This window comes from Papio anubis, chromosome 2 (genome assembly GCF_008728515.1).
Source record: "Papio anubis isolate 15944 chromosome 2, Panubis1.0, whole genome shotgun sequence".
NCBI lineage: Eukaryota > Metazoa > Chordata > Mammalia > Primates > Cercopithecidae > Papio > Papio anubis.
In genome coordinates this window covers 26,128,539-26,200,627 of record NC_044977.1, presented here as the reverse complement: position 1 = coordinate 26,200,627, position 72,089 = coordinate 26,128,539, and the positions used below count along the sequence as shown (strand labels likewise).

Genomic DNA, 72,089 nt, shown 5'->3' with positions numbered 1-72,089 from the left:
TTCTAAATGAGCTATCAGAGTGTAATCTTATGTATTTCCCTTATTTACAAGTTAGTGGTGAAGGAGAGGGAACTCATTTTTGTCCTTTGATCTCTAACATTATTATTTTACAAACTCAACAACATAAAAATAATTAGGAAGTTTTTTAATAGCAGCATCTAAGTACAAGTTAATGATGTTGTTTTTTTTTTAAATCGATGTCAATAACTTCTTAATTAAATTTGACATCTCTTTTTAAAGAGAACTGTTTGTTTACTTATTTAATGATTTACTTTGCTTTCAGATATTGAGAAACACAAGGGCTTCAAACAATTTATTAACCTCATGAATTTAGCAAACTTAGGTACTAAAAGATAGTTGTAGAGTCTGGAAAGCTAAAGTCAAAATACTGGGGATAAATCCATGTTCCACCTTATTCTCTTGTCCTTCAAATAAATCATTTGCTTTTGTTAAGCTCAGGTTTCTCTTCTTTATAATGGGAATAATAACATTTACCTAAGAAAATTGCTGTGAGTATTTGTGAGTATTGATAAATAATAATGTTTTGAAAAAGCAAATCCTTTAGAAATATAGTAATTAACCTCTTTAGTAATAATTGTGCAAATGCTTATCTTGTTTTTTCCTGCAAGTTATCTTGAATAGTATTGTTTGGAGATAGCTCAGATCCTCAAGAGTTAACAACTTTTCTAAGAGAAAATTCTACCACTACATTTAAAGATGTCACTCTCCTTATCTATTATTTTTTGAACTTTCACATGCAGATTAAAAATAAAAATAGATTGGCCAGACGCAGTGGCTCATACCTGTAATCTCAGCACTTTGGGAGGCTGAGGTGGGCGGATCACAAGGTCAAGAGATTGAGACCATCCTGGCTAAAATGGTGAAACCCCATCTCTACTAAAAATACAAAACTTAGCTGGGCGTGGTGGCATGCACCTGTAGTCCCAACTACTCAGGAGGCTGAGTCAGGAGAATCACTTGAACCTGGGAGGTAGAGGTTACAGTAAGCCAAGATTGCACCATGGCGCTCCAGCCTGGCGACAGATTAAAAAAAAAAAAAAAATCAAAATATATAACTTATCATCTCTTTTCATTTAAATAAAGCCAACGTCTAAACGTGTTATTTTTGTCTTCCAATCAGAAAAATATACTTTAATGACTAAATTACAAACTAAATTGGAGAGTTTCATCTCTTCTTTATCAAAGGCAAACCTGCCCAGTAAAGTTGTGTTCATTATTTCTCTGCTATTTGCTTTCTTCAAAAATTATGCTTTAAAAAAATGTTAACATGTATAAATATAACCTAACACTCTATTACATAAAATCTAAGATTTAAAATACTCTGGAGAATCCCCTTTATTTAATTCCCTCTTTCACACTAATGTCATATTCCGTGTCAACCAGGATGACTAGCTTGTCAGTGTGCTTTATGCATTTGAGCTTCTGAATCAAGCCACCTGTCATTTCTTATACCCAAGTGCCCTCCCCTCCTTTCTCAGCCTAATCATATCCATCAGCTACAGACACATCTGCTCCTTAAAGCTCTCTAAGCACAATGCCATCTGACTCCAGATAACAAGTAGTGCCATTGCCACCATCTTTCCCAAGACAATGTATTTAAATTTTACACTTTATATTTCACTCCAATATGAATCAGTTATTTTACATCCTGACTTGCATGCGTAATTGATCAAATCACAACTATATTCTTTCAAGAAAACTATGAGTAAAATCACTGATTTGTTATTTTACTAAATCACCTTTTGCTTTGCTCCCTTTGAGTCTATAATTTCATCTGTGAAAAAGACACTTAGTAAATATCTATCTTTTCTCCCATTAACCCTCCCCACCTTTCATGAGTGAAAAGACAGTGTTCTTCCTCAGCCACTACAATAACTTTAAGAATATTGTTTTCCTTACATTTGCATAATTATGTTTAGATTTTACAAATGGCTGCTATGTGTATGTCTTCATCTCATGCCCATAAACTATGCTTTGGTGGGGATATTAGACCTCTGTTTACAGATGAGAAAATTTAGGCTTAATTGGTCTCTGTGACCTGACTAAAATAACACAAGTGCTAAGTGGTGGAACCAGGCATTTGGCCTAATTTGTTCTTCAATGTTTGGGAGACAGAACAGATTAATGGTTTCAGAGAACGTTCTAAAATTAGGATGCCTGCGATAGAATCCTGGCTGTCTCACTTACTGGCTGTATCACCTTGAACTGGCTGATTGACTTTTTGTCTTCATCTGTAAAGAGATGATTCTAAAAGTACCCATCTCCTAGGATTGTTGTTTAGATTCCATCCATTAATATGTGTATGGCCCTTAAAGCTGGCCCTTACTAAGTACTCAGTAAATGCCAACTGTTAATAATAATAGAAAGGGAAAAATTAGGGAAACTGAAGGAATAAGTCTTTCACACTAATGTGGTTGAACAAGCCTCATTCAACACAATAATATATTCAGAAGATGGCAAGGAAGACAACACAAAATAGGGGAAATGAACCAGGCAACCAGAAAAGCTATTTTATAGGAGTAGGTTAATTAACAGTATCTACATGATGCTCACCTACATGACACTGGGCACTAAAATTTACACTATGAATTGGAGCACAAGAGGTGCTGATAGAGCACCCTACTGTACTCCAAGACAACATCATTGCCCTGCTGAAATGGAGAAAGGCATGTAATGATCTGGTGGCTTCTCTAAGCCTGAAACGGGAAAGTCCAGTTCAACTCCCTTTTAAATGCATTTCCTGAAATGTCCTCAAGCTCAGCTGAGACCTACTAAGTTTAACAGTTTTTGTCTCTGTCCATAGAAAAAAACTGTAACCAGCATGACCTGTAAAATGTATTGATAATTGGTCTTTCTATGCCATTAAACAGCCAAAGGCCTGATTCTTGTAAAGGACACAGAGAAGCAGAATCTCAGATCATTCATAATATGGCAAAATTTTGGCTGTCCACTTAAATAAGAAATGCTTGTTGTTTGTATAAAAATAATGTTATTGTAATCTAGAATCATTCAAAACATCTAAAAAATTATGTGATAGACACAGTGCATGTTATCATGGATTGAACTCATAAAATAAATATGAAGGATTGACTTACAATAAAAATCTTTCTCATATTAGTGAGAAAATATTTCTCCTTGACACAGAAGACACTTCAGTATAGAAACAAAATTTCTATACTGGCTTTATTTTCAAGAGCTCCTGTCATTTAAGAATAAAACTTAAATTTCTTTTGGTGTATTTAAATGTAATAGTTTTAAGTCACTATGTTTTAAGCAGATAATTCTGAATTTCTATTTTAGGGAAAACTGTCATCATCATACAGTGATAATGAATTTATTGAATTTATCTATATTTATCAAGGTGCCTATCAATGGTAAGACTTAAGAATCAAGCTATTAGGTATAAGCTATAAGAACTATTATTCATTCATTTATTTTATTACACTTTCAAAATCCTATCCTTGTATCATTTTAGATAACCAGAAAATATCTGTAGACTTCCTTACTCAAGCTCACTGTTCACCCTATAAAGTTTTTGTACTTTTTTTCGGCTTTTCATAATACTTTGTAGGAAAGAGTTAAAAGATGGATAAACTTTTACCTTCTGAGAAATATTTGTCAAATTTCTGTTAGTATATAATTCCAAAAAAGTGTCTATTCTCTAGAATTTGGCATTTCTTTTTATCTACAGTAAAAAACAAATAAGTGACCATTATTTCATTTTTGCTTTGATTCCCACCATGTTCAACACAAAATTGAATATTCAAATATAATCATAATTTGATTCAAGCTGTTGGAAGAATTATCTCTCTTTTTTCTCCTCCATTATATTTTACAAGCACAAAGGCCTGTGTGTCCTTGTATTAAACAAGGGTTTGTTTCTAAAAGCAGTTGATTTATAAGTTACCTAAAATCATTTGTACAGTTGGCATGGTGAAAATTAAAATAAACAAATAAGTAAAGAGTAGTAAGGATAAATATAGTTCTGAGATCATACAGATTATAAACACTAAGAAAACAAAAATACACATATTTGTGACAAAAACAATTGGGAAAACTGAGTTGCTAAGCGAGGGATATTTAGAGATTGCAAATATAAGTGAACTAATGACTTAACTTTCCTAAAACTGCAAATATAAGTGAACAAATGACCTTTCTTTCTCTTTCTTTCTCCCTTTCTCCCTCTCTCTCTCTCTTCTTTCTTTCCTTCTTTCTCTTTCTTTATTTTTTCTGTCTTCTTTTTTCTTCTCCTTCCTTCCCTCCCTCCCTCCTTCCTTCCTTCCTTTCTTTTTCTTTCTTTTCCTATCTTTTCTCTTCCTTCCTTCCTTCCTTCCTTCCTTCCTTCCTTCCATTCTTTCTTTTGTTCTTTCTTTCTCTTTCTGCCGTTCGTTCCTTCCTTCCTTTCTTCCCTCCCTCCCTCCCACTTTTCTCCCTCCTTCCTTCCTTCCTTCCTTCCTTCCTTCCTTCCTTCCTTCCTTCCTTCCGTCTTTCTGTCTTTCTTTCTTTTTCTTTCTCTTCCTTTCTTCCTTTCCCTCTCTCTCTTTCTCTTTCTCTCTCTTTTCTTTCTGTCTCTATTGCTCTCACTATATGGCCCAGTCTGGAGAGCAGTGGCATGATCACAGCTCATTGCAGCCTCAACCTCCCAAGGTTAAGCAACCATCTCAGCTCAGCCTCCTGAGTAGCTGGGACTACCGGCATATGCTATCATGCCCGGCTATTAAAAAAAAAAAAAAATGTAGAGGACGGGCGCAGTGACTCATGCCTGTAATCCCAGCACTTTGGGAGGCCGAGGCGGGCAGATCACGAGGTCGACATTGAGACCATCCTGGCTAACACGGTGAAACCCAATCTCTACTAAAAATACAGAAAATTAGCCGGGCGAGGTGGCGGGCGCCTGTAGTCCCAGCTACTTGGGAGACTGAGGCAGGAGAATGGCGTGAACCCGGGAGGGCGGAGCTTGCCGTGAGCTGAGATAGCGCCAGTGCGCTCCAGCCTGGGGGACAGAGTGAGACTCAGTCTCAAAAAAAAAAAAAAAAAAAAAAAAAAATTGTAGAAATGGGGTCTCACTATGTTGCCTACACTGGTCTTAAACTCCTAGCCTTAAGTGATACTCCACCTCCACGTCACAAAGTACTGAGATTACAGGCCTGAGCCACTGCATCTGCCCTAACTTTTCTGAAATAGTTATCATTGCCATGGAAATGTATTAAACTAGTTGTAATGAGATTATTGTTTTTTGCTTTATCCAAACATATATTTGAAGATTTTCAACATTTTCTGAGTGATTTTTTTCTCTCCCATCCTATACCCAATACTCATCATAAACAAAGCGTCAGTGACTGGGTCAAACGAGGCCTTTGTCTCAAAGAGTGGCTCTCAGAAAAGCGAAAGACCAAACTTTTTACCAGATGGATCCATTAATATACGATGCCTTATGAGGGCCCATGTAATCATAGCTTTAAAACCAGTATCAATTAATTTAGAGAATCAAAAAAAAAAAAAAAATGCTGCCGTGTTTTAGGGAGCCAAAGAATAGCTACAGCCAACTTTTATGACTTTAATAACACATTCTTTATACTCATAGATTAAAGTCACATTGTACTCAACTTCAAAATAATAAATTACATCGAAATATGAATAACATTTACTCCTTACAAATGAAAAGATGTGATTTATAATATCATACTTTTAATGTATCTGCAGAATACCTTTATCAATCATCTAAATAAACCATATTATTAAAGAACTGTTTGAATGCAAACAAAGCATTTTGCTATTCTGGTTTTTTGTGCCACAAAAAGTTTGTAAAATACCTCAACCATAAATACAGGCATAATATAGTACAACAGAGAGACTTTAAATATTGATTGTTTGATATTTGAGGTATTTGCTTCATAATAATTCAATAATAACATACTGAAAACTCAGAAACAAAGGAAAGAGAACTCTAATGAATTTAAGAATAAATTGCACCAATCAGTGAGGCCCTTTGTAAGCTCTGCAGTTTTTGTTTGTTTGTTTGTTTGTTTTTTGAGATGGAGTCTTGCTCTGTCACCGAGCTGGAATGCAGTGGCATGATCTCAGCTCACCGCAACCTCCGCTTCCCAGGTTCAAGCAATTCTCCTGCCTCAGCCTCCTGAGGAGCTGGGACTACAGGCATGTGCCACCACGCCCAGCTAAGTTTTTGTAATTTTAGTAGAGACAGGGTTTCCCATGTTGGCCAGGATGGTCTCAATCTCTTGACCTCGTGATCTGCCTGCCTCGGCCTCCCAAAGTGCTGGGATTACAGGCTTGAGCCACTGTGTCCGGCTAACTCTGCAGTTTTTAATATGCAGTTTTTAATATGCTACGTTTTTTAGCACAGGGAAGAGTAAACTATGACTTGTGGGCCAAATATGACTTACCTTCTGATATTGTAAATAAAGTTTTATTATAACATAGATGTGCCAGTTTGTTGATGTTACTATCCATGGTGCTTTCTCACTACAATAGCAGAGTTGGATAGCTGTGACAGACCCAGAAGGCCCTCAGAGCCTAAACTATTTACTACCTTCCCTTTTACAGAAAATATTTTCTGACTCCTGATTTAGAGGATGTTGGGAATGGAGGCTTTATTTCTTGCAATGACAATTGCTTTGGGATTTTTCTTTTCTTAAATAACAATAATAGAGGAATTCAGTCATTGCCTTCTATTTAGCAGACATCTTTTATATGCGAAGACAAACTATTTCAGCTCCAGATAATAGGATGGTTTCTTGCCAGTTTTTATCATGTACTTGACACTACACAAGTAAGGTTGTATGGATTAATTCTCACAGCAATGCTTACAGATGGATAGTATTTTGTAGAATTATGGTATTGATGGCTCCAAATAATGGGCTCTTATCTGTACTCCCCATGCTGTAACTTTGCAGTCTCCATTCACTTTGACTTTGGGCTAGTCTTATGAATTCCTTTGGCAAAGTAACATTGTGCCAATTCTGAGCCTAGATCTCATGCTTTTTGAATCCTGCCACTGTCATGATGACAAACCCAGGCTAGTCTGAGAGACCATGTGCATCCGAACTGAATAACTCAACCAAAGCTATTTTATAACTGCTAGTTCTCAATTAATCTACCAGATGAGTATATTTGTCTGAATAAGCCAATTTGAGGTTAGTCAAGTCCAGCCTAAAACATCAGACCAACGCAGACCACCGACAGAGGTGAAAAATAGTAAATGATGATTGTTTTATACTGTCGTGCTTTTGGGTGGTTTGTTAAACACCAAAAGGTAACTCATACAGTATTGTTTTATATCCCATTTTACAGATAACTAAATTGAGGCAGCATTAGGTTAATGATTTCATTGAGAATGCATAGCTAGTAAGTGGATTAGTAACTAATCATAATAATATAATAAATATAAATAAAATAATAAAAGTGTGTAAGAATAAACTTATTATAATAAGACAAAATTAGTAACTAGGAATCAAGCCATTACATTTAGGGTAAGAAGAACTACAACTTGAAATGACCAGGTGTGAGGACTTCTCCCTCTCCCCATTTCTCGTGTGTGGAATGTAGTTGAAGGAGAAGAGAGAGCACCCTATTACTGCCTCATTTGTGAGGTTCAATAGTGCAGGGACTGGACAAATAATAGCATTGTCTGACTCAGAGGCTGACTGATAAAGCAATACGTTCAATCTTGCCATGGTAATAAAACTCCTGAAATGGTCCATAAAGCTCAGTAGACAAGGAGGAAAAAATAGATGAGCTACATGGAGCTGCAACACACATCCAAGAGAGGAGCTGGAGCTCAATAAATCAGAAATGGACACTTGGTGCTATGAAACTTACACTGACCACAGTTTTCTAAACAGAAATTCCCCGGCAAATTTCACAAATGTTTCAAGCAGAAGCACATACATTAATATACACACTATGAAATAATAAGCTGGACACAGAGATTACAGAAAGGTTTCCTTACTATTTTCTTTACAATGGCCAGGTCACATTTTCATTTCTTATATGAAATAATTGTTTTTGGAATTCTAAGGGTAGAAGTTATGGTAGTAGAAAATAGGAAGCTAGATCCAAACTGCAAGAAATGGTGAGTGGTAGGGGTAGGAAACAACTGAGACCTGCCTCACAAAACCCCATGACAATTTCCCCAATCATAAACAAAACTAAAGAGACATCTGTGGTCTACCTCCCAAGGAGAATCAAACAATGAATTTTGCACAGTGTAATTAATTTCTTTGTGTGAATTTAACAGTTATAATCTAGATTTTGTTTCCTATGAAACACTGTCTTAGGACCAAGTAAGTAATTTCTTTACTACCAAAAAAAAAACAAAAAAAAAACAAAATAAAACAAAACAAAAAACTGACGGCTCTTCAAATGACCATTGACTAAATATTGAATTCATAAAAAATGTGATACTCATTTAATAGAGTAATAGTATTCAACGTTGAAAATAGAGTTTACTGTGTCAATTAAAAGAATGTTATAAATTATATTAATGAAAAAAATAAATAGCCAAATAATTGCATTATTCCTTTTGCAAAAAAGTCGATAAACACAAAACTAAGCACTATCTTGTTTAGGGATACACACATGCATAGTAAAACTAACAGAAAAGGCAATGACACAAAATTGAAAGTAGTAGCTACCTCTGAATGAGAAATAAAGGATTTGTTACTTGGGATGGGCACATGGTGGCTTTCAAAAGCATTGATGATGAGTTTCTATTGAGAAGTAAGTACAGCTGTGCTCATTTTTAAATATTATGTGTGTCTTACATAAGTTACATATAGTGTAGAATTGACACATGGTAACTATAAGATAGTATCCTTTCAACAAGTTATTAGTGCATTTGTTTCTATAACAAATTTTAATTTTTTTCACAGTGCTTTCATATAAAATGGTGTCATTTACCTTCTTGTGTGAGTGTCAATAAAATTTGGTCTTCATCCATTTTGAGAAATTACTTATACAAGCAATCTTTGATCCACAATTACTAAACCAAAGCTGTGTTAGTATGAAGTGTTCAGTGGCCCTTTTGTTTGTTGTATGTCGAGCACAGCATAATAATTTAATTCTCTTTGAGACTGATTTTGAAAATGAAAGTGAATAAATATTCAACTAAAAGGAGCAAAGAACATGTAACAGTTCTATAGCCAATTCAGTATGCATTAAAAGAACAAAAAAGAAAACAGTTCCAGTAAGCTAGGCTTCATATCCTGATAAACCTACGATAAGGGTCTCTTTGTCACCTTCAGAAAGAGTGCAAAACTCTGTCTTCCTGTCAGTGAGTACTCCTGCTTTAAGAGTCACTGGGAGGTGACAGAAATAATTACATAAATAATGAAATTTGTGCTGGCTTCCAAGCTGCTGAGAACATGGGATGTTGATTAAATTTTTATAGCTCCATGACAGATTTTTTTTTCCCCTTCTCTTTTCCTGTGCTTCTTTTTTGGTTGTTACTATTTCTCTCTCAAAAGTATAGGCGAAAGAACACATGCACACACTCACATACATAGAGAAACTGTGCAAAAGTACTGGTTTATTGGGAGACTAGAGTACGGATCTTGTTAGGCACCGTAAGTTGAATCAGACTTCTTGACAAATCCAATAGAAAAGCATGTTGACCTACAATGCAGTTTCTTTGTAATTTGTGATTGCTTTCTGGAATAGCTCAGAGAAGAAGAGGAAATCTGTCTGATTAAAAAAACTCAGTTGGGACAGGCTGAGGACCAAAACACAGAGATCAAGATTCTGAGAGCTCCAAGCAATCCACACTATCTCAAAACTCCCTCCAACTTTGATTTTGTAATCAGAAGGTGAAAAACAGAAAAAGGTATTTTGTAGGGCAGAAGGGTAGTTTATGATGTTTCTCTGTTGATGGATTACCTGCTATCTGGTACAGCGACTGAGAGAGACCACAAGGTTACAGGGAACATAAACTGAAGCAGAACACCCGCATTTCCAGAATTCTACACAGGTTCTGCAGCTTTGATACATGACTGCCCTGCCCAAGGCCATCAATTCTCTGTGCGGCACCATGCCGAGTGGAATATGCAATTTGTATGATTATAGTTATCGTGATTGCATCAAGCTGAACCACATTTTCAGCTCTGTGAACTAGAGGGAGGAGAGGCACCAGAGGGGCTTGGATTCAGACTAACAAAGAAATGGGAAGGGCAGAGGGGAGAGATTTGGACATTTCTTTTACTCCCTTTTCTGCTTGTTACCATTTGTTCAACCCTGGAATATATATCTTGGTTCTAATTAGACAGATTCTGATTCAATGGCAAGTAGGGCCAAAATGTCTGCATTTTTATAAGCACCCCTAGGTAATCTTCAGGAAAATTTTTAGATGGTACAAAACTGGATACATTACAGTTGGTTCCTTATGAGATTTAGGTACCCCGTAAACATCTCTCTTTTCTCTGATAAGCCTGATGTACTGCTATTGGTTAAGCCTTTGGGTTTTGTTAGATGATTACATGTAAGCTCCTTCAGTGACAGGACTTTGGTTCCTCTGCCCCAAGAAGAGTGGTTAGCATGCATCAATCAATAAATACAAGTTTAATGCGTGAGGTTACACATACTCCGAGTCTACTTTATCACTGAACATCAGATTCTATTGGACATCACTTTCTTTTGGTGGCATCTATTCTGGGGGTTGGAGGCAAAGCACATTCTGTAATGTAGTGATAAATGTATAAAGAATGCTAAAACCTTAACCTAAAGCTTCTCATTCATTTGCTCTATGGTCCTGGACAATACTTTTTAAAAATGTAGTATAGATTTATTTCAAGGTGTGTATCTCCTAGAGCTAAATAAAACCTGTGCTCCTCTCCTGAGACCACAACTCCTGTTGACAGCTGCTTTATTGGCATGTCTTCCCCATTGACCAGGGTCAAATTTTCCCTTTGGGCATGAGGTCTAGATAGATCAAAAGAATCCGTGCTGTGTGAATTTCTGAGATTTCCTGTTCTATAAGAAGAATAACAACTGGTAAGATGGAGGTTGCAATTATATTTTGGAAAACAAATAAAAGTCTCTGAGTTGATAAAAATCAAAGAACTTTCCAAATAGTTCAACTTTTGACTTGGGCTGATTCAGTTTAAGCACTCTATCCTCAGTATGGGAATATTCTTTCCTGAGCCACTGACTCTAGCATGTCTTATCTTTTAAATTTTTATATATAATATTTAGGAAGCCCCATTGAGGACTCCATAGAAAGTATATAAATATATCTATATATCTATATTTATACCTATCTTTCCATCTGTACATATATACATATAAACACACACATATATAGACATCATAATGAAGATGTCAGCAAACTCTGTGACTTTGAGACTGTCACTTGAAAACATTTATTATAAAAAATCTCCAAAAAATCAAATGAAACAAACCTCTGAAAGCATAATAACATTAGTTAACTTGATAATATATCATTTGAATTTATTTTTCTGGACCATTGAACAGAAGCTAGTTCATTTCAAAGATTAAATTTTCTTAATTAGATAGATGAAGTCAAAGATCAAAATTTAGCTAGAGTATTGACATTATTAAAATGCTAAATATTTGTACTATGAGTTTAAAGAAACATTCTCTACTTGGGAGGCTGAAGCAGGGAGACTCTGAGGCTGAGAATTCAAGACCAGCTTGGGCAATATAGCAAGACCCTCCCTCTGAAATTTTTTTTTTTTTTTAATTAGCCAAGCATGGTGCCACATACCTGTAGTTCCAACAGAAAGATCACTTGAGCCCTGGAGTTTGAGGCCGCAGTGAGCTATGATCATGCCATAGTACTCCAGCCTGGGAAACAGTATGAGACTGCCACTAAAATTTGTTTTTTTTTAATTCTCTTTAATTTTTAAAGAAACATCCAAATGATCACAGCATAGTCAATTAAATCAACATTGAAAACTGTGTCCCCAGTGCCCAGAAGTGCTATAACATAAATTTTAATTTGTTTCATTTGTTAATATATCAAATTGCAAGTGATTCATAGATAACATTTTCAAGGAAGAGAGTAGGGTCTTGAGCTTTCTTAAAAAGTGACATTTTAATTGACTAACATAGAGGCATCTTGGAGGGTAAATACTGTTTTGCCCCAGTTATAATTGTATTTGAATGAAATGCTGGAGAAGGTGTAGTGACATTTTTCTTTCGTTAGTTTTGTTTTTGCTTTTCAATATGTTGTTGTTTTGCTAAATACTAGTTCCTAGAAAAGTACAAAAGTTAGTAATGGTTCTAATATTAGGAGACTTCAGTCTGCTCTTAGTTGAAATGATCTGAGATATACGTGCTTCTCTGTGCATGATCAAGACTTAGGAGTTATTTAATTCCTACCAAGTATCAGACGCTGTTCTAGGTTCTGGGACATAGCAACAAGCAAAGGGAAGTTCCAGATGTCATGGAGCTCACATTGTAATTGGCAATGATAGACAATAAATGGTTATGCAATATTTCCAATGATGACAAATGCTGTGGGAAATAAAAGCTAGGAAAAACATGGTTAAGGGATGGAGAGTGTTGCAAAGACTGCCATTTTATAAAGATTAGGCAGGAACAACATTCAAATAAAGGACATTCCAACGAAGACTTGATTGAAGAGTGTGAGCCAAGTAAATGTGTCCAGGAAGAGCTTCACAGGCAGAAGCTATGTAGGTGCAGAGGCAGTGAATGGAAGCACACTTGGCATTTTCACCACCAAAGAGTCAGGGCAGATGGAGTGAACTTTGAGAAGGAAAGAATGGTGAGGTATAAAGTCAAAGAAGTTAGCCAGAGGGCATATAATATGGGTTCCACACGACTGTAGTATTCTGAGTGAGATGAAAAGTTGTTAGAGGTTTTTGAACTTAAATGACATGCACTGTTTCATTTCAACAGAATCATTCTGGCTACTATATGAACAAAAACTATAGCAGGCAAGGAACCAAAGCCAAGAAGCCAGTATGGAGACAAAGAACAGGCCAAGTGAGGGATGATGACTCATTCACTGGCTAACTGAGTAGTTCCTGGGTATGTAGAAATCTTCATTTCTTTTGAATGTTTTGACTTAGAAGCTTCCATCTGTGACATAAATGGATGATGACTCACTTGCTGGCTAGCTGAGTAGTTCTTGGGTATGTAGAAATCTTCATTTCTTTTGAATGTTTTGACTTAGAAGCTTCCATGTGTGACATAAATGAAAGTCTCATTTGATTACCATCCAAAGCAACTATGAGCAAAGCTACCATCTCTGGCTTGAAGTTATCTCCAACTTATTGTCTATGATGAAGAACAGCATTACCAGAATGACAAAAAGCAAATTTTTGATTTTATTTTCATCTTTTAGCCTTGTTGAATAGATGTTTATAGAGAAAGAGTATTAGCATTTAAATGATTTACATTAATGTCTATTATACCTACTCAGGTCCGTGATTGAATATTATTCTTATCATGTAGGGAAACAAGAATAAAAGATCTTAGATGACGGACTTGGAATTGTTGAATTTTTCTCTTCAGGAGGCAGTGTTTCTTGTATGTGAGGGTCAAGTGTGTCCTGGAAACAAATGCAAAAAGAAGACTTAACCTTCAAGAAAATTTATATCTAATTTTGGGTCTCTCAGAGCAGCATTAAGAAAAATGAAAACAAAGAATGGAAAAAGGGAGATTAGACAGTAGAATAGATTGTTGCCTCCTGGATTTTCATTCTTTTCTTTTATCTCTGCAGCCTTGCGGATTTATTGGCAACCATTTCATTTGTCTTTCTCTGGATTTAACATTAAGGTGATGAGATGGAATATTACCTGTGTGCTTCAGAACATCTATGAGTGACATGTAATAGTTGCCTGGGAAACTAAAGATAAAATTCCACAGGTCTTTGAAATGCTTTACATTTGTGAATGAAGCTCAGCTGAAGTTTGAACAGCATACTGACAATGAGCGTTGATCCCACATGTTACTGTTAAGATATTTGAGCTTCAGATAACAGGAAAACCCCACTCAAAGTGGCTTAACTAATAACAAAATTTATTATCCAATATAACTGGAAGTCCAGAGGCAGAGTGGGCTCCTGGTGTGTTGTAATGAGAGGCCCAATGTAATGAAGGACTCAAGTCCTTTTAATCTTTCTCCTCTGCTTTCCTCAGAATTAGCTACCTCCTAAGCCTGGTTGTACAGTGGTTTCAGGATGGCTGTCAGTGACCATCACAGTGACATTAATTCTTATTTGCTACTGGCAGAAAAGGAAAGGGGAAATTTCTCCTTCAAACATAGAAAATATTTCTTCTCTTCAATCTGATTGGGAAAACTTAATTCACATGTCCACCTCCAGACTAGGGCATGTCATTAGCTGACTGGCTTAAAACTAATCAAAATTCTTCTTTAGAGTTAGATATACTGTGAGTCTCCGGATTAACGGACCTCTCTTAGGAGAAAGAAAGAGGAAAATGGGTGTTAGCTGTGATCTGTATCATACAATGGAGAAGCATGGGTTAACAGCAAACTGTATGCTGGAAAAAAAATGTTTTAAAAAAATGAAATCTTCCTCCAAGTTTCATTAGGCTATTCCTTGCCATCAAATCGTGGACATGTGCTTTCCCCATTAAGGATAAGATGGGAAAGAAAGGGAAGAAATTCTGGTGATTCCAACTTTTGTCCTTTTCACAGGATTTTGAAGCTCTCCATTAAGGCATTTAGAAATAGTAATTTTAAAACATAAGTGATTGTATTGCCTTTGTTGAGCATCCGGAAGTTACGATCAGTGAATACTTGTGATGTTGTAACAATACTTTTCTCAATACAATTTCCTATATTCTAAATTTCTTATTTAAAGGACTTAAATAAATTATTTCCAGCATCTATATTAACTATACCTATAGATATAAATATTATAAGCAATTAAACAGGTCTTTTGAGACTTTTTAATTTCTTTCCAAAACCATAACAAAATTTTCTTTGTTAAAAATAATTTTAGCAGATGAAGGCCTGACACAGCAACAGTAGGTCTATCTGATAAGCTCTTGCTCTGTTGCCATCTCTATATGAAAAATGTATTCATTTTCTATTACTGCACCATAAATTACCACAGAATTGCTGGCTTAAAACAATGTTAATTTATTGTTTTACAGTTTCTTTATCTGAGCATTGTATAATTGGGTTTTCTGTTCAGGGTTTCACAGGGTTGCAATCAAGACTGCAGCCAAGTGTCAGTCACACTGTCATTCTGCTCTGAGGCTGTGTCTTCCTCCAAGCTCATTAATGTTATTGGCAGAATTCAGTTTCTTGTAGTTGTGGGACAGTCCCCATTGTTTTACTCACTGCTGACCAGAGACCACTTTTGGCTCCTAGAGATCACCCTGTGCTCCTCAGTTGTGTTTGTTTCCTTCCAGGACAGCAGCAGTCACTCTTTCTGATTTTGAATCTCTGACATTTTATGTCTCTGACCTCTTGACTGAGATCTAAGAGCTCCTATGATTAGATCAGGCTCATTGGATAATCTTCTTATCTTTAAGTCAGTTGAATTGGGATCGTAATTTGATGTGAAAATCCATTCATAGTAGTATCTAGAGTTGAATAACTGGGTAAAATGTGTGTATATCAGGAGGTTCCAACACATGAGAGCTGAGCTGACAATAAAGACATTCCATCTTTCAGGAAAGAGATTCAAATATCCTTAGCTCAGCTCTCATAATTTGGAAGCTAGATAACTCAAAAGGACTGTATGTGTCTCTTCCTGCCTGCTCCCACTTTCTTCTCCTTGTCCTCTCCTCTCTTCTGTTGCCCTCTCCTCTCCCCTCCTTTCTATCTCGCTGAACACAAATCACTTAATTTCCTCCCCTACAGAAAAAAACAAAATACAAACGAATAGCTGGAGGACAGGATGAGGAGGAATAGTAAGATAATTAAAAAAAAAAAAAGTAATTCTAAAGAAAATGAGGAAGAATGAAATTGAGGAGTAGGTATCGGAGGAAACGCAAACAATCAAACAAACAAACGGAAGCATGCAGCCAGGTGAGAGCAGAGAATTTGAGATAAAATTAGAACAAGAGAAAGCATCATAGGAGAATCAACGAATGTGAAAAGCAAGGTAGAGAGGTGCACATGTACCCTAGAACTTAAAGTATAATAAAAAAAATAAATAGAATAAAATAAAATAACAAAATGATGGCATTTGTGGCCATGGATTTGTAGTTTCTTTGAACAAAGCACTCTGCTTCTTTTTCCTAAATACTTTCCCGTTGTGAGAAAGGCTGATGGCAGCACATATTTGTGTATATATTTTGATCTTGTTAACAGTATTTCTCAACACTCACGTTGTTATGGTCAAGCTTCTGCTTTGAAGAGCCAGGCAAAGCAGATAATATTACACTTAATAAAAACGTATGAAAGCCAAAAACATAACCACAAACAAAAGAAATTAAAAATAACCCAAGGAAGTCTTATAGTCTCTTAGCAACAAACTATTTGGACCAGAAGTAGGAATGTATGTAGCTCAGTGTGGTTTTTTTCTCTGTTTTCTTTTTCAGTATACTAACAAGAATGAAAATAACTCAGCAGCAATTTTATAAATTCACATCCCCCAGAGCACCACAGAGTAAAGAAATACTGCATATGGGTAGCAACTGGTTCTTAGTTACTAAATCTGAAAGATCAAATAAAGTTAATTACATAACGTAAGTTAAACTCAGATGTTTGGTAATACATACATATATATACATATAGACAGAGAGACAGAGAGATGTGTGTGTATAAAATACTCGAGTATATGTGTATGTAAAATGCAGTCAGTCCAGATGTATTACAAATAACTATCCTCTAAGTCTGCCATCTGTATCTTTTTTTTTTAGACAGAGTCTCACTCTGTCGCCAGGCTGGAGTTCAGTGGCACGATCTTGGCTCACTGCAATCTCCGCCTCCCTAGTTCAAGTAATTCTCTTGCCTTAACCTCCTGAGTTACTGGGATTACAGGTGCATGCAACCATGCCCAGCTAATTTTTGTATTTTTAGTAGAGATGGGGTTTCACCATGTTGGCTAGGACTGTCTCGATCTCTTGATCATCTGCATCTCTTTTAAGATAAATTATGAACTATTGCAGATATATTTTCATTTTAGGAAGAAGGAATAGGTATATCCCAAATATAAGAGTGCATTTTGGCTTCTGAATTTTTGATATTCCTGAGGCTTTTAGGTTATTTGCTCCATAAGGGAAGGGTCTGAGCAGAGATTGAGAGTTCCTTGAAACCAGGTGTCAGCAGCAGACAAGATGAGAATATATGCCTGGCTGCTCTTAATGTCCTCTTATAAAGGAACATGCTCCTAATGTCTTTTATAAATTAATGTAAAGAATAACCTTTATCTTCAACAAGACACTATCAACCACAAGGTGCTTCTGTTGACTCATTTTCATTGTCTTGTGGGAGTTTCTGAAAACACTGCAAGGAAACAAAAATAATTGAGATAAACATCTCTCTTCCTCTACCAAAAAGCTGTAGGATATAGCACAGGGATGATTCAGAATCCAGCTTTCTTATGAATCTGATGCCCATTCTAATTAGAGGAATACTTGTTTGGACATTTATAAGACATCTTGCATAAGAATGAGGGGGAGTTTCTCTGAGAGTAGTGGCAGAGATTTATTTGTAGGAGTGTTGATAAGTGTTGATAACAGCTGCCAAATACAATGGTGATGTCAAGATTAGTGTAACATGAAAGGCAGCCCCCAGTATTGACATCCCCAGGCTGTGCATCTACTTTTCCCTCTAGATTCTAGATCTGACTCCTTGCAGATGAATTACCAGGCATGATTTTTCTCAAGTCTTTTTTTTTTTTTTCCAAAAATGCCATGCTCCATTCTGCATGTCATTCAGCCTTAAGTGTTTGTAATAAAATTACCAGAAAGCAGAGACGCTTTGCAGCCACACAAGTGGCTTTTGAAATAAAATTCAAAAAAGCCACCAGTTTGTCAAACAGGTAGGGGAAAATGTGTCATATCATTTTGCAAATTATGACTACAAATATATTGAAGGCAGTCTTGTCAAGCTGATGTGTTCCTTCTGTTACTTCAACTTTATCTTGGTTGAGGCTCAGCTCTAATGAAGACTGGCATGGATGATTCTGGTTTGAAAAGGTCACAGTTATACCAAAGTCTATATAAATAACTTCGTCCTATTATGTCTCTACCGCACAGCTGCTCTTGAGTTTTTCTGGGGGAATAGACTAGGAGACCATAATCAAGGTACCAATTTATTGACAGCTGTTCTTAATAAATACAGCTCTTCAAGAAAATAAAGTAATTTAATGCATAATAATGTTGAATGCAGAAGTCGGATCAAAATTAGCTATTTCTTAATTGTTTAAAAATTGGAATTTCATTTCAGAGTAAGAATTATTATAAAGATAAAATAACAGTAATGCCATCACTATGAATCTTTAATCTACAGTTTGTGAATGTAAATTACTTCATCATGTTTGCATACTAATTTTTGAAAAGAAAGGTTTTATGGGTGACATCTTCATTTGTTACCATATCTTCGTTTGACAAGGCAAGCTGGTAAATTCATAGGTACGGGTTAAACTCATTCTTTCATTACATCTGGAATGCAAGAGTAAATACATAATTTATTAAATTAATTGGGTTCTTTTATTCAGATGTTTCCAAGGCGATTATCATGATACTTAAGTAATCAGACTCAATCTAAATAAATTAATTCAATAAAATATTGAATTGTGCCTTAATGGAATAATTTTATGAACACCAATAAGAACGAGTAGAAAAATCTTCCAGAAGTTTTAAAGAGCATCAGCAGGGGAAATGTGATCAATACAGGATGGCTGACTAGAATTTAACAAGTTAAGGAAATTACTTAACTGATTAGTGGAGGAGTGGTCATATTGCTCCCTAGTTCACTGAGAAACTTAAGGCTTTACAAATAAAAATACTCATTTTCCATCTTTTTTGTTTCCAGAATTGCTCCATAGCTTTTATCTCTCTTTTCCATTTTACTATTTCTCAGAAACAAATATTCATTTTTATGGAGGAATTATATTTATTGAAAAAAAAATCAGTGTATAAGTGGACCTGTGCGGTTCAAACCCAGGCCATTCAAGGGTCAATTGTAATTCTCTTAGTTCTCTGATTTAAAGTGCGTTATTCAATGCTTTTTAGTATATTCACAAAATTGTGCAACCAACACCACAGTCAATTTTAACACATTTTCACCTCCCCGCAAAATACTCTGTACCCATTTAGCAGTCATTCTCCATTCCCACCTCTCCCAGCCCCTGGCAGCCACTAATCTACTTCCTGTATCTATGGATTTATCTATTCTGGACAAGAAATATTTTAACTAGGGTCAATCCTTCTGCTTATGCTCCAATCCTATTTATTGTTGTATATTCTCTAGGGCTTTGATTTATCAAGTAAGTTCTTTAAATTCCTCCAGCCTTACACATCTACTCAGATGTCATGTCCATAGATGAATAATTTTCCATAGTTTCTCTTTCCCTTCTTCCCTGATTATAGCTAACGTTACCTCCTGCTACATTGCCTTACTTAATATGACAATTTTCTGATGGGATTTCTTCATTCTCTATCCTTTATACAAGACTAGTAATAATCTCTACTTACTTATCACTGCTTATCCTCTAAATCCCATGGGAAATGGTGACTTCTTCTGCCAAGAAAACTTTATGCATTACATGATCTCTAATCCCATTAAACAGAAATTCTTAACCCTACATTTATTTACCATACTCATCAAAGTCACCAATATCATGTCAGAAACCACAACTTCTATACTATATTTTACCCAGTTTATAGATTTATACTCAGTTAATTGTCAACAATTCTATGAAATAAGTTATTTCCCATTGGTAAATGACTGAATGGCAACTCAAAGTTCGTTGCTCAAGGCCACCCTAACAGCCAAAAAAAATGCAGCTTTCACAGTGGGGAGTGTAACGCATGATGTCTCCAGCTACTAGACTCTAAAATCCATCACCACGTGTGCATCAAGGTCACACTTTCTATGGTTGCTTTTTGCCAATGACAGAGTGCAGCTGGGATACTAATGCAGAATCATCCTGGGAGGTACAAGACTCCTCTGATGAATGACTTTGACTCAAGGGCATCCTGTCAAGTTTGTTGAAACGTACTGGAGCTATGCAGCAGTCTAAAACCTTCTTTCCCTCTTTCTCTTTCTCCTTCACAGGGGTTAGACTTACATTATGGTCTGACAACTTTCTTAACCTTCTCTGGCTCCCTCCCACTTTTTCTCATAGGCATTTTCCCCAATCAATCTCGGTTGCACTTCCAATTATGTCTTGTTATGTGCTTATCAGAGGACTCAGACTAATTCAGTCACACCACTACTTAAGAGGCTGGGCTAAAATTTGTGCTGTAGACTATTTATTTCCAAAGCTGGTATACTCAACTACTAATGAGAGTAAGGTCGTCATCCACATTCCCAAGCTTTTCATCCAGCTTTACTCTACCTCACTCTATCCAAACTAGGCCATTCTCCATTTCCACTCCACTGCCTTCCATTTTTCAATGACTTCTAATTTCCCCCTCAACATGAGTCACTCATCAAGGCTGACATAAAATACTGCCTATTTTTTGAGCTTTTTTTTAAAAAATAATTTGACTTAACTTGAACTCTTCCTTAACTGTATCTCTATTTGTACTTCTTAGTTTAAGAAAGATTTTACCATATTGTGTTAGGTGTTGTCAACATATGGAAGTTAGTTACATTCTCATTTCTGCTATTGACTTCCTGTGTGACCTTAATAATGGGACATTTTCATGGTTCACTGTGTTCAGTCTCAGGGTTAGCAGATATAAATAGAACAATTTCCAAGTTAGAGAAATAAGCTTGATAGTGCTGAGGTCTTATGAGACTTGAAAGTATATAAATAGTTGTGTACTTTAGCATTTATATCAAGATAATGGCTTATATTCATTAGAATTTCTATAGCATCAATGAAATAACTTGCCAGATATTACTGTAAATTGTAAGATTTCTAAGAATGTTTCTTTCTTTTCAGTGATATTTCTCACTCTCCCCCCACCCGTCTCTTTCCCTATCCCTCTTTCTTCCTCACTCCCTCACTTCCTTTCTTCCTTCTCTTTTTCTTTATTTATATCTCTTTCTTGGAAAAATAAGAAATAATATAAAAAGATTTGTTTCTATATTTAGTTAATAAGGGTATGGAGGACATAAGATTTCCTTGAAAGATAGTTAAAAATATAAGTTGATTGATCTAAAAGTTATTTAGAGTCTAGCTTTAAGAATCTATAGCTGCTAACATCACATAAAAGAAAGATGATTAGACTTTAAGTGTCTCTTGAAAAAGCATTCTATGAAGTAATCTTGTAAAAAATAAATGAATAAAATGAAAGAGAAACTTGATTTCAAGGAAGCCCTTAGATCCAAATGTTAATTTTATGGAAATACAGATGACTGGTGAACATGTCAAACGACACTACAGGGATGCAATCAGCAGCTAGGTTTTTTTTTTCTCCCCTAACATTTACATTGCAAGAGAGAAAACAAATTTACAGGGGATCCTTACAGAATAAAAAAGACTTAAACGTCTTATCAACGAATTGCAGTGTAACCTTATTTGATCTTGATTCAAATAAGCAGTAAGAGAAATAAAATATATGAGAAAATTGGAAATTTTAACATTAAGTAAATATTTAGTGATGTTAAGGAGCTATTGTACGTTTTTAAATAATCATTGTCATTGAGGTTATGTTTTGATATTTTAAAAGAGATATGGTTTAGAGCTACATACTAATATATTTTTTGGTCATGGACTCTGGGTACATGGTAGTTTATTGTGCTATTCTATTTTCTTTGTGTGAGTGTCCATAATAAACTGCCTGCAACAATTAATATAGGACAAAAGAAAAGGCAGTGGCTGAGAAGATAAGCCGCAGAGACTAACCTCCTCTTTTGCTGACTCCCTCAGACAGAATGTTTGATTCTGAAATGTGCCATATCAGTTCCTATAGCAGTGATGGCATCTCACGTATCAAGAGAATAGTCATAAGCACTAAAGCACAAGTGCCTGGTTGATCAGACATAATGTATTATTAACTAAAGGTAAGGATTACAATAGGCAAGAGATGTAGGCTACAGCTGTTTTTTTTTGCTCATTGTTTCAATACATCTTGTTTCTAGATGGAAAATCAAAATTACTCTCAGAAAGTATTTTCATGAACAAAGAGCCAAAATAAATATACTGGATGACGTTCTGAAACACTCTTATCAAGAGTATGTGCCCACCTTAAAGATAGGGATAAACCTACTGAGAAGACCAGGACACCTCTAAGCACCCCATTCTGATAAACAAGACCAGGATTATATTGAACAATATTTGCTGTTTGTCTCTTGTTTTCCAGGCTCAAGGCAGACTATTCTTGTTTTAAAATTGTCGTGTGTTCAGATTCACAGGGCATAGCTTGCTCATCAGTGCATCTGCAACAGCATAATTCCTAACACATAATAGGTCTTTAATAAATATTTGTTGAGCAAATGAACAAATAAACAAATTCACATTGATTTTACCTGACATTACATTAATTACATTTTAAAGTAGTATCTTTTTGAGGAATTTTGGGATTTTAAATAGTGGGCCATTCACTAAATGCAGTCGTTAATTTCATCAGTTTTGTATTAATGATCATTAGCTTTTGTGTCAAGGAGTGTAATTTCTGATTACATCTCCACACTCTGGGCTTGTTTCCCATAAGGAGCATATGGCATCACATCGTATAGAGGAAAGAGTGTGGATTTAAAGTCCAGCTCCAGATAATCTTTACCACGGTGACCTATTTGCTCTTTCCCAAGAATGACAAGCTCTCTTTGTCTTCCAGGTCTTTGCTCGTTCTGTTTCTTCTGGCCTAAATGTTCTTTTTATTTTTGTTTGTTTGACTGACCCTTACTTTTTCTTGAATACTCAGCTCAGAGTATGCTTCCTCCAGGAACCCTTCCTTAAGTATCCTTGGCCTCGGTGACATAATGTTCCTCCCCTATACCAAAAGACACTCCCTGCCTAAGCATGCTACCCTAGAACTTACTGAGCTACAGCACACTTATTCATTTGTGTTCCCCCAGCCTTGGTTGCTACTCCTACTCCATCTCATTTTAGAACACACACACACACACACACACACACAAAATAAAATATCTTAGAGTAGGGACTATGTCTTTATTCTTTGTATCCTCAGTCCCTAAAATAGTGGCTGGTATACAACAGACTCTCAGTAAATATTCACAGTTGCAGATGAGGCTTGAAATTAAGTAATCAAATGAAGTTGTCATGAAACTTAATTCCCTATTTAAGTGGAAACATTTTCTCTCTTGTGAGATCAAACAAACATATACAATTGACCCTTAAACAATGTGGGGATTGGGACACTGACCCCCTATGCTTTCGAAAATTTGCATATAACTTTTAACTGCCCCCAAACTTAACTAGTAATAGCCTTTTATTGACCTGAAGCTTTACCAATAACATAAACAGTTAACACGCGTTTTGTATATTGTATCTATTATATACTGTATTATACCAATAAAGTAAGCTATAGAAAAGAAAATGTTAAGAAAATCATAAGAGAAAATACATTTACAATACTGTAATATATTTACCCATGGTGTAATTTTACACCATCTATATACAAGATGAATTGTCAGTTTTAAATGGTGGGCAACCACAGCTGCAGACCTCAATATAGAGTACATACCAAGGAATTCAACTTTTTCCTGTAATGTCATGACTTTTCGCTGCTTCTTTGGAGTGCTTTCAGCATCACCAGTGGCATTTCATACCAGTCCCATGGTGTTAATTGAGGTTTATGGTATTGTACTAAACATGATGAAAAATAGGAGAGAACAGAGAGGGATCCTGTTTTACCGCAATACGCAATTTGTGGGAGAGATGAAGTGCTCAGGTGGAGATGACTAGTGTCACGTGGTGTTTTAAGTAGATACAACACTTAAACTCTCTGCAATAACAACAAGAGGTGACTACAAAATTATTACAGTAGGACCCTGTGGACTACAGTAAATTTTATGCAGTTACGATCTAATCTGCATCTTTATGTTTGTTTACATCCCTCCCAACTGTGAATGGCACCATGTCCAGTCTGTGTTTGTGTGCATAAATTTTGAGAAATTTTAACTTTTTACAAGAGATTTGTGTATATTTTATGATAGTAAATTATAAAATAGACTAGTATCTACATGTTTTTTGCATTCATGACATGCCTTTTTCTTAGTTTTTCTGGTATTTCTAGGCTAATTCACCTAAGAATTTCTTCAAATTGTCACAAATCGCCAAAATTTTTTCCGATATATTTATTGAACAAAATCTTCATATACCAAACCTAGGCAGTCCAAACCCATATTGTTCAAGAGTCAACTGTATTTCAAAATAATATTACTCCTATTGCTAATAAAAGAGCATCACCTTCACAACTAGTTTGACATCACAATGTCCTGGTATGATTGAAGGAGGATCAAGAGAATCCAGGCCTTCTGCCTGGAAGTAACGTCCTGGCTGTGTCACAATGCTCAATAAATGTTGCTGTTACAAAAATTTAGCTTATGGAACAAACCTGTTACATAATTTCCCAGGAAGAGTGACATTTAAGGAATGAACAAAGATCAGATAAATTTGGAGAGAGAAGATGAATACCAGATACATAGAGAAAGGTACCTTACTAGCTAAAGAGTATCATCAGGACCCAGAGTTAATAAGGAATTCCTGAAATGTTGAAGGTACTGAAAAATCAACTCACCTATCTCCCCTAGTACCAGTACTGAATAGAACCCACTTGCCTATGCTGCTGTCTAGAGATGCATAACAGGTCATTGGCAAATTTCCCCAAATTCAATCACATACCACTTTCCTGATTTTCCTGTAACTGAGTATCACCTTAACTATTGTTTAATATTTATATTTAAATTAATTCACTTTTAAAAATTAAATGTCAATTATAATCTTAGTCTCAAAAATAATATCTGTAAAATCATGGGTTAAATATGCTATATTTTTTGGATACACATTAAGATAATAAAATAACTACTAAAATAGTTAAATTCATCCCAAGTTGGGAAACACTTGTTTAGGACTTAAGAAATTAATCTTCAAAATTAGATCAATTGAGTTTTAATTACTGAATATAAAATTTACTTGCACAAATCCTTGGACAAATTATTTAAACTATCTTGGCTTCAATTATTTGTCAGAAAAACAGGGTCAATAGTAGTGCCTATATTTTAGAGTTCTGAGAATTAAATACAAGAATACCTATAAAGAATTTAGCACACTGTGTCTCGAGAATATAGCAGATATTCAGTAAAGGTTAACACTTACATATATCTTAATCATCAATAATGATAGCTCTCAAATGTTATATAGCCTTTTTCTCAAGGAACTTCAAATATATTCTTTTCATTGACATTACTTCATTTATACTAGATACCTCGTAGCACTGGGTGGTGTTATCTCCATTTTATTCAGCTGCATTTTACTGATACATAAGCCAGCTAACCTGTGGATTTCCACTATATCCTTACTAGAATGTTTCTCTATTTAGGTTTTTCTGTGTAATTAAGGTTGATTGGCATCATTGTATAACCAAACATTTAAGGAACTGTTGTATAAATGGGTTAAACTATCCAAAGGAATAAAATAAATCATTAGGAAGAAACACATTTAGAAAAGTTATTTTACAGAAAACCTGATCTTCATGGAGGCTATTAAACATAGATACATCAAAACAGATGCACATGCATTTATACATAGAAATATGAGCTTTGCAAAAAAAAAAAAAAAAGGATCTTGGGATGAAAGAGAGTTCTCTTTCTGTGAATGTTCCTACAAGCACGAAGGAAGATGATCATTTAGATAAGCAATATGGACAAGACTTGTATAGCACTAAGAAATACGTATTATGCCAAATTACAGGGGAAATCAAGGATGCTGGGGACAGAAGGGGATTAACAAATTACTCTAGCTTTTTTTTAAAAAAGATTGCTTTTTGAAATTTTAAATCTTTAGTTTTATTTATATGAGTTTCTGTTATTACTATTAGAAAAAAAAAATTAAGGCATGATCTGAGGTTAGAGTTGAATGAATGAGAGCTACTATTCTAAAGCTTAAAATTCTCCTAAGTCATAAAATTTTAATATCAGTGGCCCCAAATTTTAAATTTTCGTTATTTATTTAGTCTAGTCTATTGAGCTTAGTCTCAACAGTAACATCTCTGGCCCTGTTGCTTGTACCTCACAGCTTCACTTAGCATTCCAGTTCTGATACATGTGGTTTGTGCTACTTTTCACCTCTATATAAAATGAGCTAGTCTGTCATTTTAACTGTTTATCCCTCAGGGTGTTTTTGTTACCCAGTAAATACTATATAAAGATGAGATTGAAGATTTTCAAACATCTATCTATAGAAATAGCATAGGTTGGCTATTTGGATACATGTGAAAGCTGAATTTTTATATTCTCTTTGAGTTTCTCTTAAGATGAAAAGGAAAATTGAGTTAAGCAGTTTTTCCACTCAGTTTGTGCCCTTTCTCATCTTTCTCTTACCTCTTATATCTTACCTGTTTTGTCTTTAGTTTCTTCCCCTCTCACCTTGTTCTTTTTTGGATGTCCTGTGTTTGCATATGTTCTACACTGAATTCTTTACTATGATAGAAAATAAATTCTTTTAAAATTACCAGTTCTTCCAATAAATTTTTTTTTATATTTCTTTCTATGTAAACATCATTCAGTTTGTGGGGAAAATCTAATACAGGAAACTGGGTGGAGTAAGTCTACTGAATAAGAACAAATAAAACATTAGAGTTCTTTAGTTTAGAAATATAAAGTTTAAACAATGATTTTCATTGTTTTCCTTGATACTGATTGAGTGCCTTGTATATTTCAGATCCTCTATAGACTATTGATGTATAGCAGTGAGAAAAGAAAAAAGAAAAACGTTTGCTCTCAATGAGCTTGCATTTAAGCATCTGTAAAAGATATGATAATATTTCTAGTCAGTTAGGTTTCAAGGGCTTGAAGCATATGTAATTGGGGAGGTGATAGTTTAAGGAAAAAAGGATACAAAATCATAAATGAAAAGTTGGATCTATAATTGAATGATTATTTAGAATTAGAAAAACCTCACAAAATTGCAAATGCGAAGAGATATGCTTGGTGGTGGGCACACAGGCACCATCAAACATTGTGATGAAGGGGAATATCTGAAATGTTTCTGTAGCATTTGAGAGAGCCTTGGAAATGACTGAAGTGAGCCACCAGGTCCAAAGCAGGTTCAGATAGTGGATATAGTGCAACCTTGGACACCTAGGACAAGAATAATGGGTGCAAACCTGAAACTATTAATTTTAAGATATGTTTCTCTGCCGTGAGTTAAAAATATTTATGGGGCAACCCAATGGAATTTTTTTTCCTTCTGGGTATTAAACTGCTTTCCCCAGGAGGCAATGGATGACACTGGAGCAATTAGTGGGATGTCTTGGGACCATTAAAAATGCGTCAAGAGAGCGGCAGAGCAAAATGGCCAAATAGAAGGCTCCACTGATCATGCCCCCTGCCAAAACACCAAATTTAACAACTGTTTACACAAAACGCACTTTTGTAAGAACCAAAAGTCAGGTGAACGTTCATAGTACCTGATTTTAACTATCATTGAAAGCAACATGGAAAAGGGTAGGAAAGATGATCTTGAATTGCCGATGCCACTGCTCCCCTATCCCCTGGCAGCAGCCATGTGACACAGAGAGAAAGTCTGTGTGGTTAAGAGAGGGAGAGCACAGCAATTGTGACTTTGCATTGAACTCAATGCTGCCCTGTCACAACAGAAAGCAAAACTGAGCTGAACTCAGCTGATGTCTGCCTACAATGGGGGCATTAAGACCTGTCCTGTCCAGAAGGAAATTGCCCACCACAGCAATAGGAATTTGAGTTCTGGCAAGCCTTTCCACTGCAAGGTAAATGGCTGTGGGGCACTAAATAAACTTGAAAGGCAGTCTAGGCCACAAGGACTGCAACTCCTAGGCAAATCCTAGTGCTGAGCTGGACTCAGAGCCAGTGGACGTGGGGAGCATATCACCTACTGAGACACTAGCTGAGGTGGCTAACAGAGTACTTGCCCCTCCCACAAACACAGGTAACACAGCTAGCAGTTCCAAAAGAGACCCTTCCTTTCAAATAAGGAGAGGAGAGGGAAGAGTAAAGAGGACTTTGTCTTGCATCTTGGATGCCAGCTCAGCCACAGTAGGATAGGGCCCTGGGCAGAGACATGAGGCCCACATTCCATGATCTAGGTCTGGATGACATTTCTAGACATACTCTGGGCCAGAAAGAAACCTGCTGCTTTTAAGGAAAGGACCCAGTCATGGCAGCATTCATTACCTGCTGACAAAAGTGCCTTTGAGCATTGAATAAAGAGCAAGCATAGCCAGGTGTATGGCATGGGACTTGAGTGAGATTCTGAGATGTACTGGCTTCAGGTGAGATCAGCACATTCCCAGCTGTGGGAGGTAGCATGAGAGACTCCTCATTCAGCTTGAGAGAAAAAAGTAAAGACTTTGTCTTGCACTTTAGATACCAACTCAGATGCAGAGGGGAAGGGAGCGGGGGAGAGGTGCGGGTAAAACACCAAGGAAGATCTTGGGGTTATGGAATCCTTGGTTCTTAGACAGCATTTCTTGACCTGCCCTGGACCAGAGGAGAGCCCACTATCCTGCCCGCTTTCATTGCTGTTATTCAACATAATACTGTAATTTCTAGCTAGAGCAATCAGGCAAGAGAAGTAAGTAGAGGGCATTCAAACTGGAAAGAAAGAAGTCAAAATATACTTGTTTGGACAAATATAATCTTGTATTTGGAAAAGCCTAAGGATTCCACCAAAAACTATTAGAACTGATAAAAAAATTCAGGAAGGTTGCAGAATATAAAATCAACGTAGAAAAATCAGTAGCCAATAATGAATAATAAGAAGAAATCAAGAAATGCCATTTACAATAGCTACAAATAAAATAAAATACCTAGGAATTATCATAACCAAGGAAGTAAAAGATCTCTACAATTAAGGCTATAAAAAACACTGATGCAAGAAATAGAAGAAGACATGAGAAATGGAGAGATATTCCATGTTTATGAATTGGAAGACTCAATGTTGTTAACATATCCATAACACCCAAAGCAATCTACCAATTTAATGCAATCCCTATCAAAATATCCATGACCTTCTTCACAGATATATAAAAAACTATTATACAATTTATATGAAACCACAAAAGACCCAGAATAGCCAAAGATATCCTAAGCAAAAGAACAAAAGTGGATCAATCACATCAACTGACTTCAAATTATACTCCAGAGCTATCGAAACGAAAACAGCAAGCTATTGACATAAAAACAGACACAAAGACCAAGAGAACAGAATACAGGACCCAGAAATAAATCTGTACATCTACAGCGAACTCATTTTTGACAAGGGTGCCAAGAACATACATTGGGGAAAGAGTAGTTCCTTCAATAAATGGTGCTAGGATATCTGAATATTCATATGCAGAAGAATAAAACTGGATCTCTACCTCTCACCATACACAAAAGTTAACTCCATATGGATTAGAGACTTAAATATCATACCTTAAACTACGAAACTACTAAAAGAAAACATTGGGGAAATTCTCCGGGTCATTGGTCTTGGCAAAGATTTCTTGATTGACACCCCATAAGCATAAGCAACCAAAGCAAAAATGGCCAAATGGGATCACATCAAGTTGAAAAGCTTCTTGCATAGAAAAGGAAACAGTCAACAAAGAGACAACCCACAGAACGGGAGAAAATGTTTGCAAACTATTCATCTGACAAAGAATTAATCCCCAGAATATATAGAAGCTCAAACCACTCTGTAGAAAAATTATGTAATAATCTTATTCTAAAATGGGCTAAATATCTGAATAGACATTTCTCAAAAGAAGACATACAGATGGCAAACAGGTATATGAAAATGTGCTCAACATCTCTGATCATCAGAGAAATGCATATAAAAACTACAATGAGATATAATCTCACTCTAGTTAAAATGGCTTTTATTCAAAAGCTAGTCAATAACAAATGCTGGTGAGGATGTGGAGAAAAAGAGAAGCCTCATACACTGTTGGTGGAAATGTAAATTAGTACAGTCACTATGGAGAACAGTTTCAAGGTTCCTCAAAAAGCTACATGATCCAGCAATCCTATTCAATCCCATTCCTAGGTATACACCCAAAAGAACAGAAATCAGTATGTCAAAGAGATATCCACACTCCCATGTTTATTGTAACATTATTCCTAAGAGCCAAGATTTGGAAGCAGCCTAAGTGTCTATCAACAGATAAATGGGTAAAGAAAATATAGTACGTATGCACAACGGAGTACTATTCAGCCATAAAAAGAATGAGATCCTGTCATTTGCAACAACGTGGATGGAACTGGAGGTCATTCTATTAAGTAAAATAACCTAGGCAGAGAAAGAAAAACTTCACATGTTCTCACTTATTTGTGAGAGCTAAAAATTAAAACAATTGAACTCATGGAGCTAGAGAGTAGAAGGATGGTTACCAGATTCTGGAAAGGGTAGTGGAGGGGTGCAATGGTGGGAAAGTGGAGACGGTAAATGGATACAAAACTATAGTTAGAAAGACTAAATAAGACTTAGCGTTTACTAGTATAACAGAGTGATGATACTCAAAAATTATTTAATTGCATATTTGAAAATAACTGAAAGAGAATAATTGGATTGTTTTTAACACAAAGGATCAATGCTTGAGGTGATAAATACTTGATATCTTATTTACTTTGATGTGATTATTACACATTACATGCCTGTATTACATAACCCATAAATATATATGCCTACTATGTATTTACAAAAATTTAAAATAAAAAAAGTTAAAAAGTGTGTATATGAAAGTGTATCTATTTAAATGTCCCAATCATGATCCTGCTATGACTAAAAGTGACAAAGATGAGTAACTTTATCCAAGACCAATATGTTGAACATTGCAACAGAATATACCTTTAAAAATACTGGAAGAAAGAGAAACAGTTGTGATACATTTAAAAAGTATAAGTTGAAATACTACTTTAAATAGATAACTTTGAAAAGTCTTTTTTTTTTTGTAGAAATTAAAGCAGTTTTGTTCTGATTATAAAAGTACTTCATATTAATTTTTTAAAATACTATATGATATATTAAAAAACTAATCATGATACTACCACCCAAAGACAATGCTAATATTTAAACTATTATTCAAAATTTGAAGAATTTCTTGCTTATTCTCAGAGCTAATATAGGCAGAAAATAAAAATAAATGAACATTTTCTCACAAGAGTTTACAAATTAAAACAATGAATCTATAAATGAAAGATGGAATATATTTCACCATATGTATTAGTGCATTCTCATGCTGCAATGAAAAAATGCCCAAGACTGTGTAATTTATAAAGAAAAGACATTTCATTGACTCGCAGTTCTGCATGGATGGGGAGGCCTCAGGAAACTTACATTCATGGCACAAAACACCTCTTCACAGGTGGCAGGAGAGAGAATGAATGTCGAGCAAAAGGGGAAGGCCCTTATAAAACGATCAGATCTCGTGAGAACTAACTCACTATCACAAGAACAGCATGGGGGAAAATGCCCCCATGATTCAATTATCTTCTCCTGGTCCCGCCCTTGACACATGGGGATTATTACAATTCAAGATGAGATTTATGTGGGGACACAGAGCCAAACCTTATCACCATAGGAATAACAATGTTGACTTCCTGTTACACATTCCTTAAGCTTCCGTGGACAGTGTAGTCTTAAGTTGACCCATGGACAGCATAAAACAGTTAAGCAGCAAACCTTCCCTGAATATGGTTAAAGAGACTGATTAAAGTTACCAGAGAGATTAATTGTGCATGGAAATGGGGGATTCTTTTCACTACTTCAGCTGTAAGTTGCCCCAAACTCCAGATTAGTCTATAAAACTCTTCTACTGTGTCAGGAAAAGATAAAATAAGAGAAAGAAATTGGGGCAGTACAATGAAACAGGAAAGGAAAATTTCTAGAAAATTTCTGTCCACTATCTTAGGCACTTTGGAAAATGTATTTTGTAGAACAAATATTTTTGTGTTTCAGCATTACACAAGTCTCTAGAGAAATAGCAAATTAGTGAAGATAATAAATTGAGTTTTTGCGGTAGAGTTGATGACAACTCTGAACTTAAAGTCTGACTTTTGAACAGGTGCAAAAAGCATTATTGAAAAAATATTTTTCATACATTTGTATAAAAGCTTAGAAGCACAAATTTGCCTGTTCCACAGTAGTCCAAAATAACACATGGGATAGCAAACCAAGTCTTACCGTAATGACAGTGACAAAGTCTCGGCAAAGCAGTGCAGTCATAGATCCTTCAGCTCTAACCAGTTATGGATGTTAATAGTTCCTTCTGTAAAATTAAAATCAGTACCACACACTATGAAACATTTATAGGACAAGCAAGGTATAATAAATTTAATACTATGATAAATGCATAATATTATAGACAAAGGAAACATGAGAGAAAGTCAGGGAGGAACAAGTAGGTGTGACCTGAGGCTTTTGTGGAAAACATATGAGTGAGTGTTATTTGAACAGGACCTGTGGGTTGCACAACATTAATAACTAGCAAGGGTTTAAGAGGACTTTTCAAAACTGAAACAGCAAAAATTAAATTGTACCAGTGAGCACACTGCTTAGAATGGATGGTGAGAAAACAGACCTTGGGCAAACAAAAGTTACATGATGACAGATAGTGGGAAAAAAGTGGGTAGAAGGTAAGTCAAATAATTTTGCATATTATAAAAAGTATTAGTATTGCAAGTAATAGGGTCAGAGTATATTCTTAGACCTGATTCTAACCTCTGGTTGATTTGAGACAAAGCTCTTGTCTACATATCATTTTCTTTCTCTGTAAAATGAGGTTATACATGGCTATTCTGGTTTAGAATATGCTTTAAATAAAAAATAACTAAAATGTATTAAATGCTTACTCTGTGAGCAGAGCCCTGCTTTGTAAGCATCCATTTGATACTTGCAACTTTATGAGATAGATTATGTCATTATTCCCATTTTAGAGATACAAAATTGATAATCAAAAACATTAATCAAACATTTCAGAACTAGCTGACTGTGAAAAAATGTGATGAGAGGAGAACATTTTAAGGTAAATAAGTCAGGCAACCATAAATAGGAAATAGTGCCTAGTGAGGGGGATTTTGAGTGGAAGCAAATCACTTAAGAACATAGTTGGAAAATCTATATCTATTGATGAGGGTGCCCCCAGTTTTTCTCTGGGTAGTGGGAACACAAAACAATGAAGCAGCCTAAGAGATATTTTAATGAGTTTTATTAAAAACAGTTATATAGGAATATTTAAAATAAGACTGGCAGAATTGGGTGTTGGAGAACAGTCAGGCACAGTTGAATTTTACAGCTAACTCCAACATTTAGTATCTGGATCCTGAACAAGATGCCTTGAACCTTAGTTTTCTCACCTATAAAATAAGAGTCATTATACCTACAATGCCAGGTAGTTTGAAGAGTGAAATTAAAGACTATTCAGAATGCCAGTATTGTCCCTGGCATTTCTTAATTGATAGCTGTTACCATCATGGTGATGGTGGGTATGGAATTTTCATCAAAACACCTTATAAGCTGAGGTAAGAATGATATCCTTTATTACGTATAGTATTAAAAATAAATCTTAATGGAACATTTACTATAAGGAGTCCACTGCTAACTATGAGAAAATACAAAGTAGTATGTGATGCTGACCCCTTATATTAATATTTTACGGTCCACCAGGAACACTAAGAAAATTGTATAAAGAGAAAACAAAAATTCAAATCAGCATATGATAAATGTGAAAAGAGAAGTATGAGTACAATGAGAGTAGAGAAATGAAAGACCTAATTTTCGGTTACAAGCTGAGGAGCATAAAAACCATGATCTGGCTTTAGGAAAATAGGTAGAATTTCAAAATACAGAGATGAGATCTTACCAGGCATAGGGACTGGAGGGAACAAAGGAACATTAATGAGGCAATGATAATACTCTGGTTGAAGCAGAAAGTACATACAGTAAGAATAATAAAAGTAAAGTTATACTTATTTGCCAATGGTTTTTGAATGATAGGCCAGCAATGAATTTTATCCTTCAAGAAACAGGGAAAGAGGCACCTTTAAGAAACAAAACAAAACAGAATGACATAAAAAGTTGGTGACGTAGGAAGATTAATATAGAGTAAAAATAAATTGGAAGTGTGGCAGTGGGGCAGGCTAATGCAATAACTGATGAAGTCAAGATAAAAAATATAACTTCTTTAGCCATAAGCTTTCATACAAAGATCCTTTATTTGGGGAAAATTATCCTTCATAATGTGTTCCCTTTAAATACTGATCTGTTTTTCTCCTTTAAGACCCAGAGTGCAGGAGGTATAACTGATATCAAAATTCCAAGGAAGGGATGAACAAGGTAGGAAGAAAACCCCAGGAGTCAAGTGAGAAGATAGGCACATATTGATTTGTGTGAATAGTATTTAAGAATTGTTTTTGGGCCGGGCGCAGTGAGTCACACCTATAATCCCAGAACTTTGGGAGGCCAAGGCAGGCGGATCACCAGAGATCATGAAGTTCGAGACCAGGCTGACCAACATGGTGAAACCCCATCTCTACTAAAAATAAGTATAAAATTAGCTGGGCATGGTGGCGGGTGCCTGTAATCGCAGCTACTTGGGAGGCTGAGGCAGGAGAATCACTTGAACCCAGGAGGCAGAGGTTGTGGTGAGCCAAGATTGTACCATTGCACTACAGCCTGGGCAGCAAGAGCGAAACTCCGTCTCAAAAAAAAAAAAAAAAAAAAAAAGAAAAGAAAAACAAAAGAATTGTTTTTGGTAGCTGTTAAGCCCAGAAATGTCCTGTATTTGTCTAAAACCACATTATCATAATTAGAGGAGAGAAAGAAGGAAAATAGGGGCATTATAACATAGCTGTTCTCAGAAATCCTGGGCTCAAGTTACATCTTACATTAGTTCTATAATACTAGGCATGCTGCATAACCTCTCTGTGCCTCAATGTTCTTATCTATAAAATGGTTACTTCATAAGGATATTGTGGCAACCAAATGACAACATGCATGAATCGACTAAAAAAAAATCTACCACATAGTAAATAGTGAATGATACTTAGCTTCTGTTGTCTTCTGTATCAATTATTTTTAGGTAAAATCCATTGTAATATTTCAAATATGTGTTAATGAGCACTTAGACCAGAATACTTAGGAGTGGAACTAAGAAAGTAGAGAAATAAAAGAATATTTTTGTAAAAAAAAAAAAAAAAAGATGGAGGGATTAACAAGATAATGTGGAATAAATGGAATAAAAAATAATAGCCTTTGATCTCATAGAACTAAGAAGACTGTAATGCTAGTTCTGAAATCTACCAATCCTAAATTCTTATATTAATATAATAAAAACCTGGGATTGGGATAAGTATTTGGTACTTGAGCCAAAGATAGGGAGTCACCATAAAAAGTCACTGTGGGATGCCAAAGGGCCAGTTTATTGTGGAAAAACAAATAGAGATAACTTCAGAGGGTTGAAGAGATACTTGAACAACACACAGTGTAGAGAATACACTAAGACAAAGAAAAAGAAGATGGAGCCAGAATATGCAATAGAAACCAAAAATGTGCTGTTTCAAAAATCAAATAGAAAAATAAGATCTCCACGTTGAGGGGTTTAACACTGTTCATTGATCCAAGTTCAGCAAAAATGGGAATTGAAGTAAAAACAAATAATGTGAATTGGAAATTACAAGCTAAGGATGTCCCTTAAGTATACAACATTGTTAGAGGCATGTGAAAGGAAGTCAATATAGAGTAATATGTGCCAATGGACAACAAGGAAATGAATTTCCAGTCATCTTTGCAAAAGCAAAGATCTGGGTAGAATCCAGATTTGATGGTGATTCTTAAGACACCTTGTATAATATTCTGACAAAAAATAATGCAAAATAATTAGGCCAGTATGTAGTTGATTGGATATCATGAATTGGTAGTGGTCAAGATCCACATGATTCTCCATTTTGCATGCTTGGCTGATATGGTTTTGCTGTGTCCCCACCCAAATCTCATCTTGAATTCACACATGTTGTGGAGGGACCCAGTGGGAGGTAATTGAATCATGGGGGCAAGTCATTCCCGTGCTGTCCTTGTGATAATTGATAAGTCTCACAAGATCTGATGGTTTTAAAATGAGGAGTTCCCCTGCACAAGCTCTCTCTCTCTTTACGTGCTGCCATTCATGTAAGACGTGACTTGCTCTTTCTTACCTTCTGCCATGATTGTGAGGCTTCCCTAGCCACCTGGAACCGTAAGTCCATTAAATGCTTGTTCCTGTATAAATTGCCCAGTCTTGGGTACATCTTTATCAGCAGGATGAAAACGGACTAATGCACTGGCCAATAAAAGAGAGCCTATTCAAGGATCAGAGTGGTGCCCTCTGAGCTCAAAACAGTGAGAGAGTCTTAGAGGAATAGCAAATACAGCATAGAAATAGCTGCTCACAGAGGAGGGTTAGCACTCAAATAATTTCTCTAACTGGTCTTAACTTCCTTTTTTCAAAATAGAACCAAGCAATGTCTTGGCAGCACACATTATAATGGTGGATACCTAATATTTTATAAGCAACTTGATTGTTTCTTAAGTTGGATTTAAGCCTGAAAATAATACGCATTTGGATTCTAAATAGGGACCAATAACAGAAGAACTATAACAATTAAATCGAAGTGTAACCCTCTGCTAACCCTTTTAACTGTCTCAGCCTGACAGTCTGAATTTGGCAGGGGACCTGCTTGGTCTGCTCCACCCTCCTGGCAAGTCAGCCATCTGGCCAGTTGCACCTGTCTCCAACAGCCCTACCAGTCCCATGAGTCCTATGGTGGTTTAAATGAAGTAGGAGCTAATGGGACTTGAATTACATCTGGAATGGAATGGAAATGTGTGAAAAGGAGGGCTAAGCAAAGCCAATTAGCTAACCCAGAATGGATAAACTAAACAGCGTAATTGGAAAGAATGGCAGGACAAGGTTAAACAAAATAGCAACAAGATGATGAATGTACTTTAAAAAAAGAGGCAGACAAGTTTATGGTCTTGGGGGAAAAAACAGAACTCCATCTGCCTATTCAAGAGGCTCCAGCTTCTCATTCATATTAAAGATAATTGTGAACTATGCTCTAGCAGCACTGCTGAAACAAATTGCTTCAGGGAACAGGCTTCTACTCTCCTAACCTCCGCTTGATGACTTGCTGTACATAATGAACGCTGTGCTGCTGTCAAAGGAACAGAATCTGTGCCTAGAAGAAATTAAAGTAAAAGAAGAGAAAAGCGTCCAAAATAGCATATCATTCCTCCCTGCCGAAGCAATGATGATTTTAAAAGTAGAAATTGCTGAAATGGTCTAGAGGTAAATTTTATCTCACTTTGCACATTATTTTGCACTGTCACAATCTCTTAGCCATTACTATAGTTTCAGCCATTATTTACTGCCCCTCTTCCTAGTTGCACAAGTTCATACCAGCAAAATATATAGCACATGATTAAAATTGATTTTGTTTTCTATACTGAAATACTAAGGAATATGTGGCATAGTTATATATACAGCATGCACACTGTTATGATAGTTTGTGAAGTTTCACAACCTTGTAATAGCCCTGACTGTAAAATAATTAATTAATAATAAATAATAATTGTAAATATATAAATAATAAATAATAATAATTAATAATCTCAGATGCCAAAAATATTAAGACTAAGACCTTTTGGAATCACTTGATCCAAAAGTTAATCAGTAAACAAATGACATATTGAAATTATTCTACATGTGTATGCGTGTCTGTATATTCAGTTATCTGTTTATCAATTTTTCATCAGGACTAACAAGTTAACAAAAAAACTAAATGTCTTAAGTGTAGATTATTTTTGTTAATCAGGATGTCTCTGAGCTACACATTTTAGAAAAAAATAAGAAGTAACTATATTCTATAATCTCATGGTTATATAAAAAGTTCACGTGCCCCTACATTTACTAAGTTTTGCTTCTTCATGCAAGTCCAGAACATTTTAAAGAGCTTAGTTGTCGCAAAATCTAAAAATTTTCTGCATTTTCAAACAAATTTTCCTTCTCCAAATATTTTAACTCATATAACCATTTTAACTCATTTTGACTCATGATCATTTGGGCACTTAGCAAAAGTAATAATTTTGGTAGAAGGGAAAAGTTTTAAAATCTGAAAAGAATGATTATCAGTGGCTATGTGTTGTATATGTGTTTGTGTGTATGTGTATGTGTGTGTGTTTAATTCCAGATAATGTAGATACTGTCATGAATTTGGTGATTATATTTCCATCTTCACATTATATTTCTGTACTTCAGGTCTTCAACTCGAAAAAATGTTTTATTTGAACATCATGGCAACATATAATAAAACAAGACAATTAACATAAACTCACACAGTGGTTTCCTTGGGAGCAGTTTGAGATATACATGTTTTGTTTTGTTTTTGTCCTTCATATGAACTCCTGAGATATCTTTAGTCCATCAAAAAGAAAGAGAAAACTATTTAAATTTGTGAGAACTACTATCAGAAAGAAAAGCAAATGATTTAACTGCAGAAATATTTCATCTGAGATTATCATTTCTTTATTGTAGCTGGTCCCTCACATACACACAAACATGTGCATAAAATTTCTATATTGGCATTACTTTTCCTCTTTTAAATTGGCTTGATATATTTCTTTTATCAGTGACTTATAAAAGAAAACTTTGATTTAGAAATGATTGCAGCCACTTAAAAATTCATTTATTTACTGTAAAGTTCTCAAATAATCTTGCTTTATCTGGGATATTCTGCATAAGGAAATAAAATGAGACCAACAGGGCTAAATGCCAAGAGAAACCAGTCATTAAACAAGCCCAGAGAAGTTGCCAAACCTTCTACACTGTTAGACAGAAGTGAAGAGAAAGGCTGAAATGGTAATGCAAACACTGAATTCTAACTTCACGCTTTTTTCAAGACTCAAAGATTTTATTGTCATTAGGGAGAATTTAAGATAAACTACATAATAAAATACTTGTTTGGAAGTCAAAAGGCTTAAATTCAGGTCTGAGAGAACTTAAGGTGGATTTGCAGATTAACCAGTGTACTTAATCTAATCTATATGAATTTTCTTTGTAAGCTGACTCATTTTCTACATCTTTCCTCTCTGTATTTGTGGACTAAAAACTCTCTCCTTTTAGCTATTATAAGACATGAATTCAGTGATATTAATGAAAGAATTTGTGGAATTTGAACTTCATAAAGAAATGTTATGATTATAGTCATCTTCACATTTTAAGAAGTTCTTGCAAATACTAATAGGGCCTCACAATAGAAGCAAAAAAGAATTTGAACATGGAGACAAAGTACTGGTTGATTTTAAAGCAAATTAAGGAGTTGTTTTGGACAAAAGCTATGCATCTATCAGAAGAATACATTACTCCAACCGTGGGATTGACTCGAAGATAGTGTATTAAATTTGAATATTAATTGAAGTGGTGCCAATCCTTCTTTTGACTATAGGGAATTCGGGGTGAAGTGGATAAGAAAGGTGATTATACTGAATAGTGTTGCACAGAAAACATCACGGGTTCCATATCTCTTGATAATTGGATATCTCTTTCCTTCTCATTCTCCAAGGAGATAGAGATTTTGAAAATATCTCTTCCTCTGTCATTCTACCAATAAAAATAATTTAAAAATAACAATAATAACACAATACAGTAGAGCCACTAGTAGACATGGATGAATCACAAAGGTTAACGGAGAGCTGTAACATTATAGAAACACGACCAACAATTTGCAAATTATGCTAAGTGATAACGAAACCTGTGGTTTGAAAAACTTCCATCATACTAAAAACTTAATAACAGGGACCTGAAAGTTAAGAAGCTGCCTTCCTAACATAAATGATGTGGGACAAGGCAATATTCTGAAAGAACTGTTTTCTTACATATACTTGTTATGGGTTATTGTCAGTTGTTTAGACCAAAGGAACTGAAGACTGAGAGTGAAATCCTGTGTACTAACTGTCACTTCATGCTATATGGGTGCTTCTCAATCTCCCTCAACAAAACTGTGTTATCTCTGAAAGATCTTACTTTAAGAGCCTCCTCTTTCTGTTACTAAACATAGCTGATCTAGGAAAAACAATGTAACTAGTTTTCAAGATGTAGTTTCCAATGTAGTAAAAACCAAGTAAAGAGTACTCCTTTCCAAATGTTATTTTAAAGTTATTTTCATTAGATATGGAACATTACAAAACAGTAAAGTAAACAAAGACTGCTCTAAACTGAAGATACAAAACATCATAGTCAAGACTAGTATAATGAAACATATTTTAGAAGCCAAAGCTTCAAAGCCCTTGGACGGTACTAGTTTTCACCTTTGGCATACCTTGGCAAACACAATGATGCCAAGTCCAGAAATACGACTTTTCTCACCCAAATTTGCCACTAAGCAATTCCTTAGTAATGCTTTTTAGCCAGAGATTTTACTGATGCCATAGGATGAAAAGTATGAATACCAATAAGCCCGTCATTGATAATACCATCAACTCATATTGCTTTCAGCTACTGGGGACAATTTCTTCATTAAATCCCAATTCTTTTTCTGGACAAAGTCTTTTTCATAACCAACGAACCAGTAAATAAAGCCTCACATTGTTTAGAAAACTATGCCTGCCATGGAGCCTACATTTGTCAGACCATACCCCCGGAGAGTCCCATTGATCAGGCCTTGTCAGCTTGCATTACTCAGGCTCAATAATACCGCCTCACAGGCTTCAGCTCTACACCCCGCCTGGAGCTCCCTGATAGACTGTTCCTTCTTGCACAAATTCCTAAGGGGCCCTTTGAGAAATGCTTTATTGAGGACTCTGGTGAAGAAAACAGCACCTTAATGAAAGACATGGACGAGAGCACAATTAACCACTATCCAGCCCATTACTGTTGCCATCAGTAATTTTATCCATTTGTCACTTATGAGGATGACAGGGAAGCTTTTTTTAACTGGAAGCATAGGAGGTAGGAGAAACTATTAAAGTAAAATTAAAGGATGAAGTGTGTTTCAAAAGCAGTTTTAATAGAAAGGTGTTCTATCTTCTTTACTTAAACAAGCCCCAATCCATGGTCTCTCAGTTGGTTTAGTTAGATTAAGGAAAACAGCCTCAGGAGAACAGATAGCAAAGATGGAACAAAGGCCAGAGATTGTCAGGAAAACCATTTAGCACAAGAAGTAAATGTTTGTTTTAATTGTGACAAATGTTGTTAGTAGAGAATCAAGATGTGGTAGATTTAAGCTCTTTGTCATTGCAAACATCCTAAACACAGAACTAGAGTGGGGGATCACTTAATTCATGGGAATGCATCCTGGAATTAAAACTGACAGAAACGAAAAGCAGAGATTGATGACAAATAAGCTCTCTTACAAGGTCCTCCCTGTTCTTTTCCAATTTTCCTAATTCTGGCTTCTTTGAGAGAATTAAAATAAATGAAAAGATGAAAAGAGTGCTTATTTATACCTGCTTTAAAATGCTAAGCACACGTACACACACACTCCCCATTCACCCTTATTCTACTACTATATGCAGCTGCTGCTCTGCTTCTAATTGCCTTTGCAGAGCAACAAAAGAAGTAAATGACTTTGTTTTAGTTAAGTTGCAAATCAGATTCCTCCCAGCTATGGTGGCATCTGTGGGCTTAGGACCCCTTTGGAATGACAGTGTCCAATTACTGACAAACACTGCTCTTCTCCCAAAGGAAAACAGAAGTCAGGGGATCTGTGAGGCAGCACATGGCCAACAATTTGGGGGTTTGGTTACCTTTTGACATCACAATATTTATTTAGTGCTAATGGTGATAAAATATGTTCCTACCCAGATGGAATTATAAATGTACAGGTTTTAAAAAGCCCGTGCAAATTCTAGATGAAAGGAATCTGTCCAGTTAATTTTCTTAAACAAATTTATAATTATTTGGAAAGCCCAATTGTCAAGATGTTCTTTGATATTTATGGAAGAATCACACACTTTACCCTGATTTTCAGGATCGCATCTTTTCCCCACTAAATACACAGCTCACTGAATGTTTATGCAAGTCCACAATTGCATGTTAAAAATTCTGAAATCCAAGAGCTTCAAAATCTTAAAATTTATTTTAATGTATTTTGGTGGCAAAATTTGACTAACTTGAACTTAATTAGGCATTGAAACATCACCTTAACTTATAAAAGATAGGCACATTCTTCATTTATCTGCCTAGTATTAATATTTATATTTTGTATTCCAGTATCTTTAATTATAGGGCACTATTCTAGGCTTAGAAGGGTATTATGTAATATATACTACATGCTCTGTATTGCCTTTGTCAGATTGGAAGACTACTTAATGCTGAAATATCTGTCTCCAAGGAATTTGGTTGTGAAACTGCACTCTCATTCTACCACCTGATCCCAATTTCTCTTATAATTATGGTGTTTAGCTTGGAAGTTTCAAGATAGCAACTTATCTTTTTTTTTTTCTGTAAAAAACACAGACCACTTCTGCTTCATTATTTCTTTTCCATTCTTTCTTGAGCCTTCTCAACCTAAAGAAGCCTCAGGCTAACCCTAAAAGGATTAAATAAAGATAATTCTAAAATCTTAACTATAAGCAATCTAAAATAAGTAAGTTATAAGCTTAATTTTACTTAAAATGTACTTATTCATGCATATTTATCTCTAAAAAGTTATTTTAGATTGAACCATTTGACTCAGAATAATATTTGAAAAATATGTAACACTTGCATTATCATTAAAATAATAAAGCAGATAGTTACATGTTATGTACCCTCCTTATGTAACAAAAGTTTCTGTTCAGATTTAACAGATAAGAAATAGCTTGGAAGATATGAGGAGATACTAACTGAGAGTAAATAAGGTTTAGGAAACTTAAAGTTTTGACTCTTTTAAAATTATAAAGAATATTCTTTTAGATGAAACTTTCCATTGTGTTCTTCAGGAGTGTTGAATCATAGATTCCTAGTATTAGTAGCCTTTTTTAAAATCTACTTTTCATGGGAAGTCGCCTCTGCACAATATCCTGACAAGTGATCCACCGGTATCTCCATCATGGGATAAACTGTGTCCCAAAATTCATCTGTTGAAGTCCTAATGCCTCTCCTGCTTTTGGAGTTCAGGTACAAGTGACTAGCATTAACATTAAAATAGAGATCCTAAGACTGACAGAACAGACTCTGTAGCAATGAGATACCAACTCCAGCATGACCCTGGTATAACATCAAATGACAGGTAACAGGCCCTAAAAGGAAATCAAAATATTTTACCCCAAGGTATTTTTCTTTGACATGTTGTGAAATAGCCCTGCAAAGCTGTCTCTTGTAGGGAAATTTTTCGTTCTATAGAGCATCCCCTTCCCTTACTAGGTCTTTCTTAAAGCATAACTCCTTCCATAGCAGACATTCACATCTGTTCTCTATGAAGCCTGTAACCAGGAGGCTTCATCTACATGACAAGAACCTTGGCTTGCACTGTCCCCACCACCACCCTTACTGTAACTCAACCTGATTTCACCTTTTCAGGCAGAGTTTAATGTTTTCAACAAATTGCCAGTCAGGAAACCTCGAAATCCACTAGGAAGCACACCCTTCCCCTGCTCCACCCTTTGCCTTTCTGGACCAAACCAATGTATAGCTTATATGTATTAATTTATGTCTTTGCCTGTAACTTATGTCTCCCTAAAGTGTATATAATCAAGCTGTGACCCAACCACCTCGAGCACCTGTTCTTAGGACTGCCTGAGGTTCATAGGTCATCATCTTTCGATTAGCCCGTTCTCACACTGCTATGAAGAAATACCCAAGACTGAGTAATTTATAAAGAAAAGAGGTTTAATTGACTCACAGTTCCTCAGGGCTTGGGAGGCTTCAGGAAACTTACAATCATGACAGAAAGCACCTCTTCACAGGGTGGTAGGAGAGAGAAATGAGTACACACAGGGAAATATCCTCCCATAAAACCATCAGATCTTGTGAGAACTCACTCACTTTCATGAGAACAGCATGGGGCAACAGCCCCCAGGATCTAATCAGCTCCCATGAGGTCCTACCTCCAACACGTAGGGATTACAATTCAGATTACAATTCAAGATGAGATTTGGCTGGAGACACAGAGCCAGACCATATAAATTTTTAACCTTTGTAAACTAAACTTCTAAATTGGTCGAGATCTGTCTCAGGTACTGTTTGGTATATACTTCACAGCCATACTTAGATTATTATTAAATTGAAAAACTGGGGACTAGAGCCTAGCCAAGTTTACACCTAAATTTGATCATCATGACCATGTAATATAACAGAATCATGGGGTAATATTAAGACACAAAGGTCATAAGGGCCATCTATGAATAATGCCTACCATACCACTGAAATTCCTAAAGCCAGAGAGGAAATAAACCACTTTACAGAAACCTTCTCATATATCAGAACACTTTAGATTTCCCAGAGTACAAAGAACCCTACTAAGGATTAGCTCACATTAAAAAATTATATAATAAAGGAGGAAACTATCTACTATGAGGGAGAGTTTGTGAAAGCAACAAAGAGGGAGACTAGCACCCAAGAATTGGAAATAATAATTTTAGTCTAAATGATAATATTAATACCCAAGTGGTAAATGATTAAGATTTAAAAAATAGAAATCACAATGAAAGCACTAAGGGTGTAAAAGAAAGGTAGGTAGATTTAAGTTAGGAACAAAGTCAACATTAAGAAATATAGCCCCTGAAATGATAAATAATTATAAAGACAGTAAGTACATTTTACAGACTGTTAGATGGTAAGTTCCATTGAGACAATAAACCAGGGAAAGATGACCTTGAAAAAAAAATCATATAAAATGTAACTCAGAAGTTAAGTTAGAAGTGACCTGAAAAGAAGTTTTATAATGATAGATTAAGTAACGTATGTCTAATACAGTTTCATAATAAACAGAAAGAGTGAGAGACAATATTCGACACAATAAAGGCCCAGACACTTTTGAGGACACATAGAAATCTTTAAAATAATTCCAAAAATTACAAGGTACTGCAGTGGTCTGAAAAGTTGCATCTCTCCAAAATTTATACATTGAAACATAATCCCTAATATGACAGTGTTAGAAGATGAGGTCTTTAAAAGGTGATTAAGTCATGGCAGCTTTGCTTTCATGAATGAGATTAGTACCTTCACAAAAGAGACTCCGGAGAGCTGTCTAGCCCCACCCTGTGAAGATGCAGCAAGAAGGAACTGAATGTGCCCTTGACAAACACTATATCTGCCAGCAGCTTGATCCCGGACTTCCCAGCCTCTGGAACAGTGAGAAATAAATTTCTGTTGTTTATAAGCTACTCAGTCTATGGTGATTTGTTACAGCAGCCTGAGAAGACTAAGACAGTTATATACAAAAATAATAATTAGGCTAAAAGTAAAACTTTCCAGAGAAGGATAAAATAATATCTGGTGCCACTGTAAAATGACTGTCAACTTTGAGCTCCAGTCATTTCTATGGACTCAATCCAGAAAGAAGTTAAATGATGCTTTTACTCAAAGACTCTGAGAGTTTACCATTTAAGAAATGGACTTTAGTAGCAAGGAACCTGTCATAAAAACACAGTAGGATGCAAGAAGAAATGAGCGAAGAAACTGATGAAGATGTTTATAAATTTAAACAAGCACTGACTGGCACTTATACTACTTATACTGCTACTGACACTATTAATAATACTAATAATAACCAATTGGGAAGAGGTAATGATTAATAACAAGATGAAACTAAAATCTTAAAAAATAAATATTAGGGAATATGGGAAGATAGAATACTACACAGAATTTCAAATTAATTGTATCAACAGGAATACATCATGTCATGTTGAATGAAAAAATGTTGAAGAAATGTGAAGTAATGGTGAGTAAGGAAAGCAAGATGCAGAAAAATATGGCTAGTATTATACCATGCCTTTTTATTTTAAAATACAAAAACTATACAAAATATTCCTTTGAATGTATACATACATGATACAACTATTTTTAATGTTTGGGAAGGTACATGCCAACCTTAGAGCACTCAGTTTGTTTGAAAACGGTCCGAAAGAAATGAAAACAAGGAAGGGGTACAAAAGTGTCCTCAGTTGTTAACAGTAGTATTTTATGTCCTAAAAAATTAAAATAATTAAAATGTTTGAAACAAACATTGCAAAATACTAACAATTTTTAAATAGCGTTCTCTGTTATGCTATAATGTATAATACCATGCATATTTTAAAGAAATATTTCTTAATAAAGAAAAATACATTGAGCATCAATAAACAAGATGAATTGGAAGTGGTCTAAGAAGTAAAATCAGAAGACAGTTACAATTCTATTACAGTAATCCATGCAAGATGATCTATGATGTGTCCCCAAAAAGGGAAAACAAATGAGACTTTTCAAATGTAGAATCAATGTGACTTGATAATTTTGTATGAGTGGCAGAGAAGAAGGTCAAAGAATGACTCTGAGTTTGTAATCCTGGTAAATGAAGTGAATGTTAGTGCTTTCAACTTACTGAGAAACAGAAAGCTGTAAAGTCTTGATGGAATTTTCCAAAAAGTATCTGGAAAAATGAATCTGGCGTGTAGACAGTTTGGAGTCAAATAAATGAATGGATGGATGCATAAATGGATGGATGGATGGATGGACTGATAACTACTTGTATACCTATTCATCCATTCTTCCTTTATTCTTTCTAGTCTTCTGTCTTTCTTTCGGTTCTAATAAATCAAAAGGCCTAATTTGTTGCCTCTAAAATTTTATTTGCTTCATTTTATGTTACTTTAAATTATTTAATGTGTTTTATTTTTCTTTTGAATTTAATTATTTTCCTGACACACTCTGCTTGCATTTCTTCCTGAAGCTTTTAAAACATAAACAAGAAAATCATGAAAGGAGCTATAGATGATTATAAAGAGCAGAAATATGGACCTTATAATCAGAAAAGTAACCTATACCCACAGATAACTCAACATTTCATAATTTAACTCAATCAACTTTCCTTCAAGCTAGAATTTCCATTTGAAGTTATTACTTTTCCCTCTCTGCTGTCTCCAATTATAGCAAACTTTCACCAGTTGGTAATTCAAAGAAATTTTCTCTAACAAGGAAAGTTTACTTACCATATGAGTGTTCTCTAGATTATAGTCTGTTGATGGAAATTGATATAAACTCTTGGAGAGTAGATCGCCTTTGAGATAGTTAATTTGAAAATTCATTAGAAATAATTTTGAAATGCTCACACTATAGCTTTAAAGATCTTTAAAAATCAAACTCTGCTTTTCTCTGCATGCAATTTTATTAATTTGCCTCTGCTTTAGAATGGCATTTCTCTAATCTTTGACTATTTGATGTCCTTGAACCCAAGTCTTTGAGTACTTTTAATTCCTCTTTGATGTCTTTTCCAATTCCCCAGGAAGGACTTCACCAAAGTTTTCCACATGCTGAACAGTGAACAGTAAATAACCACACACTTTTGGAAATGAACTTGATACTTGTCATCACTAACTGTCTCTAGTAGTTCTTAGAGTAGGAATTGTGGTTACTAAAATTCCTCTGTAGCAACAGTGGGATGTTTAAAAGATGCTAGTCACAGAACTACAAACTTTCTGAGCTAGGAATATAGTTAAGATATTTACTTTATAACAATACAGTTTTTTTTTCAAATAAAGAAGTCAATAGAATCAAATCTATTTTTTTCTGAAAGGAATTGATGAAGAGACATTAATGGAGAAATGACCAAAAATAATATATTGGGATAGAAAGTCATTCTACCTAGAACTTAGGCAAAGCTGCTGAACATAAACATGTGAATTGTTTCTCATTGCAATCTTTCATTCATTCAACACAATGACAGAGTACTAACCTCATGTTAGGACCTATACCAGACCCAATACTTTGATGGCAGAAAACTCGTCCCAGCAAAGTTGCAACAGATGGCAAAATATGCTGAATAGACCCATCTTTTCTGCTTCAACAAGTTTCTCTTATTCAAACCATGTCTTGGAGGATTATAGCTAAATTACACTTGTGAAAAATTATCTCATTCTTTTCATTGAATAATTTATTATTATTAGAAATTCCTCACCATCAGTCAGCCAGAAGCAATTGCCCCTCCCCATTGTGGGGGGGGTGGGGGTGTCCCAGAAATGTAGGGACCATTGCTGTTTCAGTCCACTTTACACTGACTTCCAGGATGTGTCCCAATAGCTCCTCTATACCAACCTCTGTTGCTTCTTTTATTTAGGCTACCAGGGAGTTTCAAGGAGGGTGATTGAGAATGGTAGTGGAGACCTTGAACATTTAAGTCAAAGGCAGCATTCCTATTCTAGTATCACAGTGTCATATTTCTCTTGAGGGCCCAGTAGTAGCATTAAGGATTTAGGTCTTCCCTTCTTCCAACATTAGCTTTCAAGTCTCACTATATTACCACCACAACCGCATTCCACTATCAAATCTCAAGCAGATTCTTCTTTTGTGTAAGTATTCAAATATGTTAGATTCGTCTCAGAATATTTACTGTAATTTATAACTAAATATTCCCATAGTTATTTAATTAATGTCTTTCTATTCATAAACTATAAGCTCCATGAGTTCAGGGAGCATGTCTGTTTTCTCACCACTATATTTTCAGAGCTATCAAATAGCTGGAAGAAAATATATTCTACTTAGAATCTGTAGAATAAACTATGATGATTGAAATATTGCAGGCTATTAAGTAGACAGAAAGCTTAACAAAGATGTAATATCATATTTATCTTTCAGTCTCTTACTGTCTCTAGCCTAGCATCCTGTGTAAAATAGACACTCAATATATTTTAAATTGAAACAAAGAGAAAAAAAAGCCACGATTAAGCCAGCTACTTGAGAATTTTTTCAGGATTTCCTCTGTGTGACAGGGTTATGGTAACCAGAAGCTCTGGAATCACATCACGGTTTAAAGGCAAAGAAAAAGCTTTCCTTAGTGTTCACATAAAATGCCAGATAATCACTCCAATTTGTGTAACTTGGTCATATGACTTTCCCTGAACCAATTCTGTGGTCAGGAGGATGAAGTGTTGGGATTGGTTGGTTAAATCCTCACTATGATTGGTAACACAAAGAAAATCAAATGGAGTGAGAACTAGTTGATTCCTACGGAAGCCGGGTTGTTGTTACCCAAAGAAAACGGAATGTGAAGTATTCACCATCACTGCCATCATCAACAACCAGCATTCACTGCAGTGTGTATGGGGATATAGTAAGTAGAAAAGCTGAGGGTGTGGGGAGAAGGTGAAATATTTCCATTAATTATTTGTAATCTGAAAGGCTATACTTAATTAGCAAGCAGATTCCTTCTCAATTTACTAAGGAGACAACATTTTTTATGCAAAATCAGTTTCAGGCAAACTACACTGTTAATGTTTAAAATAAAAACTAAATATAACTGCTGTTAGGGCTGAAGGTTGTGACCCTTCTATTATGAGTACCGATAAGAAACTTGCTTCTGCTCTGACTTCAAAACATTTTTTTTTTTAATTTAGAGTCTTAAGAAATATCGAGTTTCCCTAAAAACATTCTCCTTAAACAAAACTATTGTGGATTTTTAAAAGCCACTTTCAAATAAAAGTGCTGACTTTTTTCTTTGCTAAATGGAAACCTTATGTTATACGTGGTAATAAATGTAGGTTTACAGTGATTCTTTTTAGTAGGACTACCCAGGGAATCAGAAAAAATAAAAAAAATAAAAGGTTACTCTTTTGCAAAAACTAAATAGAAGACCAGGCCTCAAAGTTTGGAATTATGTTTGAAATGATTTTTAAAGGGATTGAATATTGGTTTAATTAAGGTTCTCCCTCTGTGAACAAGAAGTTCCTCATATTTTTCCTATTCGCTTCACCTCTTCACCTAAAGAAAATTTAGCTTTTTAATCCTGAGAAATCAAGATTTGCTAATCTTTCCAACTGCCATTGTACTTCTCACAGAACATAAAAGCTTTTACTGCAAAGTGAAATACACTTTCTTCTCTGTTTTAATTCATTCCATTCCCTTCTCAAAACTTTATTTATTTGTGGCCGGGCGCAGTGGCTCACACCTGTAATCCCAGCACTTTTAGAGGCTGAGGTGGGTGGATCATGAGGTCAGGAGTTCAAGACCAGACTGGCCAGCATGGTGAAACCCCATCTCTACTAAAAATACAAAAATTAGCAGGGCATGGTGGTGCATACCTGTAGTCCCAGCTACTCCAGAAGCTGAGGCAGGAGAATCGCTTGAACCCGGGAGGTGGAGGTTGCAGTGAGCCAAGATCATGCCACTGCACTCCAGCTTGGGCAACAGAGCAAGACTCCATATTCAAAAAAAAAAAAAAAAAAAAAAAAACCACACACACACAAAAGAAAATACCCCCAAAACTTTATTGATTTGTTTACCTAACCTCCCCATAGCTCCTTTACATGGCTGTTACGTTTTACCACTTTTTCAATGTTTAGTTTTAGAGCTGCCCTTCTGCCTAATATTTATCCCTAATTTGCCCATAACCCTAGCCACTCTGGACATTCCATTATGCCTCAGTTTCCAGAGAGGTGTGTCTCCAGGTGACCTGAATATGTTCCTTTTCTCTTCTGCTGATTACTGGCAACTGACAACCTCCCACAGAAAAACCTCGGTGTCTGTCTTCCTCTCTTCATTTCCTTTCAAATTCCACCTGGCATCAAATTCATATCTAATCACTTTTAGCTCAGCGTCTTCATTTCTACACACTAATTAATTCTCTTCTTGACCCAGAATTAACATTGTTCAAAGAATGTCACCAAGTGGTTAGGCTATAGTGTCAAATTCTGACATAAAACGAAATGTATTTGTAGAATATTTTTATTCTAAGACTGTGTCATTTCTACTGGATTTCTGAAGCAAACAACTAGAGAATGATTTTTTGACTACAGCCCCACTTAAAGTGATGAACTACTAATTAGTTGAGTGATTTTGGACATGTTCTCTCTCTTTCATTATAAAATGGAGGTAATAAATCAACTAATCTATAAGTTCTCTTGAAGTCCCAAAAGTCAAGGTATTAGGGTAATTAACACTAAGTATCATAGCAAATAACTTCAAGATTTTAATAGCTTTACACAATGAAAGTTTATTTCTTGCTCACATCGCAGCACAGTGCAAGTCAGTTAGCTTTCCTGGTTGAGTCTATTCTAAGCAAAAACCCAGGAATCCAGGATCCAGGATTATGTACCTGATTTGTCGGTAAAGTTAGTTTATGTTTTCTTCTGCCTGAATGTGTAATATTTCATAGCTCATTATCATCTCTACCAGTCAGTGGGAGGAAATATTTTCAGTGGTTTTATTTAAGACATTAAGGCAATAACATAGCAATTATTGCCTGAAATAAGATTTGGGTCTCATATCTATACAGATGAAAATTTTCAATGCATAACCAGTAAGCATTGTTAAAAGCACCTAATAGTGAACCACTGCAAGTTCATATTTCCAAGATAATTATATCTAAAAGCCAAGACTCTCCATATTGAACTGTATGAGGTTCATCCAATAACTCAACTCTCTGTGTTGTTTCCTCATTTATTAAATATTCAGGTTATCTCTTTGGTCTCTTTATCTAAAATTGTTGCTTTATATTATTTAGGAAGGGATCCTCATATTTTATAAGTATCTCCCCAATTATAACAAAAGATGGTTTTCTCCTAAAAATAAATATATACCTGTATAACAGGTTGAACAGTGTCCTCCCAAAACTTATGTCCAACCAGAATCTCAGAATGTCACCTTATTTGGCAGTAGGGTCTTTACAGATGTAATTTAATCAAGATGAGGTCATATTAGATTAGGATGGAACTGAAATCCAGTGAATGGTATTCTTATAAGAGGAGAGGACACACACAGATAAACAGAGAGGAGTCCATGTGAAGATGAAGGCAGAGATTGGAGTGATGCAGCTGTAAGCTAACGAACCCCAATAATTGTCAGGAGCCACCAAAAGCTAAGAATAGGGAGGGAAATTTTTCTCTGGGTATTCAGAGAGACCATGACACTGCCAACACCTTGACTTCAGATTTCTAGTCTCCAGAACAATGAGAGAATAAATTTCTGTGTAAGTCACCAGTTCGTGGCACTTCATATGGAAGTCTTAGAAAATGAATACAATCACTTTTAATCATGTTATAACTGTTATAATTACTTGTTCACCTTGATCATCCTCACTAGAACTGTAAGTTCTCCAAGTAACACCTTGTTCAGTAATGTGTCCTTGGTACATGACCCAGAATCTGGCAAACAGGAGACAATTACTACTCATTGAATTAAACAAATGAGTAAATAGTTCATACTATTCTGGTCCCATTATGCTGTGGATAACTAAAGTTTTTCAAAGAAACAAGGAAAAGGCCTATTAAGATCCTCAATCTGCAGTTGTCAGATATCATCCTTGCTAAGTTTTGCAGTCTTCTTTATACCTTAGATAGGAATGACAGATTTTTGACCAGCACAGTTTTAAAAAATACAGATGCTTGTATTACTCTTTTAGTGTACTCCTCTCTTGCCATGTCTGCAGTGGGTTAAGTACATGTGGAAGTTCTACAGGAGACATATGAAAAGGCATCTTGGAAGTGAGATTTTAGGAACAACATGGACAGTGGCAGCAAGAAGCAACCCGTGCCCAGGTTTATTCTGAGTTTTTCAAAGTCTTGCTTTGTCTCTGATGGTGAAGCTTAGTCCATCGCAATGTTTGTTTCAACCCAGTACAAACTGCCATGTAATTCTGAAGGAGAAATTAGCCAATGTGAAGGTTCTGTAACTGCATCATTACTACTGCAGCTACAGAAAACACTCTTAAATAAAGTCCTGCTGTTATATTGTATGAGACTAGTAAAGAGTGAGGTCTGTGCCCAGGCTGAAGTGCAGTGGTGCGATCTCAGCTCACTGCAACTTCTGCCTCCCGGGTTCAAGCAATTCTCATGCCTCAGCCTTCCAAGTAGCTGGAATTGCAGGCGGGTGCCACCATGCTGAGCTAGGTTTTTGTATTGTAAGTACAGACAGGGTTTTGTCATGTTTCCCAGGCTAGTCTCGAGCTCCTCAGCTCAGGCAATCTGCCTGCCTTGGGCTCCCAAAATGCTAGGGTTATAGGCATGTAGCCTCCTCAAGTAAGAGACGTTTATCAGACAGGTAGTTTAAAAAAATAGCAATTCCAAGCATAAGTTAGTAGTCTACATCACATTTTCTTGTATGTAGCAAAGATTTATAGAAACAATTATAATTAATTATAATTTACCATATTGTGTTTTTGTATTGCTATTATACAAAATCTTGAATAATACTTGAATGCAATTTTTAGTCTTCTTTCAAGATTTCTCAAAAGGCCAATTAACTGTCAGCATTATTTGACCTTGAGAGCTAAGAGTTTATCTCATCTCAGAATGTGAAATATCTTTTCTATGTGTTGCTAATGCTGTGCAGTGATCTTGGTTGTGCCTCTTCTTTCATTACATGAAAATTTACAGTCACATGAGGAAGGGTAAATTGAAGTCACATCATAATCATCAACAAATGAAGAATATGATAGAATTAGTCTCACAAGAAGTGAAAAACTTAACTTTCAAAAATGTAATATATGCTGATTTAAGGCAGTTTTTCTAATTCTAATAACCAAAGACATAGAAAGAAACTCCTCCTCCCATAAAGGAAGACTGTGCCTGTTTTACAAAACATGCAGTTGAACTCAGGGCAACTACAGTATCCAAAGATACTTACTTATTAACTTTAAAAAGGCACAGAAAATAAATCTACTTTAAGTTATGACCAAAATTACACAGTAAATAGTTAAAAGGAGGATGGGGCAGTGCCTAAATGAAACATTATTGTACAAAGAAATTAAAAACTATGAGGTTCAATTTTATTTCATAAACTATTCCATAAAATTTGGCTTGTAACATACAATGTGTAGTATTTCTTAGAATGGAAACTGTACTGTAAGATATTGATTTTCCCTTTTCTGAAGAATCATTGGGGGTTTTCTTGAATTCGGCGCTGTTCCAGGTTCATGCGGGAGACGTTTGTAGTAGCGCGGTTTTAGACCATGAAACATTGGTTGTTGCTGCCAGGAGCGCGGAGACCTCCTACAGAAAATCAATCACTAGAGGCAATAGAGCCTCCAGGAAAGGAAGCTTTATAGCGATTACTACAATCAAGAGAAATGAAAGAGAATTAATCCTAAGAAAGCCTATATTAGTGACTAAACTTACAGTTTATGGCAGGAAGAAATATACCTTCATTATGGAAAAACTAGAAATTAAAGAGACTAAAAGAGGTTAGTCAATGACTGGTAGCAGGTGAGTCTATTGGAAGCAATCATGAAGTGAATGAAGTCTTACATGTCTTGATAGCTAAAAGAGGAGTTAATGTCCTGGGTAGCAGGTAGTCTGTTAGAAATCTATGAGGCTAACAGATAGAGTCTTGTGTCTTGTGGCCAAAGAGGAGTTGGTCAATGGGTAGCAGGTGGTCTGTTAGGAAATCATGATAGATGGGGGGATCTTGTCTTGTGTGTGGCAAGAGGTTGGTGTGGAGCAGTGGTCTGTTAGGCAATCTGCTGGTAGATGGAGGTGTCTTGTGTCTTATTGGCCAGATGCAGTGATCTGGTAAGTTTCAGTTCCTTGGTACTGTCAGGAAACCTGGTGGTTGGTTTCCTAAGAAAGGAATTTAGATAAGACAAAGGTAATTTTTCAAGCTCTAAGACAAGGAAGGTAAATTTCTATTTCCATTCAAGGAAAACCATAAACATCAGCTCTATGGGGGAAATCGGGCCAATTTCAAGGTGAACTGTCAAATACAAATTGTATATAATTAAAGTGTACAACACAGTGAATGCACAGTCAGTGAAGGAAATAGAAATGATATGTGATGGTTAATTTTAGGTGTCAACAGTGTCCAGATGTGTAGTCAGACATTATCCTGGATGTTTCTGTGTTTGTAGGTGAGATTAATATTTACTCGGTGAACTTTCAGGCTGCATCAGCATCACCTGGAGGGCTGTGGTTAAACACCCATTGCTGGGTCCACCCTCAGAATTCCTGATTCCAGAAATCTGGGCTGGGGGCTGAGGCTTTGCATTTCTCACAATTTGCCTGGGAATGATAATGTTGCTGGTTCTAGCACCACTCTTTGACACTGCCTTAAAATCGACAGAGTGAGAGCTCTTAAATTGTTCAAATGTAAACTCAGTAAGGCTTGGCTGATCTAGTATTAATCTTTAACTAAAATCTCTATTCTCTTTGCTTAGTAAGTCAGGTTTTGTTCATTAATCAAGAAGTCCTACTGCAAACCAAATAGAATAGAGCTTGAGTTACACAGAGCAGAGTTTAAGTTATCCATCTTGTGGTTTACTAGACTCAAGGCTAGCACATACGACGTTTATATATTTTGGTCTTTCAGATTATATAATCATTAATTCGGTGAATGTGTGTTTTTCTTTTTATTATCTTAAATTAATTAATTAATTTTTTACAAATAGCGTTTCCGTCACCAGGCTAGAGTGCAGTGGTGGGATCATGGCTCACTATAGCCTTAACCTCCTGGGTTCAAGCCATACTCTGCTCTTACCCTCCTGAGTAGCTAGGTGACAGGCATCTGCTACCATGCCTGGCTATTTTTCAGAGAAGGGGTTGTGCTATGTTGCCCAGGTTGGTCTCAAACTCCTGGCCTCAAGCAACCTTCCTGTCTCAGCCTTCCAAAGTGCTGAGATTATCGACGTGAGCCACCACACCCAGCCTTTTACTTATCTTTAAGAGAGCATTTTATATAAGATGCTATATTGCTGCATCATATCTGATCAAATTTAAGGAATAGAAGACAGAAACTTTATACAGATAATATTGGTGTTTGTTTATTTTAGTATTTGATGAAGCTCACTTTAAGAGCTTACCCTGAGTAGCCGGGCGTGGTGGCTCACACCTGTAATCCCAGCACTTTGGGAGGCCGAGGCGGGCAGATCACGACCTCAGGAGATCGAGACCATCCTGGCTAACACGGTGAAACCCCGTCACTACTAAAAATACAAAAAAAAATTAGCTGGGTGTGGTGGCGGGCACCTGTAGTCCTAGCTACTCGGGCAGGAGAATGGCGTGAACCTGGGAGGCAGAGCTTGCAGTGAGCCAAGATCACGCCACTGCAGTTCAGCCTGGGCGACAGAGCAAAACTCGGTCAAAAAAAAACCCCCAAAAACCTTACCCTGAGTTGCTGATTTCACGAAAGTGCTGTGAGCAGGGAAAGCATTCATAGAAGACAGCAAATGTTTGGATTTAAGTTATTGGACATATCATAAAGCAGTTATCAGTAAATGTCTTTTAATATGTCATTGCTTTTATGGCATTTTGCTTACTGCATAATTCAGCACTCACCATATTGCACTTTACCACTTCATCCCTCCCCACAAGCAACCACAAAGTGTTCTCAGAAAATGCTGAATGGAAAAAATAAATGAGTTCAGATAATTAATCGCAATAATAATGAGAGCAGTGACAGTGTATGTCTTTACTACAGGCCAGGTGCTTTGTTCAATGTACCTTATAAGCAGTATCCCATTTATTTCACAAAACTGCTATAAAGCAGTTTCTCAACATCAGCGCTATCGACACTTTAGGCTGAATAATTCTTTGTTGTGGGGACTGTCCTGGGCATTGTAGGGTGTCTAGCAGGATCCCCAATTTCTTCCCACTAGATGTGAGTAGCATCCTCCTGGTGGTAACAACCAACATTGGTCCTGGTTGAGAATCACTAATATAAAGTGTATAAGACTTCATAGATGTGGTATTGGAAATTTACTTTGTCTAAGCTTTTACAACTCATTATATCAGAGCAAGGATTCAAATGCAGGCCCTCAGATTTGTTCCTTCTTGGTATGTTTACTAATAATGGGAGCCATGAATTTCTGTAGCCCAGAATAGGACAAACATAGACAAATGGACAAATCATTTGAGAAAATATAGGTTTGGACCTTGTTTTTTTTTTTGTTTTTGTTTTTTTGTTTGTTTGTTTTGTGTTGTTTTGTTTTTAAAGCTATGGACCAAATTCTGGTTCCTACTTAGAGCAACTTTGGGTACAAAATTAAGTTGTGACTAATTCCTTATAAATCAATCTTTTTAAAATGAGTTTTGCCATATTTAAGCTTTAAATTGTAGGGTCTATGTTTTGTCTCAGTTTTTATTACACAAATCATAGGTCCTTGAGTATAACTTAGCATCTGTTCTATTGTTGTGAAAATGGAAACTTTTGGCTAGGACTCAAAATAGCTACTGTACAAAGCAGGATTCTAATTGGCATGGCTGTCTGGGTACAAAGTGTTTGGTCACCAACTAGCTTGCACTAGATTTATGTTATGGATTTTTATTTGCTTTGTTGCTCTAAGTAGGAACTAGAATTTGATCCATAGCTTTAAAAAAAACAAAAACAACAAAATGAAAAACAAGGTCCAAACCTATATTTTCTCAAATGAAAATAATACAAGCATAAACTTCAAATGAAATTGGGATGTATTGTGTATTTTAGGTCACCCATATGTCTATAGATAGATGATTAGATAAATAGATAGACAGACAGATAGAAATCTACTGTGTAAATCATGGAGCCTGCATCACTTCTAAGAGTCAATCAGAAGCTCATGTTCTGGTTCTGAATGACAAGACTTGGTGATTACATCAACTCCTTTGGGAAAAAGGACTATTTACTAATAAGGCAATTGATAGTAGACAGACATGGGTAATATAGGGTCATTGACTCTAGAACTGGTTGAAGAGATATGAGGTTATAAACTATCTACATTAAGGTAATTATAGGAAGGGGAAAGGAAAGACCCATACTTTATATTTAGACTATGATACGGAGGATAATGATATGCTGTTTTAACACAACACACACACACAAAATCACATATTTAACTTATTGCTGTAGATCTCATAAAATAGAACCCATAAACTTTGCTGGAATTGAGTAACTGCCATAAAATGTACCTATATATAGTGTATCTTTTATATGCTTAAGAAAATATTTTCAAAGGCTTAGAACCTACATGAACAAAACTATAAAATCTCATTGAAGGATATAAAACAAATTCCTCAACATATGGAAACACAGATTAGGTTTCTAGATGGGAAATAATATAATAGAAATTATTAATGTTTTAAAATTAACATACTGATTTTATATTATTCAATTGTAATATGAATCCCAACTATGAATTTTCAGAATTACAAAAAATTATCTTAACTATTTGTATGTCAGTGTAGATTTTATAGATTGCCTACATACATATGATAAATAGTAAAAGTGGGCAAAAGTATAGAAATGTAAAATGCTAAATATCTAATGTAATTCTATAAAGTACTAATATCTAGTCATTCTTTTAATAGCATGACATAGATAAATAAATCCTTAGAAGAAATACAGAATCTCGAAATCAATTCAGGATTATAATAGCAGATTTTATACTCAACAAAGGTTGTCATTCATTGTACAGAGAAAGGATGGATGATTAATAAATAGCCCTGGCACAGTCAGCTATTTATTCATGTTTTGCATTATATACCAAAAAAAAGCAGTTTCAGATGTATTAAACTCTTATTTGTAAAAAGTAAAACTAACATTTTTTGCAGAAATCTAGGAGATTATATGCACATCTAGGGGCAAGTGTGACCTTCTTAACTAAGACTGAAAACCCAGAAACTAAGAGATAAGGCATATAAATCTGTAGCAAAAGATAACACAGACAAAATCAAAAGACATATAATAGGCTTTGAAAAAAATACATGCAATGGAAAATACAGACAGAAGATTTTTTCTACAATACACATAGGACACTGAAAATTTGTCAAGATGAGAATAGAAGCTCAACAGAAAAAAAGGCTAAAGAAGCAATTCACAGAGACTTATCTTCAAATTATCAAGAATATGAAAATGATGCTCAAACTGACTGCTAGTCACATAAATGCTCTTTAAAGTAACAAAGAGATACCGCATTACACGGCTGAGGCTGGCAACAGTTTAAAATGGTGACAATTTGACTGGAAAGTATAAAATCTAAAGTATTAAAGACATTTGGGAATGCACTGTCCATTAAAATTAAAATGCATCTATTCTGTGACACAGAAAACCTTCTTCTTGTTAGCCCAAGCATAATAAAGCACAAGCAAGTAGGAAAAAAAGTACAGGATATGCATCTATCACAGTCTAATTCACTGTAGCCAAATAATGAATATGAAGCAAAAGGACCTTTGATAGAGAAATGGTTAAAAATATGGTAAACTTGTATCACAAACTATTCTTCAGCCATTAAAAAATGAATTAAAACTGTATCAGTGAACAATTGATTTAGTGTGATTTTTATGATTTATTGTTTAGTGAGAACAGAAAGATATAGAATAGTGAGTATTAGACAATCTCTGTTGAATACAATACAATGTAACAAACAAGGAAAGTTAGAAAAATGGAAACAAGGAGACATACCTTAAGGTAAAAAAAAAGTTTTTAAATACAATAAAAATGCATGTATGCTTCATTCACAGTTATCCATCTATGTAATATATAAAATCTGCATTAAAGTCAAAATGCATTGAAATTGTTTGGGATTACTCTAATTTGAAATTTAGGTTTTTAAAGACTTTAAACAGAGGCTGTTTTTTAACATTTCAAAAATGTATATATAATACATATTTTCTATAAAAAATAAAAATAAAAATTGCAGGTAAGAAAAAAAAAATACCTCAGTCTTCCTGTTTGAGATTCTGTCAACTGGCTGTTTTCTTCCCATCCCTAGAGATCTGTTCACTGGCTTTTGTCTCCTTTCCTCAACACAGTTTAGTCACCACCTCCGAGGAACTGTGTCCCGTGCTGGCATTCCTTTGGCAGCTTCCACGTCTCTGTCCCCTTGAGCAAAGTATGTACCAGACATAGCCCAGCCTTAAACTAGAACGCTTGAAAAAAACAGCACCTGACCCTGGGGAATTCCAGAAATTCAAAAATTCAAAAACCTGGCCTTTAACAGCATATCCTCAGTGAGTGCTCTACTCGATATTGCAAAAGACATGAAATCATACACGACGTATATCTTTCCCAAAAGAAGCTTAAGATTTTATGGAGAAGCTAAACCTTATGTGTGTTAAAATGAAATAGTTATATTTCTGTCCTTGAATCCATATAATAATTCTTGAATTAATTGTAGGTTGAAGAGTTCAGGAGAAAGTTTATTCAAAAGAGTCCATAAAGCCAGGTAGAGGGAAATCAGAAAATCTGAAAAGGAAGTGCACTGAGGATTGAGTGTCTCTCGTGTTTGTATCTTTTCTAGTGTTCAGGCCTGTCTCAGGCCTATATAATTCAATAGGAAAGAAGGGCCAAGTCTGAGCTAGTAAAGTAATAAAAACTGATGTTTCTATTTAAAAGCCACAAAATGATACATAACTTAGGTTTCATGGCTAGAGGCATAGTTTACCTTTAGCTAATTAAAAGGAGACTCCAGCTTATAGAGGAAGCCAATATACTGTCTCCAAATAGCTGGTTCTTGGTCTGGATATGTTTCTAAAATAATCAACGCATTTAGGTCTTTTTCACAAAAAATATTTTCTCCACTACTTTAGGCAGGAGATAGGCATGGGGTCGGGGAAGGAGGACGAAACAGAAACTAGTTCCTTCCAGATGCCCAGGTCAATCCATGGATGATAGAGAGGCCTAATGAGGGCAGGGGCATTTGGAGGCCCATCTGGGAAGTATAAGCCACGCTTGCAAAGAGACATTCTTTGATGTGCAACTGACAGGGCAAAAAAGCTTAAAGGAACAACAGTAAGTGCACAGACACTTGCAGTGCTCAGACAAACCTTGCAGCGCTCTGGGCTTCTGTCCTGGCCCCTGAGTAACATTAGTTAATTGTCACTGTCTATGACACTATAGTAACTTTGGAGTGGAGGGGATTGCTTCTAAAAGCATAGTCTACTGCTAAATTGTTTTTTAAATCAAAGAGATATAAATAAGCTTGTTTGTTGTTTTGTTGTTTGCTTGCTTGTTTATTCTTTGTCTTTCTACTGTCACTCTTTCAAGGTTTTTCTCAGGATAAGCCGAGCTCCAGACTATTCATCTGTCCTGAGGCAGCCACTTGAAACAGAATCATTTTGTATTTCTACCCTTCTGTGCTTTGACCTGTCTTTTATCCAAGTCAACCCCGTAGAATGGGCCAGGAGGTTGCTGCCACTGAATAAGACACTACGATTTTTAGTGTCAAGAATTTTGTTATTAACTATGGCAGAAAAATAGAGGGTAATAAAAGTAACTAACATAGATAAATTGCAAAGTATCTTAATATGTTCTTACAGTCATCATTCTTTTATTACAATTACTGACTTCCTCATGTAGTGATAATTGAAAATCCCCTTGAACTTGGAGTCTTTGCTTAGTTCCTGAATCCGAAGAACAACAAACTCCTCTCATCTTCCTAATCCTCATCCCACCCCAACCACTAGGCTAAATGGATGTGTAGTTCCTTTCCTTCACATAGACTATTTTTCCTTGTAACTAGCTTCAAGTTCAATCTCAGCACAACAGATATAGAAAGCATCATTTCCTTTTCCTTCCAGGTTACCCCTCCACCACCCACAGTCAATTTGCCATAAATAAGATATTGGCATTTCAGGTAGTCAATGTTTCACCTGCCACCATACTTCTAAATAGAGTTTTGTGTTTATAGATGATAATAGTTTTAATCAGTAAAGAAAAGTTAAATGCTATATGGGGTATAACCAATAAAGAAAGGTTAAATACTATATAGGGTAAAGTGATACAATATTATAGAACTGAAAACCTTGGAAGACCAGATTAATGGACATGAAACAATTAAAAACAATAAACTTATTCATTCCTTCATTTATTCATCTAATTTGAGACTATAAATTGTACAGTATATAATTGAGGTTCTGAAAATATCTAAGAAAATGTACTATAGGTTTTAAAAAGAAACCGATATGAGTAACAGCTCAGATAGTAAGAGACATAAGGCTTTTCATAGGAGGTGACAGGTTAGTATGAAATCAGGAGATATTTTGTTAATGATACATACCAAGCTGTCAACTAAAATACGGAGAAGTCAGAAAAGAATTAATCCTAAAAAATTTGGAGATTAGCATCTCAGATTTCTGTTTGAAGTAACCTCATTGTAATTTACTAAGGGGCTCTGCTGAATCCATAGCTTTATCGTAGGATTCTTACTTCTGTACACAGACATAATAACTTACTTTGACTACATTGGACTTTATAGCCTGCATTTCTATGGCATAATAAAATAAGGCCCATAACAAAATGGAGGCATTTCCTCAATAATAGCCCCAGAATTAGGATGAATGGGTTCCTTAACTTGGAGGTCATTTGAGGGAGTATTAGTTATTTTTCTACATAAGAAAGATGCACTATGACAGGGTAGGCTCTGTGGTCTTAGTGAAGGCTGAGTAGGATTATTTGAATATAATTTTTTTTTTTGAGACGGAGTCTTGCTCTGTCACCCAGGCTGGAGTGCAGTGGTGTGATCTCGGCTTACTGAAACCTGTGCATCCCGGGTTAAAGCAATTCTCCTGCCTCAGCCTCATGAGTAGCTGGGACTATAGGTACATGCCAGCATGCCCAGCTCATTTTTGTATTTTTTTTTTTTTTAATTAGAGACAGGGTTGATTGGCCAGACTGGTCTCAAACTCCTGACCTCATGATCCACCCACCTTGGACTTCCAAAGTGCTGGGATTACAGGTGTGAGCCACTGCGCCCAGTGGAACCTAATGTTCTTAATAATATTCAGTAGAGATAGAAAGTAATGAGTTGAAGAGTTACTTAAAACCTGCCTACGGTGGTTTTAGATATGTCCACACATTCTTTGACTCTCTTCCCATTGAGAGGTGGGACCTACATGCACCCCACTCATACATGTGACAGGACGTGTCTCTGTTTAAACTCAAAAACTATGGCAGAAATTATGCCATGTAATTTTCACAGCTAGATTTATAAAAAGGACACACAGCTTCCATCTGTTTTACTTGGAACATTCCCTGTTGGAACTCTGAACTGTTGTGTAAGAAATGCCACTACCCCAAAGCTGCTATGCTGTGAGCAATGGAAACCCAGGCCACGTGAAGATGCCACGTGTAGGTACATTAAACAACAGCCCCCACTAGGACTTCAACCCATAGTTGATTTCAACCACTGTAAAATTGTCTCCAGGCAATTCCAGCTCCTACCTGTTGAGTCATCTCCAGCCATGGAGTCCTCCTCGTTGATGCTCCAGACGACACAGACCATAGATGAGGCATTCTTGCTGTCTCAAAGATGACCAAATTCCTGACCCAAGGATGCTCTAAACAAACAAACAAAAAATGTTTGTCCTGAACCCTAAAATTTTGGAGTAATCCGTTAAGCAGAAGTAATAACCAGAGCAATCCCTCTCTTCCTATCACCCTTTTTTCCCCCATTGATGGCCAGTGAAAAGAAAGACTTTGGTGGAAACATGACTTTTGGGAAATTATTTTGAGTGGAGGTGGTTAGAAGTAATGATCTGAGAAAGAAAATGAAGAGAAAGGTGGAAATCCCTATTTTTCTCCTTTAGCACTCTCTATTCTTGCCGTTTAGACTTCTCTTCACATTACTATCAGAGCAACTACTTTTCTCCGTATTCTCTCTTTCCTTCTGCCTCTTGTCTGTCTCTCTGCTTGTCTCTTTCTTCCCCTGTCTGCTTCTGTCTTTCATATGCATCATACACTTTGTACCCCTAGTCACACCATTGCTGTGGTTTACTTTACATTTTCATTTTGTTAATGCTATTTCAGTGAGTCTCTATGTTATAAAGTAACAAGTAACAGAGGGTTTTTTTCTACTCAGTGAAAATCAAAAGCAAAGGAGATGCATCTACTTGACAGACCTGGAGCAGTTAATATCTATCTACTCATAAGGTGTCCACTGCTACAGAAGAAAAAGGAAAAAAAGTTCATGTTTTCTGTCTAATTGTAGTATCTGGGATTGAATAGCAGTAAAGAGGGATTACTAAAAGCAAGGGGTGGGGAATAATTTTTATAATAAGAAATAACCTTGTGAGCAGTAAAGAGCCCTTTTTATTCCAAAAAAAGGAAATCTAAAGTTTGTGTTTTCATTTTGAAAAAGGAAATGGCAATCAGGTGGCACAAGTCAATGCTAGGAGCATGCAGTGGCACTGACCCAGAGGCAGGGACACCTTATCCATTAGGTACAGTGGACAGATTGCCCAGGATTCACAATACTTTTAGGACCCCATCAAATGTTTTACATTTCTTCAAAATCAGAAGGAAAAAAGTGAACTTTTATAATAGATGAAAGAAAATATTAAAATGTATTTTAATTACTATCTTTATCTGTATACCAACTCTATCAAAAATAAAATCTTATTTTTTAATGTGGTAAGCGGTTCATGATACTTAGGGCCTGTAAAAGTCATAATGCAGCCTGCTGAGAGAGCCGTGTGGGAAAGGGCCTGTAGGAAATAGGACTGCCCACGCCTTGCTATTATAATGGTAGCTTCAGTGCCCACCTGAAGCAGCAGGTTTTGAATGTCTACACCTTAGGCCCTTTGGATGGAGTTTCTGCACAGCACTGGTGATCCTTTCTGAATCTACTTGGTACAATTTCATAGCTTACATGCTTTATTACTGTACGCCTTCATATCTATCTGAGCTAGAATACAGTCAGGAGTTTGGAAGGAGGGAACATAAAAATATATGATGGTTCCTGAGTTTCAGTTATTCCTTGGCAACAGTGTGTGCCTGATCATTTACTGGGCTCATGGGGGAATAAGAAGCTCCCACTACCTGTGGAAAGAATACTCTTCGGTGATCTTTGTTAACGACAGTAGCTCTCAACTCGTTCTTTCCATGTCTTCTCAAAGCAGGGACCTCATTTGGTCACATTTTAAAATAGGATATTCAAGGAGCAGTTTTAATACTTTATCAGTTCTGCTCAGGGGCTCATTACCCAGAGGAAATCAGTGAAAATTGCACAATGAAAAATAAACTTTTAAAATCAGTATAATTTGAAGATGATAAATATGAATATTGGTCATGACTGTGGAAATATAAACTCAAACAGGGCAAACATAGCAGTTTATCACATTATGCATTGTTGCTAAAAAAGAAAAAAAGCAACAACAACAACAAACAACCTTTCAAAAAAATCACCTAAGGGGTCTGTCCTCCCAAAGCTAGTAGAGGAATAAGCTCTCAGTGATAATACACAGTGGGGAGTAGAGAAGGAAGGCTGTTCAGAAGGTCCATCTTGTTCACCTGTACTTTCCCCAGGAGTCAGCAAAGTGCCTGGTACATACTAGGTACTCCATAAATATTTGTTGAATAAAGAATGAAGGAAGGCATAAATATAGGGCTCATTCTAGTATACTCATGTCTAATTCTGCCTTTTTCCTGGTTCTGCCCAGCAGCACACTCGCTTCCTAAAGAGGAGCACCTTAGAAGATCCCTGAGTCTCTTTCACTCATTCCTGCTTCCTCCCTGTAATGTTACCGCCTTGTTACTGACACTCCCTTTTCTTTTTCTTCTGATCACCACTTACCTCCTGCTCTGATGCTTCCAATGTCTTATTCTGATTGCTCAGTTTCCTGGTTTCAGTTCTCCCATCCTGACTTGATATGTCTACATTTTGAATACTTTCTGATGGGGAAGGAGGAGAGTTAGAATCAAGTGCACTTTTTATAAATTAGTCCTTTACAAGGAACACTACATAACCACATTTGTAATGTTATAAGGTAAATAGTGTCAAACAAAGCAGACGCACAATTCTGATACATATCTTAGTAATATTTTAAGTGTTTGCTTAAATATTTCTGTTTCCTATGTCATTCTAAAATCCATTCCTAACCTTCCAAAGTGCACACAAGCACATGCATGCACACACACACACACACACACACACATACACAATCAAGTAAATGAATCTGGGAAGTAAAAGATCTAATGAAATCCCAGTTATTTTTACTTACCTGTATACATTCTGGTTACATGTATTTTTCTCTACTCTTGAAAAGTACAATAAAATGCCAGAGTGAAATCGATGGGGTTGATTCTTGGGAGAGTTCTTGATTTGGTAAGATTCTTGTCTTTTTTAGCTGATCACAAAGAAAAAGAGCCAATACTGTTGGGTCTTTATAACATTGAATCAGACTGCCAGCTTAACCTTTGAAAAAACCAAAATGACCTTAACAAAACAAAACAAACAAACAAACAAAAAACAGTACTAATGCCCAACTCCTCTGGACCAATCAAAACAAAGTCATTTAGGGCAGGGTCAAGCAGTGGATTTGTAATCACATCCATGATGACTCTAATCATGTGTAACTAGAATTAAGATCTATTTATTTAGAATATGCAGTTGCTCTATTATTTTCTTCTCTTTACTCAGGGAAAGGTGGATTTAGGTTATTTTTATATGACATTGAAAGAATAAAACAAATGTACGCAAAGCAAGAAAATACTTCAGTAAGATCAAGTGAATGAGGCAAAAGATTTTTGTTTTAAAACTCTACAGACTGTCATCAAAAATCAACAGGTCGAGGTTAGAACACACTTTCAGATCCATAAAATTTGCAGCAAACTGCCACAGCTGGAAAATAAACAGAGGGTTTCTTTTGGCAACAGCCTATTCCAAACTCTCAACTGCATTCTACACGTGCTGTTTTCTGAAGATAATGCTGTTTTTATTATTTGCTGGTTAATGTTAATTACTTTTGTACTTGAGAATTACTCACAATACATTTTGGGAGCCAATGAATACATTACTGTCTTAGAGTATCAACATTTCCAACTTCTCCTTCATTATTACAAAGCTGAAAAGAGCTATAAAACAGACACTGCTAAATGACTTATTTTTTATTCATCGAAATGTGCTTTTTGATGAACATGAAAAAAATCAAAAAATTTAGTGAAGTCATGGGGGATTCCAAACCCTATATATAGAATTCCAAGTCCTTATAAATAGGCCAGTGACATTTTCTGAGTATCTACAGATGCTTAGCACTATAATAGGAACTTAAAGTATATAGTTGAGATTAGACCTGACTCATGCACTGAGAATTTTATAATCTTTAAAAGAGATGAGATAGGTCAGTATTCAATTAATATGAATACATACAAAGAATTATTCTGACAGAGAGTGATAAGGAGAGGCTTGCACAGATCAAAGAATGAGCCATAGTTAATTGAGGGAAATTTCCCTTGAGAAGCTTTCTGAAATGGACTCTGAACTTCAGTTTAGAAAGAGGGCTATGGTTTGGAGAACAGGAATGTTGAGACTGTTCTTGTATTTGTGGTGAATTAAATGAAAACTTTAAGAAGTGAATAAAATGGAGTGAAATGGCAAAAAAAAAAAAAAAAAAAAAAAGAGAGAGAAAAGTTCCTAGCTGTTTCAGGTGACTGTGAAAAGGAACCCGATTACATCTTGCTCAGCACGTTTTCTTTAAAATAAAAAATTTGCTGACAGTGTTCTGAATTAAATACTTACATGAACGTGAATGGATGGGAAAACATGTCTCTCCAAAGATAAAAATGACTTTTTCCCCTATTTAAAAGATAGGTAAGCCTTTAAATATGAAATATTCTTATTATGTCTCTCTTATTATAAATATTGTTATTCCTTGTTGGATCATTCTAAAACTGGCTCCCCGTGGTAGATACTGATCCATGCCAAAATTCCATGTGCTTCTCTTTCAGTCCCCTCAAAGATAAGTAGAACCATTTGACCAATTTTTGGCAAGCAGACCATGAGTTGAGTTGATATATATACATTTCTAGCCAAAGTATATGAGAGTCGATGTGCTCCTGCAAGCTCATTCTTCCCTAGCTCATCACCTGGAAGCAGTTACAGGCAAAAGATGCAAACAGAATAAATCTCTGGGTCACATTTGGATAGGAGCTGCTCTGAAAAGTCATCCCATCCATAGTATAGCTTATTAGGTTATGCTACTGATATTTGAATTTGTTTGTTACCATAATTATCATAGTATAGCCTACACTAATCTCACTAATGCACTCTCTAAGCATTTTATATGAATAATTTCCTTTTCAGGGAGATCAGTTTTGGGAAAGTGGTAGCAACATGAGAGGTGGGAAGAGACCCATGTGCCAACACATATCCTTTCTTCCCTGAAATAAATGTCTACACCTTGTCAAACTGCCTTTCTTTTTACACAGTTAGCTAGAATGAGGCAAGATCTTTCTTCTGAGTTTCTGAAGGTTTTATTTATCCATAATAATGTGCTTTGGCAACAGAATCAACTTGTCTCATTTGCTTATTAGCTGAGTTGCTCTAAGTCTTCCATTCATTTGTATTAATCTTCTAATAAAAAGACTAAGGCCATGCCTATTTTCTGAAATTCAGCTGTGAGTTATCTCTAGTCAGAGAACTCAACTATTTTGGGACTTGTTCTATACCCCCTTACCTGTGTTAAAATGTTTGTGAGCAAAATGAGACTTTCACCAGGAGTGAGAGGGGGAATACACTCTTACAGGGGCTAAGAAGAGCCTAATGTAATTGAAACAAGCAACTTATTCTTAAGTGACATCAATTTTATTTACCCGCTCCCATTTCAATCTTTTCTTGTTTTTGCATCATAAGTCCACATTTAAAAAGTGAATCCAGTGTTGTCATTGTGATCGAAATGGCTCAGCTCCAGGTTCTAAGAGCTTCCTGTTCAGTACGTAGTAGCCAACAGCCTTCTTTGCATTAATGGCTTTTTTTTTTTTTTTTTTTAAATTTGGAAGAAAGTAAGGCCCTTCTTAACTTGCATCCCTTGTTTTAATGTTAATAACGTTAGATGCAAAATAGGGCCAGGCAAAATTTCACAATGGTTGTTCTCATAAAACCAACCAACTTTAGACTGCATTAAAAGAGTTTCTGCCCATTTAGTAAATGCGCCATGTTTGGTGACTATTTTTCTTTTTTTGCAATATTTCAACTTGTATCGTCAAAAGTGCTTTGGAAAAAAATATAATATTTCTCATAAGAGGCACTGTTTGAAAGATTATTTGTATGTGTAACATGGCCCATACTTGTCTGTGTGTGACATTGTTTCTAAAAATATTGAATACATATCAAACTTTGTAAACCAAAACAAATGTAAGGTGGACTGATGAAAAATGATCAAATTATTCCAATTTTAATAGATTCTAACATAATCAAGGTTTCCTAAACTAGCCACATTTGTACTTTTGTACAGTTTTCAAATATTATATGTGTATTCGACATAGAATGAATTTTATCAGTATACTTTATGGTTTGGGCCATAACTGAGTATGTATTTATAAATTCCTACTATCTGGAATACGGTCAAAAACTAGAAAATAAGCAAAGTATAAAGTGATGTACACATGTTTTCACAGATTATCTGGTTTCTCAGATATAGCAGATGAAATGAATTAAAATAGGCGAGAAGACAAGGTTATAGGACTCTGAAACCAGCAAATATATGTTGCTGAAGTTAGAGCCATATAGACCCAAATTCAAATCTCAGCTTTATTACTTACTAAATGGCTGAATATAGTGAAGTCACTTCATCTCCATGATATTCAGTTTTCTACTTTGTAAAGTGAAAATAATTACATTTATCTTGCATGATGTTATAGAAATTAAATCCAATAATATGCAAATCATGTCATATATAACATTGAACTCATATTGCATTCCAAAAATGCTAGGGTCAGTGTTATATATTTATTCTACACATGTTTAATAAGAACCTACTGTATACCAAAAACTGTGCTGATTCACAAATGAATGAGAGATAATTCTAGTGTAAATTCTAGTACAGGATCATTGTGAAGATAGGTAAGTGTTCACTGATACCCACTTCTTCTCTACTTCCTGGAACACTGGATGATTGTACTGCCTGGCCCCCTTAAAGCATCACCTAGCCAATCTTGACTTCTGTGGGTATATAGTCCAATGACAATAGGAAAGAACAGTAGAAAAAGAAGAAAATTAAGCAAATTTAAAAACAAAAGAAGTCCAAATTATGGTGTCATTTAGTGAAGAGAAAAATATATTTGTGCCTCAGCAACCATGCAACTATGGTATATTTGGTGATCACCATAATGACCTTCTTGAGTCACCAAGCATGGTTAAGAACTACCATAAAGATATTGATTTTAAACTAACATTAGTTTAATAAATGAATAATTGAAATTAATGATTAATAAAGTGTTAACCATCTTTAGTATTTGTTAGAATATAAAGGATTAATTTTCACTTACATGTAATATCATTTTCTTGATAACACAGCATGTATTTATCTATTTACAACATTGTGGATGACTGTATTGTAGATAAGACTTATCTCAGGGATAGATAATACAGGAAAAAGAAAGGTAATAGAGATATTATTAAATATTTAAGTACTTTTGACAAATTTTCCCTTTGAGCATGACAGGTATCAAAAGAGATTTTACATCTTCCTAACATACCTACCCACCTCAATTCACATGCTATCTGGCAAGTTAACAAAAGATTAAAAAGACTTCCTGTTATATTTTTCCCCTATTCAGCAACCCAGATTCCTTTTAATCAATAAGGATAATGTCACTAAGCCTTGAAAAAGTGTTAACTTAGACTTATCTATCTAGCAGAGGAGGCACTGTGCATCTCCAGACAGTCACAAACATAGCTTTAACATTCTTTTTGGGAAAGTGTGTCTTGTATAAGTTTATACTGTCATTTCTCTCCAAAAGCTAATGATATCTTAAGTTAGAACATCATGCCAAGAGAAGTATATTATCAACCAAAAAATCAAATCAACATGATTCTAAATGAACTGCTTCTGCATGTCAATAGTCTTGATGTACCTGAGAGGGTGAGGTACAGAGTATGTAGTTAAACTTTTTATAATTACAAATATTGCTTGTATTTCTTTTGAAATTTGCCACATGCTGATATTAAAAATAATAGATGGAAAATCAAGAGAGAAACTTGTAGCTCTAATTTATTTTGTTGTTTGGATAATCAAGATTGTAGGATAGACAACTAATAATTTTCTGCTTTTAAAGGAAAAGTATTTCTCTTTGAGTCTCTTTCACTTTATAAACCATGGTTGAAACAAGTTCAGAAGATTGAAAGGGTATTTCTTTATATATTCACTGAGGAAAAAATCTATGTCCTGTCCCCTTCCACTCACTCAAGTTCCCCAAGGACTACCTATATGGCAAGTTTTCCTGGGAAGACTCTCACCCCACTGCTAGCTTTTGTAGATATAAGCACTTCATGGAAATTTCTAAATGAAAAAGAACATCGCATCACAGTAAGATTAGTTAGTCATAATGGTATGCCCTTAATTTCAAGCATAACATGATGTATTATGAGAAAACAGTATGATTTGAAGTTACAGTAGTTTATTATATATTCTGTTTTTAAGGCAATAAACAATTCTTACAATCAAGGTAAAAGAGCAAAATTAAACCATGATTTCAAGAATCAATGTCCCCAAACAGACATAATTTTTTCTCTGCACTGGAAAAGAATTTATATAATCATTTAACATGGGTCTATTATAACAACATGTCTACGTCTTCATGGTATACACTACATCTATACCATAGCTTGATTATGTCTGCTCAAGCAGTGTCCTTATTTTATCTTTCCAGACTATGTCAAACTTCTATTCAAATAAATAAATGTTGCCATTAAGGTCTTTTAATTGTACAACTACCTCTGAGAAGTTAAGAATCTAAAAATACTGGATTGAGAATTTTGAGTAGAAAACCAACAAAATAATTATAAGA

The 72,089-nt window shown here is 35.5% G+C and overlaps 2 long non-coding RNA genes across 3 annotated transcripts; both read right to left on the bottom strand.

Annotated features, from left to right (window-relative positions):
- Positions 1-17,845: 17,845 nt before the first annotated feature.
- LOC103881543 lies at positions 17,846-26,706 on the bottom strand. Its single transcript, XR_001899543.3, has 3 exons — positions 26,637-26,706; positions 23,766-23,887; positions 17,846-18,605 (listed from the first exon to the last, which is right to left on the bottom strand). It is a non-coding gene; the product is annotated as an uncharacterized LOC103881543 (long non-coding RNA).
- A 3,849-nt stretch (positions 26,707-30,555) lies between these two features.
- On the bottom strand, positions 30,556-67,671 carry LOC103881546. 2 transcript variants are annotated; one of them, XR_004182037.1, is made up of 5 exons: positions 66,305-67,671; positions 65,878-65,975; positions 63,528-63,643; positions 60,025-60,258; positions 46,491-47,469 (listed from the first exon to the last, which is right to left on the bottom strand). It is a non-coding gene; the product is annotated as an uncharacterized LOC103881546 (long non-coding RNA). The 2 variants fall into 2 exon arrangements; XR_004182038.1 differs by lacking the exons at positions 46,491-47,469; positions 60,025-60,258 and adding an exon at positions 30,556-34,299.
- Between the last annotated feature and the right edge of the window lie 4,418 nt (positions 67,672-72,089).